Here is a 60948-nt window from a genome sequence, read left to right on the forward strand (position 1 = left end):
GTACAGTGCCTAAGCATGCAGAATTCCAAGGAAGAATTAATTATTAATATCTTAATGTAATGAGAGCTGCAGTTTTCATTCTCCTCACAGCTGTCAGAGAAGCACAGATGCAGCAACACCTTGTGTAATTGGAACCTTTATTTTACAAACAGTGCACTGGGCTCTGTTTTATCTCCTCTGATCCCTGTGTAATACAAGCAAGGCTCACCAATCAAGGCTCCTTCCCCTTTGTTTGCCCTTCAGACGCTGCAGAGAGCCTCTTCTGTGCCCTGCTCTGTGAGAGTGGTGTGACACAGCTGCAGCACAGAGAGCTTCTGTCCTGGCTTTAGGTATCCCCAAAGTGCCAGCTGGCAGCACATTCCAGCCTGGCCAGGTGCTGTTCTCCAAAAGATGCCATTGTGTACCAACAATTAACAAATCTATCAACAGATTTCCTTTGTGCTCCTTGGTACACAGAATTTAAACACACTGCAGAAGGGTAGCAGTGTCTGGGTGGCAAACAGAACCACATTTAGCTGCCAGAGCTGAGACATGAACACAGCAGAACAGCTCTGCTGAGCCTCAGAGGGGTGGGAGCACACACAGATCATGATCCTGGGGAAAATCCTGCAGCCACAGCCAGGACAAGAGCCCATCCATGGGGACACTTGGAACTGCAGAGTGTCAGCTGCAGTGGAAACTTGTCAAGTCCTAACCAGTTATGGCACTTCAAAGGGACATTTCTCATGTGAGCATTTCAAGCTCAACCCTCCTGCTGTTTCTGGGGAGGTCGCTGAAGGAAGAGGGAGCTCATTTTGCCCGGGCAACTACAAATTTTCACAAATATTTTGCTTTAAGATCAGGATACGTTTTTACTTTTTCCAGAATACTTTTTTATTTGCAGATAAGGCAAGTGCTGGGGAGCAAGGAGGCAAAGATAAAAACAGCAGTTACCAGTTTTCATGATAACCTGCCTGATTTTGTGATCACTTTATAAGTTCATGCCCATTGAGTATAAATATGGATTGGATAAAAAGCCAGGAAAATAGTGTGGATGATGTGAGGAGGGAAGACTGTTAATGATCAGAGCTGGAGACTCCATATCAGGCTTTGCAGGTGAGCTGCAACAGGAACACCAGGATTACCTGGTTTGGCTTTGGATTCAGACAGGAGAGGAGCAAAGGCTGAGCTTGGATACAACCACCTGGAGAATGGGCTTGTTTGAAAGGGAAGGAAAAGCAGCAAGGATTTGGGTAAGTGAGCAGTAGAATGTGTGTCCAAATATCACAACTTCTCCCCAGCCTTGGCATCACGTCCTGGGCACAGAAACACCTTCCTTATTTTAGGAATAGGGGAAAAGGATGTATAAGCACAATTAGAAAACTAATTAAAGCAGATATCAAATCATGAAGGTAATTTACCTTGAGTAAGCCTGCAATCAAAGATCAGGGCAGTTTTGGAGGTCTCTTTTCCTCAGGGAGTCACAGCTGGATCTGGCCCAAGTGAGCATCTCTTCTGCTCTGAGCTGTGGCCACTTTCCTCACCAGCCAGCAGTGGCACAACAAGCAGGATTTATATTTTCTTTCCCAGGAAATCCCTACAGGTGGGTGAATTTACCTGCACTGGGCTGGCTGCCCTTCTCTGGGAGCCCACAGGGCAGTGTGAGACCCCCCCTGCAGTGCAGCCAGGCAGGCTCACTGTGCCTCTGCCCTGGCTCTGTGCCCTCCTGATCCCCTTTTCTCTGTCCTTTCAAAGAGCTGCAGGGAAGTCCAGCAGCAAGGAGATAAGGAGGCTTTGGATCAGGGTCTGCATTCCCTAGCAAGTCCCAAGAGCTCAGAAGCTTTCAGCTGTATCCTATTCACATCTTTTCCTTGTCAGACATCCCTTGATGAGAACAGGGTCTGACAGGATGGGAGGAAGAAGGAAATTACATGAGCAAAACAAAAGTGTAATTAAATTCTTTCTGCAAATGAGCAGATCAGGTCTTGGTTGTTGCTTTTCTTTCTGGCACATTCTGGAGAGTTCCTTCAGGAATGCTCTGCTAAATGAAGCTCAGAGGGCAGGTTAAGGGTTCCTTTTTCAGAGGAGTGGCAAAAGTCTGATCTCTTGTTTCACTCCCACTGTCTCATGCCATTTGCACCAACGTGAGCACTGACAGGGGAAGCACTGAATGTTTCTTTTCAGGGCTCTGAAATGAAAGCACCAAGGCCATGGCTGAGTTATGCAGGATGAAAGCACACTTCCAGCCAAAGCCAGCCTCCCTGGGGTGCAGTCCTGGGCTGCCTCAGCAACTCTCTCAGCATCACAAAATGCCAGCTGACTGACACTGTTAGTGCTCCTCAGGCCTCTCATCAATCACAGCCCAAGCCTTTCCCAGGGAGTCACTCAGGGAAACAAAGCCATTCCTCCTGCTCATCCTGCTCTGGAGACTTGCAGTGCTTCCATCATTCTGAGTTAGACAGGTGCTTTGTTTCTCTCCTCTCACCACTTCTAGATACAAACTGCTTTTGATTTAGCACCCAGATTAAATCTTTACCCCATCTCGGTTTTCTAATTGGGAAAAGGCCTGAGGCAAATTCAAGGAAAATTGTCCCTGATTCCTTCTCTCAAAGCAAAGCTGTGACATTTCAGAAGTACACAGAGGATGTTGAGAGTGAGGTGCTTTCAACACTGCCTGGAGAAGAAAGGCCATGAGGTCCTGATGAGAACACGAAGTGATGTCACACTGAGCTGCTCTGCTTTTGTCCAAGGTTCCTGGGCAGAACAAACTGAAGATATTTCTTACAGGGGGGACAGTAGATCAAGTCCAGATATTTTACCTGCAGGCAGAACATCACCCTGACATTCCTGGAGTGCTTAAAGAGATCAAGACAAACTCCAGAAGCTAAATACAGTTAAAACAGGTTAGATCTTCTAAGAAATAAAATGCAAATTACTGAACTAGAACAGGCCTCCACATCCCATGAACAAGAACAATACTTTTGCTCACTTTCTGACAACTTACTTGAAATATGTGCAACCTGACACAGTGCAAGGCTTCAACACTTTGAAAGGTGCTGAAATAGTAATTCAGATTCATAATCTGATTGCCCACATGGAAATGTTACCTTATCTGAAGGTATCCCTTTCAGATACTTCAGCTATGAAATTCTGGAGAGCAAATTATCCACAAACTCTCAAAGGTTCAAAATTAATAAGCATTACCTCAATTTCTTCTGAAAACAAAATTATGTCTGATTTTCTCTCAGTATTTCTACCAGCTGAAAAACTTTGCTCCTTCTTTTTTTATGCTGAATTAAAAATAAATAAATAAATAAGTTTTGAGGGGCATAAAAAAGGAAGCAGCAAAGTTTTAAAGAAATTGTGAACTTCCTTGAAAGTTGGAAAGGAAAGGGAAGAATCTTTCAACTCCAAAATGCAAGGGAGACAGCAAATCCCCAGCATTTAAACCAGCGAGGACTACATCATTTTGCAATCAAGATTACTGCATTGACAGCTTTATTTCTCAAGTTTTAACTTAATAACATTTAGCAAAGGTTTCAGAAAGTATTCATTTACATGGAGGTTTATTTTACTTCTAAGGTACTTGATTATTTATTTGGGTTTTGGGCTGATTTTTTTAGCTAATAGAAGAATGACAGCGATAGTTTAAAAAAATTCTTTAGTTATAGCTGCAATAGAGAAAAACTCTCTCTGGATACCATTTAATTTCCATAACAGAGTTATTTCTGAAATCCACACTCTAAAACCTATCAATTTAATGCATTAGATGGATTTGCATGCACTTAAATTGATGACTTAAAATGGTAACAAGTGTGCTCACACCAAACTAACACTCAGTCACTCATGGCCATTTAACTGACCCTCTCTAAGTTCTAGTGGTGCTTTCCCAGGCTGGGGAAGTGATTTACTTGAGTGATGCTGCACAGGGGGAACTCCAGCTCCAAGTTCTGCCTTCCTTGCCCTGCTTTAACATCTCACCAAAACTTCTGTGGGAGCAGTTCCTCCTCTGAGAGGTGGAACACTCTGTGGGAACACAGGGCTGCTCACTTCCACTTAGCTCTGGGAAACCCAACACAGGGATTTCCCAGTGAACCAGCCAGAGTTCACTGGGGTTCTTTAGGGAGGCCTTGAGGAAGGAATGGGACAGCTCCAGCAGCACTGCAGCATCCTGAAGGACACAGATTGCAGGAGATCTGTACCTGAGCTTTGGGAGGACACTGTACATGCAGCCACATGGATGGATGGAGGGATGGATGGATGGATGGATGGATGATGGATGGATGGATGGATGGATGGATGGATGGATGGATGGATGGATGGATGGGAATGGATGGATGGATGGATGGATGGATGGATGGATGGATGGATGGATGGATGGATGGATGATGGATGGATGGATGGATGGATGGATGGATGGGGATGGATGGATGGATGGATGGATGGATGGATGGATGGATGGATGGATGGGAATGGGATGGATGGATGGATGGATGGATGGATGGATGGATGATGGATGGATGGATGGATGGATGATGGATGGATGGACGGATGGATGGATGGATGGATGGATGATGGATGGATGGATGGATGGATGGATGGATGGATGATGGATGGATGGATGGATGGATGATGGATGGATGATGGATGGATGGATGGATGGATGGATGGATGGATGGATGGATGATGGATGGGAATGGATGGATGGATGGATGGATGGATGGATGGATGGATGATGGATGGGAATGGATGGATGGATGGATGGATGATGGATGGATGGATGGATGGATGGATGGATGGATGGATGGATGGATGATGGATGGATGATGGATGGATGGATGGATGGATGGATGGATGGATGGATGGATGATGGATGGATGGATGGATGATGGATGGGAATGGATGGATGGATGGATGGATGATGGATGGATGGATGGATGGATGGATGGATGGATGGATGGATGATGGATGGATGATGGATGGATGGATGGATGGATGGATGGATGGATGGATGATGGATGGATGGATGGATGGATGGATGGATGGATGGATGGATGGGGTGCACTGCCCAGTGCAATTCCAGGGACCTGGGCAGCTTCCAGGGAGCAGGCACAGCCATCCTGGTGTGCTCAGCAGGAGCCTGTGCACCACATCTTCTGTGCCCACCCATCCCCAGGGACAGCTTTCCTAAGCCTGTGTTCTAGTCTCAGCTGTAATATCAACAATAATCATTCCAGGGGGGAAAAAATGAAGGATTAAAGCTTTTCTATACTTTTTAAGAAGGTCTGAGTAATGACATGAATTAAAATTGCTAAATGGGTTGAGAGTTATAGTTCTCTGCAGTGAAGCAGAGAAATGTGAGTCTGTGGAAACAGCAGGACCTGTAACATTTGGGAATTCAAATGGAGAAATTGTTGGGATGGAGTTGGCATTGGAGAAAGCAGTTTAAAAATCCCTTTATACCTCTTTCTCTAAAACTAAGATTATACTTGATCTCAAATGTAAAAAATCATATTTTGTCCTAGAGTAAAACCAAAACCAGCATATTTCTTTAAAAAAAATTAGATTTACCATCAAATTGTGGTTCACAATCCCTCCCATCAAATCCTGACAATAATTTTTGTTGTCAGTAGCAGCAATAAATGATTGCCCATCTTAGCTGTAGAGGACATGCAGTTTATATGATCCAAAGAATTGCCAGTAACATACACAAAAATGAGGAAAAAGCATTATCCAAATTACTAGAGCAGCAACCTGCTGTAACAGGCTTATATAGTACAACCTGTAGAAATATTCATTTATCTCTTTGCTTAATGCAATGCCTAGTACATGAAAATGATACTTTGCACCATCTTATTTACTGCAGGCAAGAAGGTTAATGCAGGAGAACATATTAAAGGTCATTTCCATTCTTTGAAATAATTAAGTGTAGCACTTGCAGAATCCTTTTAGGGAGATTTGCAACAGAAAATGCTTTTAAATAACTCCATGGGTAACTGCATTACATAAATCCTCAGACAGTGGAGGCTGGACAAAGAACTTGGAATAAAACAGCAGCCCCCATTTGAGAGTCTCAAGGTGTCTTGAGTTTCCAGACCAGCAGTGCCCACTGCACACCCTTTTGTGTATTGACCCTTTTGTAGCCCCTGTAGGAACATTTTTATGTGCTTACAACTAGATTAATTCAAGATTTCCATATTGGAACAAACCTTCTAGTAGACTGGAAATACCATACATTCTTCTCTATCATTTCACCAGATCTCTCAAGGGCTCCAAAGATACTGAGGCCATTAAAGGAAGTTCAATAAACAAGAGCAGGAATCAAGCTGAAAACCTCACAGTCCTGGACCCAGAAATTCCTCTTGGAGCAGAAAGAACTGTGAGACCTCAGCAGCCAGCATGGGAGAAGGTGGATCTGCAGCCAGAGAGGAGGAGCCAGGCAAGCCCAGCACTGCTGGCATGGCTGGAACCCATTTCCTGCCTCTCTTTGGGGGCAGTGTTTTTGTTAGATGGAGAACTTCTAAGAAATCATTTTTAATACTCTTTGTTCAGTGTTGTCTCCTCTTGAGGTATCACAGTTAAAATACCCAAAACTGGTGGTACTGAGAGAGGTGCACAGAGACAGCAGAAAGGAGGCTCCTGTGTTTTAGTTGTAGCACACATGGCAGGAATCCCTGAGCTCCCACATGCAGGAAGCACAGGAGAGGCAGGCATGTCTCCCTAAATTAGGTCATAAGAGGAGCAATGGGATGTGTCAGAATGATGAGGTGGAGAGGCTCCGGCTGTGAAACATTTTGGTGGTCTCTGTTAGCGCTGGCAGCCACAGGGACAGTGCTGTGCCTGAATTACACCAGGAGACATTCCCAAAGCAGCGACAAGCTCATAAACACACAAATCTGCTCCCCAGGTCCAGTGAAACCCTTCAGCTGCCCCCAGGGATAGTGTGAGCCCCAGCAAAGCCCTGCTAGTGCTCACTGGGCATCAGCTCCCAGCAAAGAGTGAGCTACAAACAGCCCATGGAGAGCAGGCAGGGATGAGATTCTGCTTGGGAAATCTTCTCGTTTTGGTAATTTATCACTTTTCAGACTCAGCAATCACTTGCTTCTGCATAAAAGCCATGAAACCTGTAGGAGCATCGGGGGGTAGGATGGTTGGGACAGATGGACACGAGACATCTCTGGAGCCAGGGCTGGAAATTGGGGTTTATTTTACAGGCCCTGGGTGCAGGGCCCTGCTGGGAGCTGCCAGCCACAGCTCAGAGCAGGCCTGAGAGAAGAGAGGGGGAGAGAGGGTGAGAGGGTGAGAGGGGAAGAGAGGAAAAGTGTAAGAGAGTAAAAAGGGTAAGAGAGTAAGAGGCAAGAGCTAAGAGAGCAAAGTTCCTGTAACAATATAATAAATCATCTTCTGTGTTGAATATTCTGATTCTCACTAACCAGTGAGAATCTAGTACAAGATACAAATCCTACAGCATTTACATACAGCCTATAAGAATCATTACATTACCACACTGTACTACATTTTAAACCCTAAAAACTCCTCTTTGGGCCCTTCTGCCAAGCTGTAGGGTCTGCTCTGACCCTTGGGCCTGTCTGCAAGCAGAGGGTGTTGTTTCATCCAAAGGGGATCACCTTCAGCTGGCCACACCATTGTTTTCCAGTTGTTCAGTAACTGAGGTATCTCAAAGCTTGCTTTCATTTCAATATCACTTATAGTTACCATATTCTCAAAATCTTTTGCCAGACAATCATATTTATAAGGCTTTCCTGTTTCATCTTCCCCAACAGAAACCCAAAAGGAAAAGTCAAAGTGCTGGGAAGTGTCCCCACGTTCTTTAAGCGTCCCCAGGCTGTTGGCACAGGTGGGGTCAGCAGATCAGTGAGTGCTGCCTGCTCACTGATGTTCACAGCTACACCTCCCCCTGGGCAGGGTCTCTGTCCATGCCCACAGCCCCTTGGAGGGCAGGGCAGCTCCCCAAAGAGGGGGCAAGGTGCCAGGGAAAGGCTTCTCCTTCCAGCACCAGTCAGTGTGGCACAAACATCAGGAATATTTTCCTGCTGAACTCTGCTGTCAGCTACAGGCTGTAATTTCTGCCCTCAGGCACATTACAAGCATAATGGAGAACACATAAATGAATGCACAATCATTACAGATATTTATATGCATCCTGCTGGTGAGAGATCATGCCTATAATTCATATGTGGTAAAGCCACAAAATTATGAAGGTCTTCCTAGCACAGCCGTTCATAACCCAATGGGAATCCATTACATTTTTATTTCTCATGCTACAAGAGGCAATTTATGACTGTCTGTATTTCACATTATGTTTTAGAGGTGATGATAATGTAAAAGCAGCCTGACCTCAAAATGGAATAACTGATTGAGGCAAAGAGCCATTGCACAAAATGCATACTTCGTTTCTTAAAGAAAGAAGCAACTATGGTTTTTTAATATTTGTCATGGAATTCACTTCAGAAAAACATTTTCATCAAATTAATTTCTTTAATTTAATTTAATTTAATTTTCCTTTTAGGCACAGAGATCTGGATTAATTTGATTTCCCTAATTTCAACCCAACATACAAACTCAGGCTCTTTCAGAAACATTAAAATACCTCATTCTCTGGTCTTTCAGTCAGGTCCTTCCCAAGCCCCTTTCCTTGAGCTGTTCTCAGCCTCAGTGGAAATTTGCTGTTACTATTTATCTACTTCCTTATTGTGTTGTGAGACTTAGGCTCTTGGTGTATTTACATGTATTTAGAAGTTACTGTGGTGGCATGGCTAAAAGAGGACAAGAATTAATGTCAGAGCTGTCACACCTAACTACTCAAAATATGATGGGTTTGAGTTGTACTTATTCCTTCTTAGAACTGAAATAACATTTGTGATAACAACTGTCCTATGTCCTCTGCAAAACCATTCCTTTACCAGTGCTGTTGTGTGGGGCTTGTTATTATTTCTGGGGTAAATCTTCTGTAATATCCATTTGATTCCTAACAGGAATATAATTCTGTTCATACCTTTGCAAACCCACCACATTTTCATTTTCAGATTCTCAAGTCCCCAGTATTAAGGATAGCATTGCCATATTCTGGTAACAGTTTTTTAAAAGCAGTAAATTGTGTTCTCTCTTGAAGGGCTGCCTTTTTGAGGGCATGAGTATTTCAGAACAGATCCATAAAAACTGACAGCTAGCTAAACTTTATACATCTTGACCTCACTAAGAGCCCTGTTTCACCTGCAGCAGAGCCATTTATATTGGCATCATGTGTTACACAAGGCTGGCTGCAGTAAAATTACCCTTAATAAGCCAGACTATATTTTAAAAAAATAATGAAATAAGAAATAATGGCTATAATATTTAATGTGTCATTTAACTGTCACATTAATAGTAAATCCGTCAGTAAAGATGACAGAGCTACAGTGATTTAGCAGTCAGCAATCCAGATCATCAGAGCTTTATGTTAACACCAGCAAAGAGCATTTTGGGGTCCAAGCCATGTAATTTCTCAGATGGAAAATTACTTTCTTGAGCTTCCTGAACAGTCACAACTACATGGGACTTGTAATGAGGCTGCTCAGAATTACTCAGAGTACCAGAACATGGCTCTAGCAAGAGTGAAACATGATGCCATTTTCTAGATTTTACTGGGATACCTCCTGATGGACTATTTTAATCTTTTTTAAATATCATTCTGACTGCACAGAATTTCATATTGTAACAGTGCCTTCTTCTCTTCACATTAAGCAAGCCTAGTGTTGGGCAAAGGTACAAATTTATTTCCCACAGTGTGAGGCCTGAATTGCAGCTGAGCTTCTGAATGTTTCAGGGATGTCAGCCCCAGGCTCTCTTAGCTCACCATGGAAAACTCCAATTGCCCAAAGAGCCTCCTGTCCATGGAAAGGGAACAGCTCCAGTGCCACCTGTCCTGTTGTCCTCTCCTTCATTGCAAGGCCACCAGTGTAGGGTTAGCTGATGCCACATGGCTCATGTGCCTGAACCCCCTTTTTTCTTGGGCACTGGGCTTTGCTCTCCCGCCTCCCAGAGCAAGGGAAAAGCTCCAGAGTCCATTAAAAACATCCCAGGCCATTTGATCATCCAGATCAGAATCCGTCTAAGAGGGTTTGGGTCACAGTCACAGAGGAGACACTTCCCAGACAGGAGGGATGTGCCCACTCAAGCCCTATATAAACATTACCTATGCAAACACACAGCTTTACCAAGACCTGCTTCAGGCTGTGTGCTCTGTGGAGGATTTTAGGCCTGAAGCTGCAGCCCTGGTCTCAATCTTCAGTGCTGACCTCCCCCTGTAACAACTCTCATGGCCACTGTGCTCTGCTTAAAAATTCAGTAGCCTCTGGCCACAGATAACCATCCACCAAACAACCTTAAATGTTATCCTCTCAAGGTTAAAAAAGTGTGTTTGGGATTACTTTGGCTTTCAGGTCACATTCTTGCATCCTTCCTGAACTCTTGCTTCCCAGGAGATTCTGCCTGGTGATGGATTCAATGTGTTTTTACTCCTGTCCTTTAAAGCTGATTCATTCATCACACTAGGTGGAGTACATTTTTTAAGCACTGGAATGAGAACTGGTCAGCACAAAACAGCATGTGTGAAAGGGAAAACTGTGCTGAAAGCAGGCCTGGGGCAGTGCTGGGGAAGAGTCCAGAGAAATGCACAAAAACCTCCCTTATCAAACCCAAAACTTTGTATCAAGCAGCTCATTGCACCTCCCTCTCAAAATCTCTGGAATCTCAACTGATGTTCCTGTTGTTATCCTGCATTGAGATTTACTCATATTAATCTGGAATATGGCCCAAAAATTTCAACATTTTCTCTCATCTTTGCTGGGGGAAAGCATCAGGAAAGAAAAAAAGAAAGCTGCTCCACAGCCAGCCTGGATTGGGACTGTCTACACAGTGAACAAAACATCACAGACAGAAACTATTCCAAGTAATTTTCACATCACTTTTAATAGACAATGACATTTCTCCATATATATATTCTCTGTATGAACACTCACCCTCTTGGCTCTCCCAAATTACTGCCAAAGAAGATCTTTTCTAAAACAAGACCAGCTTTCTTTGCAACCAGAGCTGTGCACATCTTTACAAGATACATCTCATCACTTACTTTTCATGCTACGACCAAAAAGAATTAGGATATAAAAATGCACATCAAATAACAAAGGTACTCCCAAGATGGACTAAATGTAAAAACTGAGGAAATCTCCTCTTAAAATCAGATTAAATTAATAACAGGCTCTGCCTTTGCATGGTACAGGAATACATTTTTACTAGAAATGCCCTGGCCATTGAAGATTTGGCTCTTGTCAGTCCAGCTGTGAGTTTGGGACTGGTCACAAAGCTCAGGGCACAGGGTTTTCATCTCTGGGGGTAGAGATGCATCACTCCTGCACTGTGTGCACATAAACAAACCCAGTTTAGAACTCAGGCTGTTAATACCCAACAAAATCACAGAGCACATTTGGAATTCAGGCCTAGAAGCTTTGTTGAACTACTGGCACAGAAAAAAATTGAGCCCTAGAGATGAAATCTTTCTGCTACTGTTGATTTTCATGTATCACTAACCTACATAATCTGTTATTTAATCTGCCATCACTGTTTTTAGTGGGCCAATGCTGATAATTTTTTTAAGCTGTCATTAAATACAGAAATGAGGAGAGACAGATGTCACAGTCACAGAGGAGACACTAACCAGGCAGAAGGGTGTGCCCACTGAAGTCCTATCAGCACACAGGGTGATTACCTTATCTTGAGACAACAGCTCCTCAGGAGGGGGCTTCAGATATGGGCAAGGGGGGACACAACCCTTATCTGTTGGAGGAAGCTGATAAACACAGCAAAGGGTATCTTGGATCTCCTCCAAGATCTCCTGTTTCTAAAATGCATTAGTATTAAAATTCTACACTAACACAGAAAAACAACTTTCTCCCTTTCCTTGCATTCTGCTTTGTTTCCCCCATAGCCAGTTTCTGAAGCATGGAAAAAACCTCAACAATTCCAAAAGAGAAAAGCCCAGTACAAAGGTACAAGTTTGCCATTCTACCACAGTCTATACCTTCTTTCAGCAAAGTGCAAACACAAGGTGCTTCCTGTCCCAAGCTCTGCAACAACGGAAATCCTTTCAACAGAAGCATAGATGGGTCAAAACATACCAGAACTACTGCATTCAGATAGAAGAAAGTTCCCTTTCCCACCTATTATTCTATTCAAAGTGTGCTTGAGAGCATTAGTGGCTCCCAGGTGGTGTGTGTGTGTGGTGGGTTTCACTGAATGTCTTCGGGGAGCTGAGAAATGTGTTGGTCGTTTTCTCTTCAGTAAAAATCTCCTCTTGTGACAAAGGAGAGGGGACAAGACATATAATAATTAATCCAATAAGTGTGCAAAAATTGCCTTGGGAAATCCTAGCTGGGACACAGGATCTGCCCAGCACCACCAGAGCCAAACCAGTGTCACTGTGGGCTGGACAGGGACAGGGAGACCGGCAGGGAGCAGAGCACCCCACTCCCAGCTGCATTTAGGGTGTTCCATGTTGCAGACATCTTTTATGGAAAATCCTTTCCTTAGGATTTTTCCTCCTGAGAAGCTGAGAGGCCTCAGGAACAAAATGTAAACAATGATTGTCTGCTGCTGTGGAATGCAACAGGTGCATCTGGGATTGGCCCATGTTGGATGTTTGTAATTAATGGCCAATCACAGTCAGCTGGCTCGGACAGAGAACTGAATCACAAGCCTTTGTTATCATTCCTTCCTATTCTATTCTTAGCTTAGCCAGCCTTCTGATGAAATCCTTTCTTCTATTCTTTTAGTATAGTTTTAATGTAATATATATCATAATAAATCAGCTTTCTGAAACATGGAGTCAGGTCCTCATCTCTTCCCTCATCCAAGAACCCTGTGAACACCGTCACAGTTCCTGACTTTGTTCTCCTGAGTTTCAGAGATCCTTTGGCCCTGCACATCCCTACCAGCAGAGGAGGACGAGGCAGCAGCACCTGGCACAAGCACACACATGACAGCCCTGAGGGACCCTGGAGGGTCACTGAACACACCCCAGCAGCACCCCCAGCCTGGTTTGCTCTCTTTGGCTGCTGATGGAGTTCTTTGTGTGTTTGCATCACTTATACAACAGAAAGCAACTCACACTACATAATGCACACAGCAAAATGTTACCAATCCAATTAAAACCAGGAGTCAGCTTCTGCTTTCCAGAAAATGAAAGCAGCATTTGATTTTAAGTGGTGATAAAAAGCCTTTAAAATCATCACTGTAGTTCTTACTACTTTCAAAAGATACACTTCCAAGTCAAATCAACCTCCAAGACTAAAGCCAGAATTCAGATTACCTGACTCATTCCAGCAATACTATTCAAGGAAATGGGATGATTCTTCCCACCATGGGGCACACAGTAAGCTGTATTGTTATACAATTCTGTGTCACACATTAGGATCCAAAATGAAAAGTCTAAGCCATCCTTGAAGAAATGTGATTCCCAAAAACCAGGAAAGAAAATCAATAGGAAATAACATTTGAGCTATTCAGAGACATATTTCTTTCACAGAATCACAGAATTGTTTAGGTTGGAAAAGGTTTGAGATCATCATGTCCAACCTTTCCAGCACTGCCAGGGCCACCATGTTTCCACGTGCCTCATCCTCATGGCTGTTAATTCCTCCAGGGATGGGGACTCCAGCTCTGGCCTGAGCAGCATGCTCAGAATCCCAGAATCTTTTAGGCTGGACAAGCCCTCCCAGCCCACGGAGTCCCAGCTGTGCCCGATGCCCACCCTGTCCCCAGCCCAGAGCCCTGAGTGCCACCTCCAGCCCTTCCTGGGACACCTCCAGGGATGGGCACTGCAAACCCCCCTGGGCAGCCCCTGCCAGGGCCTGAGCCCCCTTTCCATGGGGAAATTCCTGCTGTGCCCACCCTGGGCCTGCCCTGGCCCAGCCTGAGGCCGTTCCCTCTGCTCCTGTCCCTGTTCCCTGAGCACAGCCCGACCCCCCGGCTGTGCCCTCCTGTCAGGAGCTGTGCAGAGCCACAAGGGCCCCCTGAGCCTCCTTTGCTCCAGGCTGAAACTCCAGTTCCTCAGTCCCAGTGCTGGACAACCCTTTCAGCAGCACTCAGTCACAGAATTTAACATAAAATCACTTTTAAAGTTAAGTAAGCTACAGCAGGGTAAATTGATCAAAATGTTGCCCTATTGCCTCCAATGCCTTGAGCAGGAGAAATGAGCACTTGCTAGGCCAAGGCTGGCCTGAAGATTTTATTTGCACAATATTCAGCACAACAGGGCCCTGTTCCAGCCTGGCCATCACAATAAACCTTCTCAGCAATGGTCTCAGCAATGGTGCAAGCAGGTCCCACCATTGTTTGAAGCACTGCACCTTTGTAGCTGGGGTGAACAGAGCACCAGGACCAACCCTACATCACCCTTCAGCCAGGAGGCTTTTGGCATGCACATCCCATCAGGAAATATTTTTGGCACTGAGCAGGCCATATCTGTTGTGGCTGGGGAAAGCCAGGGAAGCAGGAAAGCTGGATTCAATCTCCCAGATTCCCTGGCCCATGGCAGGGGCTGCTCCCTCCTGCTCTGCAGGGGTTTGAGGGCACAGCTCTGCAGAACAGAGCAACCTGGAGGTGCCACAGGGGAAACTGGGCAAGAGTAAAACCTGAGGGGCTGCAGGAAGAGCAGAAGGATGCTGAGTGCAGGAAAAAGGAGGGAATGCAGTGTACTGGCTGAAAAATGGGGGGGTGAGAAGAGAATCCCCAAACAGCAACAGAAAACACAAACTGTCAGCTTTGTGACAGGAATATCTGCAATCATCCAACCTTCACCACCTGTTTAATTCCAGCAATTCCCTTCAAACCAGCATGTCCCACCACTACCAGCCAAGGAACCTCTTGGCTCCCCCTTACCCACAGACTGCGTGCAGCCACTCTGCTCCTGCTGACAGACACAACCTTACAGAAACAAGACTGTCTGACCCTCCAGCAGAAGCACAATGAGCAAAAATTGTTCCACCTCTGAATTCTTTTTGTTCCACAAATGGTCAGTTTATGATGTAAACTCTATTTGTGCATCTGTATTAACAGGGCACACGACAGAGCAGGCTCAATTTGTCATGTGCTACCTGGTCTCTTGTCTGGAAAGCCAAAACAAAACCTGGAATTTCTCATTTGCCTGATTTGTGATGCATTCAGCCCTTACTGAAAAGTCCAACTCTGTGGCTACAGTTGCTCTTCATTTTCCCCTACTTCCAGGCTGTTAAATCAAAATAATACTAATCCTAGTAGTAGTAGTAGTAATAGTATTAATAATAATAACAATAATAAAACTTTCACATATAACTCAACACCTGCACTGGCCAATTGCCACTAAAGAAGTACTACTACTACTACTACTACTATTACTATTATTATTACTAAATGTATATTATAGATTATACATTATATACTATATATCATATAGTATATATTATTATATATTATTATATATAATATTGTCTTATATATTTTATATATAATATAATATAATATAATATAATATAATATAATATAATATAATATAATATAATATAATATAATATAATATAATATAATATAATATAATATAATATAATATAATATAATATAATTATATTGAAGTGCAGGATTTGCACAACTGTTGTTGACAGCTTTGATGAAAGCTGTTTATATTTGCACGTGTGTAATAATCAGAGATCAAGTCTGCTCCAATAAAGTGATTTATCATAAGAAACCTGACTATTACAAGCTTTCCTGTAGTGTATTAAATACCTCAGCCTGCCCACAAATGCAGCCATGGGTACCCATCCTGTTAGCCTCAATGGCACTGTGAAAACAAATCCCCTTTTTGTAATGATAGCAATAATTTCTTTTTCCTCCAGGTAAGACAGGACAGAAAATCTTTGCTGTGACAGGCAGAGAGTGCTTGTGAAACAAACACACACAGATGTGCTTGTCTATTTTAGCACCAGAAAAGCTAAAATAGGGGAGCACATATGTGTGTGTTTGTCCCTTGTTGGGCACCCTCCAGACAGTGAAATCCCAGGCAGCCAGGCTCAGTCCCACTGCACTGACACTCTCTGGGCCCACTCTCTGGATTTTCTCCCCACACCCAGCTGGTAGAGGCGCCAAAGAGCATCCCCCAGCCAAGAGCCCATTCCAGGCTGCTGACTCACAGCATCCTGTGCCATTTTGAAATGTGCTGGGGTTTAATGCTCGTATTTCAGCCCTCATGCGCTCTCGTTTGCTGTGTGCAGCCCTGGCTGTGATACACCCCAAGGGTGGTGGGAATGCCTCCTTTCCATGCCAGCTCCCCCAGGGCAGCCTCTGAAGATGTGAGGGGAGCACGTAGAAGGCGTTTCCCATTGTGCTGCCGCGCACCTGCAGCTGCCGGCCAAGGTCACGAGAGGAAACAACAAAATCCTTCCAGAGAGCCCCTTCCTTTGTCATCTGAACACGGGCAGGAAACACTGGAAGTGTCTTGAGAAAGCTTTTCTAATGAGCTCTCAGCCCAGCCTTGCAGAGGACAAAGATGATCCTTCCAGCTGAAACAGCCCATTCTACCCTAGCCTGCTTTGAGGAAAAAAGAGAACCAGGACCTGCCTATGTCACACCAAAATCTACATCCTCATGTTCACTGGGATTCCTGAGCTTAAGAGCACAGGAACAGCCACAAAACCTGGGTTGGAGGGAAGGGTCTGGGTCAGAGCTGCTCTCGCTGAGCCGCCCCATCCGCCTGAATTCAGGTCTTGTTGCTCTGGTTTAACCTCAGGAGCCCTTCAGAGGAGGCTCAGAGTTATTCTGCAGTATAAATAATATTAATTACCACCCCTTTTATTTCATAGATACTCAAAGCCCATTAAAAATACTGCACTCAGTGTGCAAATAATATGTAAAAGGTGGGGGGTTTTGAAAAGCAAGTGTTTTAAAATTATGCTTTCTCTTCAAAACAGATTATTAAAGTTAAATCAGCATCATTTTCTGCTGCATTAAACCGGGGACAAGTTAAAATGGCTGCAAGTCTGCCTGAAGTATTTCACAAACATTTCTCTTTCCTCTTTTTTACTGTAAATCCATCATTATAGAATAAGTTAATTTTGCTACATACATTTTTCAGGGGCAGTCAGGAAGACAGATCCTAACAGAGCTGTTCATGCACAATCCTTGCAAACTAGCAAAATCAATAATTTTCCTTTTCTCTGAATTTCCAAAATTAATGTAAATCCTGAGAAGTCAAAGCAAGGATTTAACTGCATTAAATTTTCCATTGTGCTTTTAAATATACATGTTCTCTCCTTTGAGATTCTGTTTGGATGTAAGGAACCAGCTCTCATTCTTTTTAATCTCTGTGAAAGTGCACAGGGATGGGCACAGCATAAGCATTTGTATGGTCAAGATGAAATATCAGCAAAAGAAAACTGTCCAGGGCAGATATATTTCAGTATGAATCATTAGTTCCTAAAGCTTGCATTTTTCGTTATTCATTCCCCATTTTTCATCCTGTATTACTCCCTCAGTTTGCAGAGCTGCACGGAGATCCTCACAGCTCACAGCGCTGGGGGGAGCAGCCCCACACCTCAAAGTGAGCAATTCACAGGTAAACAGAAGATTAAAAATTATTTCTCCAATGCACTGCAGAGATCAGTCACTGAAATTTGGCATTTTATAGACTGAACCCTCCAAGGTCTGTGACTGCTTTCCCTGACTATTTGCAGGGTACATCCTCATGCCAAAATTCCAAGTTACAATACCCAAACCCAAAACCTCAGGTTTCCATCTGATTTGCACTGCCCCTGTGCTTGAAAACTAGAAAGCAATTGATGCAATTATAAACACAGCATTAAAAATCAAATGCTATTTTATCAGTTCTAGGGAAAGCCTGAAACTTTTACATTCCACATTCCCGTGCAACAGCTAAATTCAGAGCAGCACAAATCAGAGCAGCCTCACTGCAGAGGAGACATCAGAGCCTGCAGAGTTTAAATAAAGGCAAAGCCTGCCTGCTGTAGCCTGCACACAGATGGCTGGGGGCAGAAATCCATCCTGACTGGTTTCCAAGCCATTAGGAGCTCTCACACATCCACTCAGTGGCTAAAGAGGCACAGAGCCCACTGCAGCACAGGGACAATGCACAGGGGGTGGCACTGGGGCTCCTAAACCATCTGCACTTGCACAGGCCTTGGCAGCAGGAGCAGGACTGGCAGCCTGGGCCTGGGGTGTGATAAAGGGAGGGTAATAAATGAGTAAAAGTCACTGAACCAATTTACAAGGCATTAGTGCCTTGGCTCTCACACTGCAGCCCTCGGCAAGAACTCATCCAGAGCAGCTCTCTCCACTCTGCTTTTGGCAAGTGCTCAGCTCCTCCAACAGCTTTGGAGAAGGCACATCACCAGCAACAGCTTTGGAGAGGGCACATCACCTCCAGCAGCTTTGGAGAAGGCACATCATCACCTCCTTCCCTCACCCCATGGGCCTTTGAGCAGCACAAACCCATCTGGAACCCCTTGGGATGGGGGGCAGCAGCCTGGGAGTGGGGCCTGTGTGGAGAGGCTGTGGAGCCTCACGGGGCCTGTGTGAGCTGCAGCCACAGCTGGCACTGCCCAGCCCAGCCCGGCTCCCACACAGCTCACAGGGTGTCCCTGCCACCCCCAGCCAGGAAACATCAGGAACACATGGCAGAGAGAGCTGGGCACAGCCAGGGGACACCGGCTGGGCTGGCACAGCAGGGCCATGGCTGGGGCACAGGAGATACTGAGTGTGAGTGTGAGTGTGAGTGTGTGAGTGTGTGAAGGCTGAACTTGAGCCAGCAGTGTGCCCAGGTGGCCAAGAAGGCCAAGGGCTCCTGGCCTGTGTCAGGAATGGTGTGGCCATGATCTCCCAGCAGGGAGATCATCCTTCCCCTGTGCTCAGCACTGCTGAGGCCACACCTCGAGTGCTGTGTCCAGTCTGGGCCCTCAGCTTGGGAAGGACCTTGGGACACTCGAGAGCATCCAGAGGAGGCAACGAGGCTGGAGAGGGGCTGGGAACACAAATCCTGTGAGGAACCCCTGAGGGAGCTGGGGGTGCTCAGCCTGGGGAAGAGGAGACTCAGGGGTGCCTGTATCACTCTCTACAGATCCCTGAAAGGAGGCTGCAGCCAGGTGGGGTCGGGCTCTGCTCCCAGGGAACAGTGACAGGACAAGAGGACACAGCCTTCATCTGCACTAGGAGAGGTTTAGGCTGGACATTGGGAAGAATTTCTACACAGAAAGGGTGATTGGGCATTGGAAAGGGCTGCCCAGGGAGGTGGGTGAGTCACTGTCCCTGGAGGTGTCAAAGGAGAGACTGGATGTGGCACTGAGTGCCATGCTGTGGGTGACAGGGTGGGGTTGGGTCACAGGTTGGACTCAATAACCTCAAAGGTTGGTTCTGTGTCTGTGTGTGCATCTGTGTTTTTGTGTGTTTGTGTTTTTGCGTGGTTTTGTGTGTTTGTGTTTCTGTGTGTTTGTGTGGTTTTATGTGTTTGTGTTTTTGTGTGCATTTGTGTTCTGTGTGTTTGTCTGTGTGTTTGTGTTTTGCATGTTTGTGGTTTTGCATGTGTTTGTGTTTTTGTGTGTTTGTGTGTGTTTGTGGTTTTGTGTGTTTGTGTTTTTGTGTGTTTGTGGTTTTGTGTTTTTGTTTGTGTGTTTGTGTTTTTGTGTGTTTGTGTTTTTGTGTGTTTGTGGTTTTGTGTGTTTGTGGTTTTGTGTTTTTGTTTGTTTGTGTGTTCTTGTGTGTTTCGTGTTCCACAGCCCCGTGTGGCCACACCAGGGGAGGAGGTTGGCTGTGAGCAGGACACACCAAGGTCAGTGCCATGACTTCCCTTGGGATGCACACATGGAGATTGGATCACCTGGGCTCAGACAGCTCACAGAGGAAAACCCAGAGCCTTGAAGGGGCATCAAGGAAAGCATTGGAGCTATGGGCCATGTCACATCCTGTAAACACCACTTCCCTTCAGGAACTGTTTATGGGCACTCACTGAACAAAGCCCAGTGAGCCACATCCCTTCTCTGGTCCTTTACAGGGGGAGGGACAGTGGGATGAGCAGCAGCCCTAAAACAAACCCACAAAGTGTGTGACCTGCCTGTTGTGCCACCCTGCTCTTCTCACCCCACTATTGTATAATCTTCCTCTCAAGATAAAACTGCCTCCGCACTTGAGTAGCCACATGAATCCCAGCACAGCAGAGCTATTTGTGTGCTGCAGCTTTTGGGATGACAGCTCTTCTCTGCCTGGAATTGTTATTTAGTATATAGGTTGCAGTTCAAGCAATAATCTGACTTTTTATGTCCCCTGAAGCTTTCATAGAACAGTAAGAGGCATAAAAATTAGGTCTCGGACTTCCTTGAAAGAAAAATCAACATTATTTCACCCAGTTAAAAATCTTTTTCTGTTTTAGAGCTTTCTAGCAGACATTTAGCAGCAGGACAATCAAAGAGCCAGTACTGCTGGGTGCAGGGACCTGTGCCCCTGCTAACCCCAGTGCTGAATGCAGGAGCTTCAGGCTGAGCCATCAACGGGCAGAATGCCATGGGAAGGCCAGGGCCAGGATGGGCAAACAGTTGTGTAAACAGTGCAGGAAGCAAAGGGAAGAGGCCATCAAAGCCCTGGTCCTGTCTGATCCCTCACAGCCAGGACGTGAGCGCAGGTGGGGTTCACAGAGGGAAACCTCAGCAGTTCTGCTGCCCCAGGAGCTCCACACCATCCCCTGCACACTCTGCCTCTGGAGTTATTTAAATTAATGCCACAGACATAAGAATGTTTGCACTGCAGACTTACCCAAATTAAGATGGATGGATGTTCCTCTGCTTTCAGATCTTGCATAGCAGAGAGAACCTCTTCTTCACCAGACATAAGCCTTCCATTTCCACCAGCAGTCAGAGCTGAAAGCTGGGCTGCTTCAACAACCAAACAACTGAGTTCATGAATGGAAGGTGACAATTTTCATTTAGGAACAGATTTCTTGGTTTCTAAGGGGCATTCCGGTTAAAACAGGAATGTTCTTCAGGTGAAAAAAAAAATCACTGAAATGAAGATTGTTTATCAAAAACATTTGTAGAAAACTTTTTATCAGTTTCTCACCTCTACACTTGACCTGCTCTTCCCACTGGAATCCTGTGTAAAGGTTTGTGCTATCCATTGTGAGGCTACAGCCTTGTTGTTCCAAACCCCTGGGGACTGTGCCTTCAGTGAGCACATCAAAGGGATCCCTGACTCCTTCCTTCAGCTCAGGAGTGATGCATTTTATGGCTTCTGCTCAGGCTGTTATACAGTGTTAGTGCAATATGGGTGCATTTTGTACCATCTATTCTTTCCTGCCATTTCCAAACAAGGCAACAATATCATTTGGGACCATTCCCTGCTGAACATTTTAAGAAACACCCCTGTAGTCATTAGTCTGTATGAAGCAGTGGTCTCATTAAGGAGCAGGGGACTGACCCTTCCAGGAGAGATCTGCTGCAGTGAAATGAGTGTGGTACAACCAGAACAGGGCTCTGGAAAATAGCTCAGAGATGCTATCACACCTCCCCAACAAACACCCAATTCCACCAGCTCTAACTGAAATTCCTCAGCAGTTTTTGTTGTTTTTTTTTTTTTTTTTTAAATACACTTTAAATTAAAAACAAATCAGAGCTCCATTGCTTTGTTTAAAAACCCTGACAAGAGGAAGCTGAGTCAGAGTGGCTCCAGGATGCACACCTCAGGCTGTGACAAAAAGGAAACCAAGTGGAAACCAAGTGACCAAGTGGAAATGACTAAGAGCACATTGCACTGCCCTGATTAAAGGCCCAGAAATAATAACACAACGTGCTGCAGAGATTATGCCTTCCACACAGAGCAGGAATTGTTATTTTTTAACCTTCAGGTAATGGTCCTTCCAGAGAGGCTGCAGACAGCCATCAGATACAATTGCACATTTCAGATGGGAGGGATTTTGCACTGATTAGCTGAGCTGCTGGAAATTAGCATTTGGGGTTTGTTTTTATAACTGAAGGAAAGCCTGTGCTCTCCCCTACTCTAACTGGTCAGAAAAATCCTGACACAGTTGGATTCACTGCTGTGCCTGCATTCCCAACCCTGGCACACCTTCCCTTGCACAGTGCCTGTAACAGGCTGGGTTTAGCAGGACAGACTCCTCAATCTAACTTTTATAAACTGTTACAAAAGCATTTTTGGGCTGTGCTGGCCAGGGTAAAGCCCTTCCCTAGTGAGATAGAAGGATGAGAATTAAAAGATTATTAGTTGCAGCTGTTTCAATAGCTGTCTCTGGTTTTGATGTTTGTGCTTATCAAGAAGGGCTTATTTATCATGTGGAATTTCACCATAACTCAAATTACTTGTGAAGGAAAGGAAAACTCTCACTTAGTGAAAAGTACAGGGCTGCTTTATCCACTTTGCTGGTTAGGAAAACAATGAACTTGTTCCTACCACTATGTTTTCCATGAATTCTATGAGGAGAACTTCGCAGAGCCCTGCTCAGATGAGACAGTGAACAAACAGCACAGCACAAACCTGAAGCCAGCTGCAGCCAGGAGTCAGCCTGCCCTGCTGGGAACACAGCAGGCCGAGAAACTGGAGCTCCTGATCAATCTCCTCAGCCACAGATAGAATCTAATTCTGAAGAAAGGTGCTTTAATCTCACGTTCATTCTGTGCACTTACCAACCCAGTAACTTAGACCAACCCCCCGGGTGTCTGTGCACAGTGAGCACAGCCAGACTGAGCAGATTTAATGTGCTGAGTGAGGGCTGTGATTCTGCCCATTATAACACATTATTCCTCTCAGCAGCAGCAAGATGACAGTTATTACTTCAGATTCCCAGGAATGTCAAATTCAAACTATGCACAAAACCTGTAAAGCAAAGTTGAGTTCTACCCCATCATTCAAGAGAGGGAGGACTATTTTAAACTTTACTAGTCTGGCAAATTGCTCAGCCTGCATTTCAATAACACAGGCTGAACTCTCACAGAAAGAGATGCTGATCTAAACCAGACATGTCTGACCCAGGTGCCACAGAGCCCCAGAGCAGCAGCTAATGAACATCTGTGGGAAAAGCACTGGAAAGAAGCAAATGATCCAGTGAGGGCAGCTGGATATAGCATGGAAGAAAACTCATACTGCAGAGCTGAACAGAAAAGGGCCTGATGTCATTTGGAGATGGGAATGGCAGGAAAACACCATGAAATGACAAGTAAAAAATTACCACTCCTTTTGCTCTGCCACCATCTCCATCCATGAGGCACACAGACAGTGTCTGCTAATTCATTTTTCACCTGTTCCCTTCTATTCCACCAGCTGGATTGTTAAATAATATTTCATACCCAAAATTACACAACTAAAAGGTAATTATGCCTGCCAATGTTGTCTGATCATGCAAAGGATTTTTCTCATTAGCAGAACAGTGTGAATTAATATTTTTGAAGCATTACCCTCTGGATTGCAAAAGGCTTGAGCCACCAAGGAATTTTTCCAGTCTTATGATTTGGTCACAAAGATAAAGTCTGAAAGTCTGAGATCTACAAGAAATCTGTTTGCCAGCATTTAAAACTTTCACATGGTGACTTTCACTGCCTGGGAGGGATCAGGGCAAATGTGTGGGACCAGCCAGAGGGCACAGGGCACTCTGAACCATCAGTTCTGCTGCTGCTGGAATTGGTTCTGCTTTCCATGAAATCTCAATGGACCTTCCCTCATAGCCAGAAAGGAAACCTAAAGAGCCAGTTCAGCGCTATGAAATCTATAAAGCATCATGGGAAGGTTTGAGATGGTAAATCAGGTCTCTCGAAATTTCAGTGGAAGTATCTTCCTCTTAAACGTAGAAAAGGTTTCCAGTTTTCTATCGAGCTCTGCAGCAGAGCATGTGAAAAGTCCTTTAGAAACTTTCTCACTTCTTACCTTGAACTCTTTGGGGGAGATGAAGCAAATCAGATAATAGGAAGGTAATTTAGCAGGCTTTGAAAGAGACCTGGACAACTTGAGCACACAGAGCACACAGAGAGAGCCCTGGGGTCTCCTCTTTTCCCTCTGAGCAGAGGATGACTCCTTCCCTCCTCCTTTCCTGAATGTCACCCTCAGTCCCAGCCCCACACAGGACAGCAGAGGCACCAGGGGCTGGAAATGCAGCTGGAGCCACTTGCAAGGGTCAATCCTTTATCTGGGCCCTGTCTGCTGTGGGCACCACGTTATCAGGGGCTGCATCCTGCCCAGAGAGATGGAAAACCCCTATCAGCATCTCCTCTCCCAGCAGTGACACAGCTTATTTAACAGCTCATTTTCCTGCAAGGAAACTGGACTCTCTGAGCTCCTCACACAAGACTTTGAAAAATGTCTCCTTTTTTAAAAATAATTAATATAACAAATTCCTTCAGGAGTCATTCATCTTCATGCTGTACAGCATGAAAAAGTGAAACAATCTGACCAACCTCAGCCTTCTGGCAAGGCAGGAAATCAATCCCACCACCTGTGCTGGACTGTAATGACAAATAGGGGCAAGAGAGTATTTAACTGTGGAATAATATTAAAAATTTAATTCAATAATTAAAATTATTAAAATCATACTTAAAATACATTGAACATTTGCCTACATTTATTAGAAGTGGTTCCAAAGAGTGTGTTTTGAGTAAGCCCTGCACTTCTCAGTTTTCTTCTGCATTATTTAGTGGAAAAGAAATCCTCTTTCATTTGTAGTGCACAGTGCCAAGAGCTACACCCTTGCGCTCAGTTTAACACTGAAGCTTCCCCTCCTGAGCGCCCTGAGTGATCTCCAGACCTAGAACTCAGCATACTCAAGGTGCTATGAACATTTTCTCCTTCTGAAAGGCCTACCTACACTGCCTTGCTCCTCAGGTTACCTGTGAAAAACACTGTGACATTTCATCTTCACACCCAGCACGGGCAGAGCTCAGCAGGAGCCCAGTCTCATTAACAGGAGGGCTCTACCCTTTTGGTTTCCAGGTATAAAAATTCTTACAGGTAGGACAATTCCGAACAGCTTTGAAAGCCCTGTTTGTGCAAAGCAGCATGGTCTGTGCTGATCAAGTGTCAGTCACCAAAAGTTCCTCTCAGATATTTGCTAGCTGCTAAAACTCTCTCTAAAACAACAGCAAATAACAGAAAAACACTGGTGTTTCTCTCAGAGCCAGTTTCCTTTTATTCAGTTCCCTCATAGGGTCAGCAACAAATAAGTAGATAGAGCAATAATGCTAAGTTTATCTTGTTTCCTCCACTCCCTTTTCTCCCTGGGCCACTAAGAGTTGGAACAATTGCAGGATGCCGGGATGCAGGATGGGAAAAGGCTGACTCCCAGCTGGAAAACCTTGGACACTGGAGAGCTGAACACTCCCAGTATTGCTTCACTAAAAGAGAAGTGTATTTTTCTATTTGATTTTCATTTTTTGTATTCTGCCTCACATTTTTGGATTCTGTTGAGTTCAGTTTGCCTGATTTGGTACCAGAATGAAGCTCGGCCACCTCGGACTCGGGTAAGAGACAAATGTTATTTTCTGTCCTTCAGCCATTAAGTTAATTTCAAAGGGTTTTTTTACCTCCACCCAGATTATTTTCTAATGTCTTAAATAAGTTCAGAAATATCAGCAAATGGGCTGTGAATTTTATACATATCCATCAAATCCTTTGGGTCTTACACTGGTGGCACCCACACCAAGTTAAGCACAAACAGCAGAGCTGTTAACAATTCACATTGGAAGAGGAAATCTCTGGCTTTGTTGTCTCATTAACAGGAGGGCTCTACCTTTTTGGTTTCCAGGCATAAAAATTCTTATAGGTAGGACACTTCCAAACTGCTTTGACTGTTGGGCTGTACCATAATATTCCCAGATTATTTAAAATATATGTATATACATTTCACGGGGTTTTGGGTATTGTTTTGTACTATTTATATCATGTTGCCACTGTTCATTCATAACGGAAAAGAGGTGGAGATTGTGCTGCCAATTGCACCTGTGAAGGCTTTAGGAAGGGATTTCCCTCCTGGTGTGGACAGGTGCAGCTCCAGGGCTGTTTGCAGTGAGCAGAGGTGCACTAGGCTGGGATTTGATGCAAATCTTTTATTGGGGTGGATTTGGGGTCTGTCTGTAAGGTGGGTGGCTTTCCTGTGCCCAGAGCCAAGAGGTGACAGCCACGGTGTGCCCTGCCAGCTCTGGCATATCTGTCCAAAACTGAGAGGGGAGTTTATCAAACCCAGGTCAAGGATGTGGTCTCCTAATTCCCAAATGTCCCAGGTACTTTAACACCCTAACTCTGGAGTGCCAGGTTTTACACACCTTGTCCTAAAAGACCAGCAATTCTTATTCCAGAGGTTCCTTGATCTCAGTGGTTCACAAAGACTCATCTCTTTTCTGATGGGTTATTTTATGAGCAGTGGCTCGACACAAAAAGTTGTTTGGAAAGGCTTTTATCTTGTCCTAGAGCAGGTGTAGCAGGTCCCTGCACTAACAAGCTCGCTGTGCAGCTTGCAGAGACAAAGCATTTCTGCATAAGAGATGAAGTGATACTGGTTTCTCTGTGAGAAATCCATTCTGCAATAGTGGGACTGTCAGTGTGCACAGCACCTCACCATGCTGGCTGTCACGCTGTAATAAAGATAAAAGAAGGAAAGAAATGCAAGGGAAAAAAGATATGGAGGAAGATGAATTTCTGTGAGAAAATCTCTTCCATTCTTAGCTCCCACAAACATTCCAAGCTGGCTGTTTCTGCAGTTAACAAAGGTAGAGTTAATCAATGTGTCCCTGCCTCCTGTGAATATGAATCATTAGATCAGCATTTGTAAAAGCACACAGTATTATAGATGTTCATGCAGGAAAATATATTAGACAAAAGCAAGGATGCTCCAAAGATCTACAAAAGCTTCTCATCTAAGGTTAATTGGTGCCTGGTAACAACAACCCATATAGCAGAAACAAATCACAGAAATGCTGACTTGAAATTTATCCCTGGTATCTCCAGGAGGTGTTTTATCCTTAAATAAAGGGTGACCCACAGGAGAAAAGGACACAGGATGCATTTAGCATAGGAAAGCCTTAGAATGATAGTGTGCTAGAGAGAAGAGTGGGAATTTACATGTAATAAAACAAATTAATTTGAAAGCAAAGAATAAACTCAATTAAAAAATCATCCCTGCTTTGCCCACAAAGCCACAAACCTGGGCTATTTTTCAGACTGTTACATCTGCACTGCAGTGCAACGGGAAGCATTTCCCAAAGCTCTGCTCTTTAACAGAAGACCACAAGAGTGTTCTTTACACATTTTTAAAACAAATGTTAACACTGAAATACTGAAATTGAGTCCCTGAGCAAGGTGCAGCTGACAGGCAGGGCAGGGTTAACAGCTCTGCTGCCAGCTCTGCCTCACATCCTGCCTTGCTGAGGAAACGGCTCTGAAAACAGGATAGAGGTAAAAATCACAGGGCATGGCTCAGAAAATGCTCTGATTTACAGCACTCATGGAACAAAGGACTTCATGTCCCTCCATAAATCAATTAATTACATTAATATTTCAAACTCAAAATAGAAAAAAAATTTCATAAAACTCTCTTTTCTTGTCTGGGTATGTGTCTACAGAACTACAGGTTTAAATCAGGTCAGAAAATAATTTTTGTTTTCTAAAAGAGCAGAGGTTCACATAATCAAGATAACTGATTATTTCTGGCAGCTGAGCTTTCTGTAAGGAATCTTCATTGTATTTCCATCATAATTCCAGGTTTTGCTCAGATTCTACAAGTTTAATTCAGAGGTTCCAATGTTAGTGCCAAGAAGAAAATAAGAGAAATTAGTGAGAAATTTCTTGGGCATGAAATTACTTTGGTGTCTTCTTTTTTTTTTTTTTTTTTCACAAATGGGTTTCCCTTGTTATCCTCGTGAGTTTACAAACTGGAACCCCTCAGAGCTCAGCACTGGTGTGAGTGGTTTCCCCTCCTCCCCGGGCACAGCAGACAGGAGTTGTTGGTGCAGACTGAGCTTTGCTGGCACAGAGGTGCCCATTTCACCCTCGCAGAGCAGCTCCCACACAGCCCTGGGGGCTGCAGGAGGGCAGAGCCTGGGGAGCAGAGCTGGACACTCCTCTGGGCCATGATAAAAAGGGTTTTGTGGGCTTCCCTCAGGGCTCTGCTCTGCCAAGGGCCATGCAGGGGCAGCAAACACAGAGAACCAACACTGGTGTCCCTGTCATGGCCAGGAGCCACCAGCTGTGCTGCTGAGGAGCCCCCAGGGATCCTGCCGAGATCCCTGCAAACACACCAAGAAATGCTGGGGATAAACCAGGGCAAAATGAAGGCATGGTTTGGAAATGAAGGCAAGGCTTGGAACTGAAGGCGTGGTTTGGAACTGAAGGCGTGGTTTGGAAATGAAGACAAGGTTTGGAACTGAAGGCATGGTTTGGAACTGAAGGCATGGTTTGGAACTGAAGGCATGGTTTGGAACTGAAGGCATGAACACCACTGCAGGACACTGCCCTGTGCAGCCCTCCATGGGGGACCCAGGCTGCCCCAGGCCCACCCCAGGCTGTCCCTGCTGGGGCTGCAGCCCCTTCCCAGCCCCAGGACCCCACAGGACCCTCTGTCAGACAGGATTCTGTCCCTGCTGGGGCCCCTTCCCAGCCCCAGGACCCCACAGGAGCCAACACACACCCTCTGCCAGACCAGGATTCCTGCCCAGCCCCAGCCCAGCTCTCCCATGGCAGTCTCATTCCATAAAGGCATTTATTCCCATGCAGGAGCACAGAACAGCCCCAGCTGCTGCCTCCCAGGAGGGATCCAGCCAAGGAACCCCAGGGCTTTTATCCCCTCCTATTTCAGGGGTGCCCAAGCCTGGCTCTCCCTGCTGAGCCCTGGGCTGTCTCTGGCTGTGCCCCAGCTCCCTGTGCCCTTTCCTGGGGTTCCAGCCATCCCCAGGGCTCCACCTGAGCTGCCCCAGAGGCTGCACAGAATTAATTCCTCACCACACCCCTCACCACTGCCCCTCCTGCATTCTGCAGCAAGCCTGGCCCTGGAATATGAAAAATCAATAATAAATTGTGAAGAACCTGTTTGCAGTTCTTGAGTGCAGGAATACAAATTAGCCCCTTTCATTTGATTTTCACTCATCTGCATCAGTTTCAGAACTGTCAATAAGAATAGAACTGGCTGTGTTTTGAATGCAAGCTTTTGCTGAATATGTTGAGTTCTTTCATCTCCTGAAAGGGAGGGAAGCTGTTTGTGCCATGGGTCTGAGCTGTGCCTGTGCTGCTGTGCACATCTGTTGGGCAGGCAGGGGGATTTGGGGCCCAGCCCTCCCAGGTGCTAATTAAAACATTCACAGGACCTGGAGCAGCTCAAGAACTGAAATTTCCAGGGCTGACAAAGACAGGAGAAGGGCACAAGGGCAGCCTATCCCTCCATGGCACTGCCTACACTCCAGTGTTGGTGCTCTGAGAATAGACCAGGGGTCAAGAGGTGAACAGACTCTGGAAGACTTTTCTCCAGACAAGTATTTTTATGTGAGAGCAAAACTCTTACAATAGATTAGCAGCTGCATTCGAAACCTTTATCAAGAATTAGCCACAAAAGCCCAGAAGGTATTGTGAAAAATGACAGATATTTTAAAGAAAGGCCAGCACAAACTAGGGAAATGGCATAGGTACCTTCCCAAAGAGTAGCAGAGAGAAAAAAGAGTGTTCTGCTCCAGCACTGCTGCCTGAACTGCAAGGACTTATAGAACACCATCATAGTTAGAGGTAGGCAGAAAGGCAAAAATGTTTTAAATTCTTCATTTTTGATACCCAGAGAGGCCACTTTTATTGTCCCAGTTGTCACAAAGACCCTTCTGTCCCTGTCCACTTCCCCCAGCATCCCCTGGCACAGCCTGGGGCAGCAGAGGCCTCTGGTTGTGTCACACATCTGTGAGGCCACAGAGCAGCAGCGGCACCTCAGACTTTATCCTTTCCCTGCATCCCTGTCCCTCCAGCCCCACCTGCAGGTGTCCCCGACCCCTGGCACAGCTCAGCAGGGCCGGGGGGCTCCTGCAGCACACAGGGCCTGTGGCCTCATTGTGCAGGGCAGTGGGAAGGGAAATTCCACTTCCACCAAACTCCTTTGTCCACGTTTCTAAGCCAGGCTCTGGTAGCTCCAGTCTTCCTGTTCCCCTTCCTTTGGTGATGCTATCTGCTGTGAATCTGTGCCCTGGGAACCCTCAGGGAGCACAAAGCCTCCTTCCAGTGCTTGGCCTGAGGGGACCAAGGGCTGCTGCTGCTGTCCTGCCAGGGATAGGAAATCCTGCCATTGATGGGAAGGGCTCCTGGGATGGGCTCAACCCCATCAGCAAATCCCCCTGGCACAGAGCTTTATTGGCTTCTCCATTCTGTCCTGGGATGGTCCCTGCCTCTACCTCCAGCCCTAGACCTGAATCCAGAAGGGATTTGCATTCTCTTTCTGGTTTTGCTGTCGTTATCCTTCAGATACAAATGGTCTGTCTGCAATTGAATCAGTTTACTCATGGCTTGATGAGCTTAAAGGCCTTTTCCAACTTTAACAATTCTGTGATTCTGTTAGGATTAGGCCAAGCAATCAATATTAATAATAATGTATCAGAGTTTTCAGCACCTCCTCTAGGAGCCCAAAGCTGCAATGGATTTGTGTATATTGGCTGTTTGCTCAGTGCTGGTAATGTGGGGGTTTAGGTTCTCATTAAAGCATAAACAAGGATGGCACATTTTAGTGTCATTGACATGGTCAGGGCACTCCAGACACTCACCCAGGACACAAATGAACAAAGGAGGGCAGAAAGCAGGAGAGCTGGAATGCTTTTTGCTGTGGGTACATTTTACAAAGAGAGAAATGTGAATTCCAGAGGGGCAGAATCATCACAGAGCTCCATCCTCTGCAGCACCATCTCACAAACACCTCTGCTTTGTACCCTGGAGCTGCCAGCAGCAGCTTTGGTAAAAGATCGGGATTAGAACAGATACTGAATTACTAAATTACACTTGGACATGACTTCAGTCCCAAACAGGAAGGAGGGGACACATATCTCAGTGGAACAGATTTTCTCATTTCCCTGCTGTGAAGTGATGAGCTGCATCACCTGCCAAATCTGGACTGACCTGCAGCTTCTTCAGATGAAGAGAAAGGGTTTATTCACCCCAGAAGGGCTTTCCAGTGGCTGTGATTAGAACATGAGCTGTGGCAGAAATAAATGTTCCATTACACAGCCTCTGAAAAGTTCCACCTCAGCTTAAGAAAAATCTCTGTTAAATCACAACCACTCCCAAATAGAAACAGATCCGCACAACTTACAACAGCTTTCCTCATCTCTTTAAGCTTCCCTGTGTCTGGGGCCTGCATTTTCAGGCTCTCCAGCTTTCCCCTATCAGCACATTAAAGAGGAAATTTGCTACCCTAGTTTTATTTTGATTTAAAGATGGAGTTTTCCTGACAAGAGCTAGGCTGTAACTAAAACTATTGGAAGACTCATTGTAAATTCACAAGAGCAGTAAAAATATCATTTGCATCATCTCATAACACATGGAGATAATACAATGGAAGTGTTCCAGGAAAGGACTGTAACTATAGGGATGGACATAAAAGGTCTTAAAGTTAATTAAGCCTGGTCTACAATCTGCTGGATCTGCTGGATAAGGGCAGGAAATTGAGAAGAATGAACTGACATTTGAATGAGACGTTCTAAAAAGGGAGAAAAATACAGAACACTAAACAAAATCTATCCAGACACACCCTGCTTTTTCAGCCTCTTGCCCAGAGAGAAAACAAGAGATTGATGTATATGTGCATGCTTTCTTTATCTGCCACAAGGTTAATTTTCAGAGGAAACACTGATGCATTCAGCTACCCCAGAGAACACTCTGGACAAAGGAATGAGCACACCCAGGCAGCTGGGCAGGATTTCTCTGCTGCAGATTGGGGCAGTAAATATCAGTTATGGGCACCTGGGCACGATGCTCCTGTGCCACACAGCTACTTCTGCTCCTGAGCTTTTGTTAAAGAAAAACATGGGGAAAAAAATCTTACCTGCTAATAACACAGCTACATTGTACTTTTAAAACATCATATTTATTCCAAGTGGTTCCTCAAAGGAGAGGGACTTTTCCTTAATGAGGAGGCTCAGCTGGAGATCTCTGCTAGGAGGCCTCTCTGATATTCAGGATTTATGTGGAAGCAGAGGGGAAATGGAGAAAGCTCTTCAATACATTATTCTTATTTGTGCCTTGTGTTCTTTCAGCTTGGCCAAACTCTGGAACACCCAGTGGCAGCTCCAGCCAAGCTCTGTAGAGCTGAGCCAAGCAGGGGAAGCACCAAAGCAGAGCCAGTCTGAAAGGTGCACACCATTAATGTAGGGAGCAAAGCTGCTCAGAGAGGCTGCAGAAATCTTTTCAGTGATCACAAAAACCTCCAAGATGCCCAAAATATTCCCTTTCTGCGCTGGAATGAGCAAATAATTTTTGGAGGATTCTCTTGTGCTCCTGCTCCTCCAAAATCTAACAGCATCAGAGTGGGGTGCTGGGGATCAGGGCGGGTCCTGCACGTCTGTCCCACTGAGCCACCTCAGTTTGGGATGAGAGAGAGGAAATTGGCTCAGAGGAGGCAAGGGAAAAAGCTGGATCTACAGCCAGGCAAAAATGTCACTGAGAGTCCCTGCCCGGGGGAGCACTCCTGAGCATCCCTGGAATGTGCTCTTGGATGCAAAGAAGGGAATGAGTTCTTTGCCTGTCTGCAACACTGGCATTTCTTCACTATTTTCAACATCTGCCTTTATCAATAATTAATCCAGATGGGAGGTATCTTCCTCTTTATCTTGGACAAGGAATTCAGAGGGGGAAATGTCTGCAGTTCCAAACTATGCGTGCAGGGTGATCCCACCCATCTTATCAGCTCCCTTCAGAGAAGGAGGGCTGCACTCAACCCAGAGATAACCCCCACCATGGCTCTGCTTCAAAAGCACTTGACAACTGTCACCACAAGACATGTGGCCAAGAGCAGATTTTCTGTCATTTGATTGTTTGTTTCACCCCTGCAACATCTGCCAAGTAAATAAATCGCAGCAGTCACAGGTATTGTGGGATTTCTGATGGTGATAAATGGAATGCTCTAAAGCAGGGAGCACAGAATGTGTGTGACAGTAATGGTGAGGTGAGAATATTCTGTGCCAAGCCCCAAACTCTGCCTGTGGGTTTGAGCCCATTCCCTAACACCAGAACACCCTGCTCCCAGGCACCAGAGGCTGTAAAAAGCTACTGTAGGGGCCTGAGTAAATATATGTATTGTTATGGAGAGCGTCCCTGTTAAGATCTATGTATTGAAGATCTGTGTGGGTCTGAGTTGCTCCAAACAAGCTACAGCTGCTGCCCAATCAAGGACATCACAGCTGCAGCCCATTTACAATAACTAGAATCAGGGCAGGGTAACTTCTACAATACAGAGATCTTTTACTGCCATACATATATTTACAATACATATATTTACTCAGGCCCCTACACATATATTTACTCAGGCCCATATATTTACAATACATATATTTACTCAGGCCCCTACAAGCTACAGCAGAGTGGGTTGGGACCTGAAACTCCATGGGATTAATGCTGTCAACAACTGAGAGAAAGCCAAAAATTTCTGGTTATGATGATATTTTTACTTGCTATGAAACAAAATCTAAAAATTGCTTTAATAATTTAATCACAAATATTTCAGCAGCTGTGTTTATACTGGACATTGTTCTTAAGCACATTTTACCCCTTGTTGTATTTTGGACTGACATATTTGTACATGAAGTAAAAGGCTTTATGCATGGGCAGACTGGACAATACTCCTTATTTAAAGGCTCTAATCCATTTTGGGAATACTTCAGGGAAAGTAAAGCATTGTGTGACTACAGGAGAAAGAGTCAGAAAGCTCAAGCAGCCCCAGAACATTTCAGTGCTTCATGCTTTGTATGTGTCCCATTTCAAACTGGCTCTCATCAGCTCTCAAGTGTCTCTGCAGCTTCTGTGCTGACACCCAACACGATCAAGGACAGTGAGCAGAGCAGGGATTGTGCCCTGCAGGACACAGCCCTGCCTGCTGAGAGTGGGGAATGAGGAAAGGTTGTTAAAGCTCCCCTCAGGCTGAGTGTGCCTCTGACAGACCTGAACCTCTGCTTCCCTTCTGGGCACAAGGCCAGCAGATTGACCAAGATGGGATTTCTTGCTGGACATGCCAGGATGGGCACAGAAAAACAGTCATCCCCTAAAACAACAATTAGCTGCATCACCAATCTGATGAGAAGGAAGTCTGTACTGTCACTGCTCCTTTTAATGACTCCAAAACATTAATTTATCTCCATCACATCCACAGCAAACAACCCTCAGTTCAAGAGTGCACTGTTCAACAACAGAAGCCATTCAAGAATTATTAATTTATCTAGTCCAAAAATAGTCCTTCCTTAAGGTCCATGAACATTCCAGTAACTGAAACATTAACATATATTTAATTTGCATCTCAATTACCAGATTTACAAAAAAGGAACTCAGACAAAAGCCAGATTACTACAGATTGACAGGGAAATTATTTGATTAAAAATGAGAATAGGAATCCAAGCTTGTGCACGTGACCTGGAGGAGCAGCCCCTCTGGGGTGACTCATTTTCCTGGGTAAGATTTTTGACATGACACCTAAAATAAGTCCTAGACTTTCTTGACCTATGTGGAAGTTGCACAATTTTGTACAGACTCTCCAGGTCTCCTTTTATTAGATCATGTAAGGGATTCATTTCCACAAACAGAAGAGTTTCAGATCCCCAGACATATTTAAATTAACACTATCCACAAAAGGCTACAGGTACCAAAACAATGCAGGACAAGCAGGCACAATCCATCAGCCCATCTCCCCCAAACATCCCCAGGAACAGAGATTCTTAGAGGTTTTCTTGAATTCTAACAGAAGCCAATTTCAGAGCTGATTCTGAGCTGTGCAGGTGTTATGTAAAGGAAATCAAGATCTAAGCCAAGCAAATGTGTGTTTGTGAACAGGAAATTGAATCTGGACCTACACCAGAAAAACACATTCAATAAATAATTGTATCCATTCTCTATCAGATACAAATAACACAGGAGCACAGACAGCACCCCCCAAACTACAAATATACGTTGAAAAATTTTAATGAAAGTTTTAATTTTAAGAAAATACATAATAAGAGAAAGTTAGCTAGAAATTGAGAGAAATCAGCAGAGGTTAAAAATCCTTGCACCTTTGAGATTTTGGGCCTTGGTGCTTCACTGTCTGACAGGACCCTCCCAACTCAGTCAGATTTGTCAGCAAGGAACAAAAGGGATCTTCCTTCCTCACTCTTTCTGTTCACAACCAAAATCTTCCTGGACCATCCATTTCTGATCCTCAGCTCTCACTCTGCCTCCTCTCAGGATTCACTGCAGCATTTGAACCAGCAGGGCACTCACTGAAGTGCAGGCAGGGCTGTCAGGATCTCTGGGAGGGCTCCTGGGTCCATTTTTGCTCCATTTTTGCTGCTCACCCCTCTTTAGGGCTCAGGCTGTCACTCACTGACTTGGAGAGTGGCTTTGCTTCTTTGAAAAGAAAAAGAAAAGTAAAAGAAGATAAAAATAAGGAAAAATTGAAAAAAAAAAACCACCAAACCAGGTCTTGCCTCCCTCGTTTTCTTCCCCGTTCTGTATCTGAGATAACAGAAAGACTTGGAGCACAATTTGGCTCCAAGGCAATAAACATTCAAGGTATACAAAGCAAGTATTTACAGTTCTTTTATAGTCAAATTTCTTCATTTCCAAAACACAAATCTGTCTTAGCTGAGGACTCCATCCACCCATAAGGTGAAGCTGTATTTTGCATCATCCAGGAGAAACTTTCTGGTGAGGTGAACAGACAGGGAAAAACAATTATTAACAAACTTCTCCCAAGCCTACCAGAAACTTAAGCTCAAATCACAAAGCGGTTTCAGATTAGAATTAATTCTCCTTTTCCCTGGAAAGAAAATATGAGGAGCCCAAAGGAGAAGTGCTGAATTATGTCCTCACCTGTGCTTATACCCTGCTGCAGCATCAACACCAAGAACTGAGCAGCACCAAATGCAGCACGAGTGCTCTCACTACACTGATATTTTTAAAGAAGCAAGTTTGCTTAAGATATTGCTCAAGTGTCTGTTCATTCAGAGGTACATCCCAAGTAGAAAATGTAATTTTTCCAGTCAGTTTTCAGGCAGGCATTTGCAGTCCAGACTGTTCAGTCATCAGTGGAAATCGCTTCTCACATGCACAGAATCGACACAAGGACAATCAGAACTCAGCCCCAGGTATCCAGGCACGAGGCTGCTGAAATCAGCTCAGGAACCTGGAAAGGAACAAGCAGCAGAGTGTTCCCAGGAAAGAGCACTGCTGTGCCTTGCTGGGACATGTGACAGACACAGAGACACCGAGTTCTGCCCCAACACGCGGAACAGCTGAAAATGGAAACGAATTTTAAAAAAAGAAAAAACAACAACAACAACAACAACAAAAAGATTCCTCTGAGTCAAAACTGCACAATTTCCTTAGGCAGCTGTTCTCGGGTCACTGGGGTTTGAGGACCTCCCCAGTTCCTGCTGTCACCGGGTGCCCTCAGCCCCTGTCCCATGGGAGCCCCGGCAGAGCCAGCACGGAGGGGAACGGGAGCAGAGGTAACAACAGAGAGGGGACACATCTGGGACACAGCTGGGGACACAGCTGGGACACAGGGGGGACACATCTGGGACACAGCAGGGACACAGCTGGGACACAGGGGGGACACATCTGGGACACAGTGGGGACACATCTGGGACACAGCTGGGGACACATCTGGGACACAGGGGGGACACATCTGGGACACAGTGGGGACACAGCTGGGACACAGTGGGGACAGAGCTGGGACACAGCTGGGGACACAGTGGGGACACAGTGGGGACACAGTGGGGACACAGCAGGGACACAGTGGGGACAGAGCTGGGACATAGTGGGGACACAGTGGGGACAGAGCTGGGACACAAGGGGGACACAATGGGGACACAGCAGAGGACAGAGCTGGGGACATGTCCTGGTGCTGCCCTCGAGCTGGGCACAGCCGTGGGCAGCCGTTCTGAGCTGAGGGAAGGGGACAGCAGAACCTGAGGGCGTTGTCACTCTGGTCCCTGGCAGGACCCCACAGGCACATCTCAGTGCTCTGGGACAGACCATGGTTTTTATCTGCCTGCAGAGACACAGGAGCTTTATCAGCCCGTGTTTGCACAGCCCTCTGTGGCCCCTGAAAGGCTGCAGTAAGTATTGCTAAGGCTGTTTTCTTTTAATAATGTTCTGCCTGCTCACAAAACTACAGCACTGCAAAGGAAAAAGATAATTTATCCCTCCTGTGTTTGGTGTGCTAGCTTTCTGTTCCTTAGGTCTTGCTGCAGTCACACATTTACTTTTAGTCTTACCCATCCTATAGATGGGAAATTAAAGTTAAAATGGATTCTGTATGGCCAGGCTGTTCAGAGTCATTCTGCTCCCTGAGACCAGGTTCTGCTCTCTGTATCTGCCGTGGTTTCATTGAGGACAGCAAATCTGGAGGTGTTTAGATACTGTATCAAAGTACATTCTTTCCATCTGAAAAATAATTTTTCAGTGCTGTTTGCTCCAAGAAAGACTAATTTTTTTTTTTTTTTTTTAATGGGGTTTTTCATTTTCATTTAGATGAATCATTTAGATTTTTACTGGAATCATTCAGATTCCAGTAAGAATCTAAATCATTCAGATTCCAGTAAGAGAAAATAAACTTTTGTTTCCAGCCTTTCTCGCAATCAGTAATGCAAATTATCTCAACAACACAGACATGACCCTTTTAAAATGTGCTAGTTTTCTTGTGTGTTCGTATATCTCGTGCCACTTTTAGCAAATTTCTCTCTCAGAATGTTCATTATCACCACTCTACATTATCCATTTGGGGATTTTTGGATGCTGAAAAATTCTCAAAGATAAGCATAAGGTTTTAGTATGATTGACCAGGAAAATAAATCATTTCAGAGGCAACTGTTGCTCATGTCCTAAAATCTCTGTACAGAAGCCTGGTTTAACTTTTGTTTAACATCCAAGCAGAGAACAAATTTATTTGCCAGCTACACTACTAACCTTGCATAAGAATTAATACACACTTTTAGAGTTGGAAGTAAACCAGGTGAGAGGCAAGTAGCAGAAAAAAAAACCATACACACACAAATATTCGTAAGAATATTTCATCCAATGTGGTTTCATTATGTGGAGACTGTATTTATATCAGCTGTTCATCAACTTTACAGTTGATTACTTGCCAAAACAACCTGTAAAATGCAAACTTTTAATTAGTACAGTATTGTCTGTATCTCCACCCAACATTTTTTAATAATTACTCCCAGTCTGGGAGAAGAAACTGCACTATATGAGTCATGTGTCACACAAATCACTTTGAATACCAGAATTTCTCAGTTAACTGTCTATGGTACCCTGCAGACCAAGAGTTATTTGCTAAAATAATTCAACACATAAAATGAATAATATGGGTGGGAGAGCCCATCATTTGCTGGAAGAAAATTTAAGAGCACAGCAAGAAACTCAGCTGCTTGAATAAACCACTCCCTGCTAACTTTCAGCAGCATTTATGGTGCCTGATTAGATTAAAAGAGGCTGGAGCTGTTGGGCTGATGAGCCAGGACAGAGGGAAAAGGGGGCTGTGTGGGGCAGAGCAGGGCAGGGACTCTGTCAGCATCCCAGAGATCCACCTGCATTCCCACCAGGCTGGAAATGGGGGTCCTTGTTCAAGGGATGCACCTGATCCCATCCCTCAGTGCTGGCTGCCCAGCAGACACAGAAGAAAGGAAAAGCTGATCCCCACAGGGAAAAAAAGGGAAAGCTGATCCTACCTGTTAACAACCCTGTTCTCCCTCAGAAGTGTTCTTGCTGCTGGCTTTGTGGGAATGCTCAGGCCTGGCAATGTCCCTTTCTGCTGCTGCCTCTGCTCTCTGGCTGAGAGCTGCTGGGAAGGGAAACTGTCATGGCCAGAAAAGAACATTTAGCACAGCTTGTCAGGAGCTGGCACCCAGGGAGAAAAGTGCCCTTCCCACAGGAGAGAGCCCATGGCAGCACTGCCCACAGGGCCTGCTCTGGGTGTGCTGCCAGGAAGGGCACTCCTGAGCATGCTGAGGGACCCAGGGACAACAGCAAGGGCTGCCATGAGGAAAATGGGCATGGTGTCCTGGGGAACGTGTCCTCAGGGTCAGCCTGCCCTGGGGAACGTGTCCTCAGGGTCAGCCTGCCCTGGGGTGTCAGGATCCGTCCTAGTGGACAGATGACCTGATGGTTCGTAGGAGTGATGTCAGAGTGCAAAAACCAACACGGCACAAGGGGGTTTGCTGTGATAATCAAAACAAATGCAGTTTTATTGAAATAACCACAGCAAAAATGCGATAGAGGGATTAAGGGAGAGAAAAGGATAGAGAAAGAGAGAGAGAAGAGAGAGAAAGGGAGGGGATATAGCTACCAACGCAGAGACGAAGCCCTTTGGTCCAGTCCAGCCGAGGGTCCGCCTGTTGCGCTGGGGAGATCTCAAAGGCTCTAGCTAACTCAGAGGCTTTTATTACTGAAAACTGTGAGGGGGGAAACAGATACAGTAGGGAACAGATGTAACAGGTAGTGTATGCTCTCAGCAGTAAATGAGAGCCATTGTTTTCTTGCTCCAGTGGTCACAACCTGCAGGCAAACATCTTGCTTTGATCAGCTTGCTTCCCCCACACACCTCCCCCGGGCTGGGGGTTTCAGTCCCAGTCCTTGGAAGGGGCAGAAGGCCCTTTCCACATGGGGGTTCCATGTCTCAGTCCTTGGAGGGAGGAGAGGGGCCTTTTCATGTCTCAGTCCTTGATGGAGAGGCTTCTTACATCTCCGTCTGTCTGTCACGGTGGTTGTAAAACAGGTGAGGGTCTGCTGTGGGAGACCACCTGAAACTCAGGAGAAGTCCAGCCAGGCCGAGAGGTGGGACAGCTTCCAAGGCTGCTATTGTTGAAAACGGGGCATAGTGCCCTCTTCTTAGCATACAGCAAACACACCTGTGAAAACAATAGCTTAACACTGAGCTTTCAGGTCTCAGGGCCCTTGGCATGTGACTTTTCCCCTTCAGAGCCAGATATTCTAGACGGGGGGTTCTTCTCTTCAGTGGTCTCCCAAGGATGATCGTGAGGCAGATGAGGGAAAATTCAGACCGACTCTCACATGGGGAATGTGTCCTCAGGATCAGCCTGTCCTATGGGGCAAGTCACTCCCGTGGAGTTTGCTCTTGTCCCTGGAGAAGAGCAAGCAAAGAGCTCCAGAGTGCACTGTCATTTTCCCCAAATGAGCAGCTTGAAAGTTGCCAAAGGTGGAGCAGAGATGAGTTTTTGCAAGAGGCTCTCCCACCTCAGTCTGTGGTTGGGCTGCAGTGCCAGAGGGCAGCCAAGATCTCCAAACTGCTGCCAAAGGAACAATCCACTTTCCAGGGAGGTTGGACAAATATGAACAAGGAATCCACTAATCAGGAGTTAAAGGAATTGAAGCCTCCTTAAAATCTACAAACACAAAGATGGACATGCTGAGTGGAAGGGGCAGCGAAATTTCAGCTGAAATGCACATTCATGTAAATATATTCAGTCAGCACTTTCTGTTTTAAAGCTTCCAGGCAGCAGCTCAGGCCCACAGGAGAGCTCCACTCAGCACAAGAACCAGAGAAAAAGGCTCCTTAAACACTTCACTCTGCTCTTTGGCAAAACCACAGCCTGTGCTGGTTGGCATTGGCCAATGGCTTTCTTTGGTTATTGTGTTTTGTAGTTTTATTGATAAAAGTCAGACTTATGCAATCACAGCAGAATCATATCACTGCCCTCCAGTTTCCAGTTGTCCATCTACACAAATAAAGTATAGAAAAACAACTAAAATATACTCATTGTTTCTAAAAGTATTCAAAGTCAAGCTAAAGGCATAGAATAGAAAAACCTAGCTTAATCAAAAGGCTTTGTTTGAATCCAGAAAACTGGATCAAACACAGCTTATCTACCACAAAGCAAATTCAAAGGCACCTTCTTCACTTCCTACCCAGCCACAAAGGAGGAACATTCCTCAGGTTATGTACAACAATGTGAGAGAGAGAACAGTACAGCAGAGAAACATTTCATGGTAAATAAAATCCTTTTTACTGACATTGATGCTGCACCATGGGATAACACTGATTGCCTGGTTACCAAAGAGTAATTTTGGAAACGTCTCAGCACCTTCCTGATGAAAATATTAATTTAATCTCGCATCCAGCAGCCTGTGTGATGTCAACTTCTCATCACAATTAGTGGGTTTATTTTTGATGTGCATGCTGACAGCTCCTAAAAGCTAATGGAAAGTCATTTATGTGCAATTTAAAGTCTGATTACTTGAGTGTTAAAGTTCCCTGACAGTCCTTTATATCGGGAATGGGAAATTTAGGAAGAAAATGAATCAGCTTTGATAACATTAGAATAACTTCTCTGATTTGAAAGTCAGGCCTAAAGTTTGCTAATATTAACACAGGATGCAAAAATATGATTTCACCTGAAAATCATTTCACAAATTATCATTTTGCAGATGTTAAAGTCTGGGAATAGGGGATAAAGGAACTTTATGTGAGTCTCCAAAGCTTCAGAAGACAAGGAGTTGAATCAATAGATGAGCCCTTAAAGAAAGATAATTTGCTGTATTGTACTTGGAATTGATTGAAAATTTCATACTAATAACATTTTCTACCAAAAAAAACCCCAAACATTTTATTCTAAATCAATCTTTTCCATAGGAACATATTGACTACAGCATATTTTGTGTTGGGGCATGTCAAAACACTGGATTTGGGTTTGTCAGGCCTGAACATTTCATTTCCAGTGGAGCTCAGCTGTGGTGCCAGGCTGCCCTGGCCCTGGGCACAGTGGGGAGCTCAGCTCTGAACGTGTGAATGTGCTCCTCAGAGCAATGACAGCCTCTCAGGGGGATGCTGGCCCTTACATCAGCATTCAAAGCTCACTTTTTATTGAATTGAAATACTTTGTGCTGCTTTTTTACAGTTTTCATCCAGCTAAAGCTATTTCATAGAAGGAAGAAGCTTTCAAATTTTGATGCTGAGGAAAATGAACAGAAACAAATGTCCATTTCCACTTCCACGTGTGCTCCCTCTGCTGAATCTGATTCTGTTGTTATTTATATTGTTGCTTTTCTGTATTACTTTCTAGGCTACAGAAGAAGATGAGCCACCTTATTCTACTTTTCTCGTTGTTCTTGGCCCCAGCATTTGCTGATGGAAGAGGTCAGAAATCAACCCAAAGCCTTTGCTCAAATGATGTCAGCCACAAACGCCAGAAGAGAGACTGGATATGGAACCAACTGCACATCCAAGAAGAGCTTGATACACCTTTGCCACACCACGTTGGCAAGGTAAGCAGCAACCTGTCAGCAATGACTAAAAACAGCAAATGAGGATCTTGAAAAGAGTATTTGTTTGCAGTCTAGGCGGGAGAAATGAAAAGGAAATAGAAATGGGACTTAATACCTACATATTGACATGTTAAAATCTTCAGAATGTGGGCAAAGAGTAAGTGAAGAGCAGTGCCACAGGAATTTTAATTCCTTTGAAGAATACAGGTAAATTTAAGGGAATAGCAGGTCTGGAGGTTCCAAATGCAGGAACAGCCCCATTACCTGCAGGTGCATGGTTGGGAAGGAAGTCTGGTGACTGATGCATGTCAGGATTTTTCTGGCAGCACAACATTCTTTCAGAAACCTCAGAGATCAGCAAGTAAAAATAAAAATCAGCAAATAAAAAAACAGTTTACATCTTTCAGCTTGTACTCAAAACACGAGTGCTATGTTTCGAAATACTGTTACACAATCAAAGATATTCTTGCACAAAGCGAAAGCAAAGAATTTTTAAAAATACTAACGAGCATTGACCTGGTTGCAAACTCATGTTCCTCAGGGCAGGGCTCATAAAATCCAATCATGCACTGCCCATGGCCAGGGAAGTTCTCCCAGTGCAGCCTCTCAGTGCTTCCCTTTTGTCCTCAGCACCAGAAAAGGCATTCTGAGAGGTTTCTGCTTTTTACACTGAATAGGTACACAGGAATCAATAAAGAAGGCACAGACCATCCCATCTCTGAGACAACGGTGGGATTCTCTCTCATGGGGCATCTCCAGAGTTGTGAGCTGCTCTCCAGCAGTCCCAGCTGCCTGAAGCATGATTAAGGAATGAGGGGTGGAAATATTAATGGCACTTTTCAAGAGAGAAAACTGAAATTTAAACAATTCTCAACAGTAAATGACAACTAGAGGATAAATCAAATCCTGAACACCCAACAGGTGACATTTATAATAACATCAGTAACAAAAGGGTGGGAATACTTGGTAAAATCCAGCAATCCTTGATAATTCACTGGCTGAAATAAGAATACTGATATAGTGCATGGAAAATTGGGGTTTAAATCTTCTAGCAGTGTCCCTGTATGTGCGAGGGTATAGAAAGGGAAGTATCATTATGTTATCTGCAGATCAACTAGTGTGCAAAAGCATTTAGAACTGGATTAAATTATATTTTAAAACTGATTAATGCTCATTCCTCTTCTCACATCCCTTTTTCACTGCATATAACCTTAAATTTCTATGGGGAAGAAATGTAACCTTCCTGTCATACCATGAGCCTAAAAACTGCCTATTAAGGGATTGGATGTGACTGAGCACGAGAAAGCTGTCAGCTGTGGCAGGAATCCTGCTAAATGCTAAGGAACAGAGGCTAATGCTGAATAATGTCAGGAGCTGTGAAGACAGATTTCATCCTGTAATCCTGTGAAACTGAGCAAAAACCCCTGGCAGGTCCAGAAAGCTGCAAACAAAAGTAACTCAGACTGAAGGTGGCTCATGGCATTTCAGACATAACGCAGTTAATTATTTGTAAGTGTTGGCTGCATGAACAATTTAAACCTTTAGGAAATATGAGGTATGATTTAAAAAAAGCTTTGTTCTGTATAAGCAAGGAAGTTTCAGTGTGGGTGCAAGTGTCACCCCACGAGCGCAGCTCTGCTGTGGTGCTGCTCAGTGGCAGCACAAGCCCTGAGGGTTCCCAGTGGGGTGAGGAGTTCCTGGCTGTGTGAATCCCCCAGGACAGACCCAGCTGCCAGGCCCCACCTTCATCCCCCTGAACATCCCTTTGCCCCCAGATCACGTCCAGCGTGAGGAACAAGAACGCCAAGTACATCATCGAGGGCGAGTTCGCCAACACCATCTTCAAGGTGGAGGAGACCAGCGGGGACGTGTACGCCTTCGAGAGGCTGGACAGGGAGAAGAAGGCCGAGTACGAGCTGACGGCCCTCATCATCGACAGGACGAACAACAGGTCCCTGGAGCGCCCCTCCAGGTTCATCATCAAGGTGTACGACATCAACGACAACGCCCCCGTGTTCGTGCACAAGGTGTTCAACGGCTCTGTCCCAGAAATGTCACCTGTGGGTGAGTCCTCCCTCCAGCTCCCGGCTCCCTCACGGCTGGCCTTGAAAAGCACCGCTTATATTAATTAATATGCACCTTGAAAACCCTTCTCTAGGGACCTCAGTCACCAAGGTGACAGCTGTGGATGCTGATGACCCCACAGTGTCAGGTCATGCCACCGTGACCTACGAAGTCACCACAGGAGGGGAATATTTCACCATTGATGACTCTGGTAAGTCAGACACACAAATGTCCTTACACTTTGTCCATACCCTACCCTTTGTAGAAAACACAACTTTAAAGCATTTTCATTCTGTAAAAGAGGAATGATCATTCAAAAATATAATTTTAAACATGATTAAAAAGGTTTTTCATTCACACTCCACAATGCCACTGTCTGTATCTAGAAATGAACTCATAAAGCCAGGATATCAGCTGCCATGAACACAATGAGGAGATAAAAGATCATTTTTTTTCCATCTTTGGAAAGATTAACCAGGAGCTGAGTTCATGTTTTCAGTTTAGCATAGATACTGTTCCAGTGACCAAACATGAAAAGGGAATACACAAATTCTGAAGCAGCATTCGGTAATCAATAGTAATTTGCTTTCCTAAACTTCCTACCTTAAATTTTGCCCAGTTTTAAAACCAATGTCAGTATCTCTTGTAACCACACTAGTTTGGTAGAACAAAGAAAGCAGTAAAAGGTTAAAGATCCATTAAAAGGAATATTCTGCATGAGCTCTCCTAAATATTCCATCGGGAAGAAAAATTTCTAACATTTCTTGAAAAGTACCACTGTAAGATCGGTATTTAAAGCTGAATGTGTGGAGATAAAAAAAGATAAAAATTTGCCACCAAAATTGAAGAGATGTTGGACGTGCTGCAAAATCTAATTGCATCCAATATTGTTTTTTCACAGGTGTGATTTATACAAAAGAGCCTAATTTAGACAGAGAGACCAAGGCCACGTACGAGATTGTTGTCCAAGCCAAAGATGCTCCGGGTTTCTCTGGGGATTCCAGCACAGCCACAGTGATCATCGCCCTGTCCGACATCAACGACAACTCCCCCGAGTTCAAACTCTGTGAGTGCCCCCAGCCCTGAGCCCCCTGCAGCCAGGGGCTGCCACAGCACAGCCAGCCCAGCTCATGGGCCTGCTCAGCTTTCCTTAAAAATGTCCAAAAGAACTTCATGTGTTCAGAAGCTCTTCTGTGTTTCAGCCAGAGCCAGTTTTTCACCTAGAACTGAAAACAAAAATCAGTATTAATTTCATCCCTTTGCTAAAGATCCTGACAATTTGGGGTATCATTTGTGCTTTCACATGTCTTAGAGATACAAAATGCTAAATTCTCAATGAAATACTTTTATGTGCATCTGTCAAGTAAGAACAGTTTCAGCTGAGTCCTAACTTCCATGTACACAGTCCTTATGTATTTTTCTTTTTTTTTTTTTTTAACAGCATCATTTCACTTTAAAGTTCCTGAAAACGTTTCGGTCGGAGGAGAAGTCGGCAGAGTCAAAGTAGAAGATATTGATGAACCACAGCACAGAAATACAAGATACAGCTTTATCCAAGGAGAGTTCAGGGACACCTTTGACATTGTAGCAAATCCATACACAAATGAAGGAATCATTAGGCCAAAGAAGGTACTTTTCCCCATAACAGAGATGTTTATTGTGCTTTTCCATGTGTAACAAGTGATTTTTTGGTTTAAGACTAGCAGCAGGAAAAAAAGGAAGCACATGAAAGTCAGCATGAAATATATTGATCCTGAACACCAGCTCTCCGAGCTCTGGGAGAAGAAGAGCTGGTGATTTCTGGTCCTTTTCAACCTCCAGACCTGAAAAATTCCAGAATTACTGCAGAGGGCAGTGGGGGCTGTGTCAGATATTCAGGTTAGGTGCTTTGGGTTCCTCTCAAACTTCAAGTGGTTGGATGCTTCAGAGAGACAGTGATTTAAGAGTTGAGCCAAGTGGCCAAGCCAAAGAATCATTCCCTTGTGAAGCCCACCTGAAACCAAAGCAGAAAATGTGAACAAATCCACCTGACCCCCTTTCTAAAGTCTCTTTGCAGTTTGGCATTTGCTCCAATCCGAGCCACAGCTCCCTTGCTTTCCTCAAGGTGAGGAAAAGCTTTTTTTTCCTTAAGAGCTTCCCCACTAATTTCTTATGTCTTTAAGACTCTCCAAAGCCTTTATTAGGGTCTGTTCTTTGTTTTTTTTAAATTCTCAAACCCACATGATTTGTACCAAGGGACTGCTGCAGAGCATTGCCAAACCAAGACTTCATTGATTTCATTGACTTGCTGTTAAAAGAAAAAAAAGAGGAGAAAGGACCATAAATCAGCTCCTGTAGTCCTCAGATTGACAGGAATGTGTTTTTCCCTTCCAAATGCTTCTCTGTAACTGCTAAGACTAGAAATGTCATTAAGAAGAGAAAACTTTCAGGAAAAGCTGTACCAAGGATTTCAAGACTGGCAGTAAAATCCTGGCTGTGGTCACACTGGGTATGAGCAGCTCTCCTTCCCAGGAGCTGGGAATGCAGTGCCTGCCCATGGGAGGAGCACTCACAGACCCCACACACCCTCCCTGAGCGATTTGGAACCAGCTCTTCCTCCAGCACACAGCAGGCAAAGCTCACCCCGTTTTCAATGTGATTTTGGCTGTGCACACGTCATAATTTTAAATACACAGCCATGTGAGATAAAATGTCAGCTGCTGGATAAGTCCCATCACTTGCCCTTGCAATGTCTGCCCAAAAAGGAAAACAAGAGTCACCATAACTGCTGTGAATCTCAGTGCGTTTAGAATCTCAGGTGGTAGAACAAAGGAAACTTTGAAAGGATCATTTCTTACTGCCCGAGCTCCTGGCCTTCCTCCCATTGTGTGATTCCTTTTTTAGTCTCAGGCAACTGGAAAAACAGGGAAGAGGATGTAATTTCTCACTGGATGCCCCAGCTGTCAGCCAGTGCAGATCTGCAGTCTGCCTTGAGTGCCTTCAGAACACAAAGGATAGCCAAGAGGAGAATCTCTTCCCCAGCCTTTGGGGGACAGGAGCTCACCGAGTTTTGGTAGTTACAGCATTATAAAAACACAATTATTCAACCCAAAATAAAATTATTTTGCTGAACTTAAACTACTGGATGAATCTGTCCCACAGCAGAGGTACCTTGAGCCACGCTATGATAGAGAAGTTCAACATGGGAAATGCTCTCCCATGGGTCCAGCCAAGATGAAATTTGGTAACATTGCCAAACATGAATGAAAGCACAGATCTTAAATTACAGAAAGCCAATGGAAAGTCTGCTTAGACATCACTAATAAAAGAATATCTGTAACTGTCTCTTTGTTTCTAGCCCCTGGACTTCGAGGCAGTGTCAGAGTACAGGTTCAGCATCGAGGCCACGGACCCCACGGTGAACCTGCGGCACTTCAAGCCCGGCAATCCCCGCAGCATCGCCAGCGTCGTCATCGAGGTCACGGACGTGGACGAGCCCCCCGTGTTCAGGAGGCTCCCCTACGAGTTCAAGGTGAGGGAAAACCACGCAGAGGTGAAAACTCTCGGCTCGGTCCACGCCGAGGACCCCGACGCAGCTAAACGGAAAATCAGGTGAGACAACGCCAGCTTTAGCAATTCTGTTTGAAAGTGCAGAATCCATCAATAGCACCAAGAATTTCACAAAGAACCCAGAGTTTGGCCCTATTTTTTTAGAATCTGCCTGCCAAACACAACAAAAGATAATCCAATTTAATTTTTTCAGCACTGCAGCCATGGATATATATGCTCACCGAAAGCTGAACATAAATTTCATCTACCCATGTCATTACCACATGGACTTACTGATAAAACATTTGCACGTTTAGGGAAAAAAATATAAACTTGGATATTTTTACATTATTATAATTTATTGGGTTTTTTTTTATTGTAAGAGCTCTCTCAATCATGTGTTTAGAGAAGAAAATAGACTTCTGAAAGAGCAAAGAACCATAATATGGAAACTCTTCCCACAGATGTATTTCACTGTCACAGCTTGCATAGTTTTAGGGCAATATTCTCAGCCCTCCTGGCCAAGATATTAATGCAATTTGTCACACAAGAAGCCTCTGACCTTCCTCTGAGAAGAAATGAAATGAAACACAGTATTACCATCCATGCATTGACATATCTTGTTTTAAACAAAATCCAGATATATTCAGCGTAGAGCAAATCCTAATGGAGACTTCGTCAGGGTATCCAACAGCGGAGTTATTCAACTTCCCAAGCCTCTGGACAGAGAATTCAGCTCCTCATACAACATCACTGTGGCAGCTGTGGAGATCCTTGAAGATGGTAAGTGCCCCCCATTTCCCAGTTTGAAAGAAATCCGGGTACACTTTTCCAGGAGGGCTGTCAAGAAGGAAAGGCACAACCTGACAGGCTGTTCCTGCTGAGCTAGGAATGAAAGGAGTGCTCCAAGGCTTGCATCATCATCTTCCCAATCAAACAAGTCCCTACAAATAGGTCAGAGATCATTTTAAGGTTTGACCCCTGGCTTTGCTCAGCTCCAGGGAGTGGGGCAGGCCAGTCCCAGCTTGGTTTGATATTTCACAATATAGACATGTTCTGTGCCTGCTGCTTTAGTGCCAGAGAACAATCAGCATGCAGTGGAAAGAATCAGGAAAGCCATAATCTACTGTCATTTCACTCCTGAAAAATCCTTGATGATTTAACCTCTACGAGAGGCTTTAGGAAAATATCTAAATCTCAGAGGGAAATTTCAGTTGTGATGGAGCTGGAAAATGTTCCTCATGTGTCAGGCACAGAAGGGGCAGGAGGTGTGGGCTGGGGGCTCCAGGCTGTGCCCTGCTGTCGTTCCAGGCCGCCTGTCCGACAGAGAGTCGCACGCCCACGTCCATGTCATCGTGGATGATGTCAATGACAATGCTCCAGAGCTGGTGTCTCCTGAGGAGCCCCGAGTGTGTGAAAATGCTGCACCTGGGAAGGTGAGACGGGGAGAGCATTGCCCTGAAATCTGAATTACTGCTCAAATAAAATGTGTCTTTTAATACAAGTGAGTCTCAGTTCCCATGCGAAAACACCCGATTATTTCACTGATTTCCAAAACATCAGGAATAGCTCTTAAGGATATTGCACTGCTGGAATATTGACTTTTATCTGCTTGCACACATGGGCTGTGCGGCTCCTCTCCCCCCAGGCTCTCACATCTGTGTATTGACAGCTGAGCCATGAAGGACAGTCAGGCTTTGCACAGCAGCAATCAGCAGCTCAGTTCCTTCACACAGATGCCTGAATGTGATACTGAGGAGGAAACCATTTCAAACTAGTAACAGAAACATTGCTGTATGGAACATTATCCTGCAGTCACAGAGTGCACAGATCTGCACATCCAAATTGTTACTACTTGGCACAATGTTGGTATTTTGGGTTTATGTGTTTGGCCTCATGTTGTTGTTATCTTATTGTATTTCATATTTCTGGAGTCCCACCGCAAAGTCCATACCTTCTTGATGGTCCTATTATGCAGCTCCTCTCTGCAGCACAGTTCCTCATGGCATAGGGGCTCCTCCTGGGCTCTCGACCCAACCCCCTTTTATCCCAGAGGCCTTCATGAGCTACAGCTGCTACCCAACCAAGGATCCCACAGCTGTAGCTCATCCAGAGCAACAGGACCCACCTATCTAATACATAGGACTCTCACTACATATATATATTCACAAGGACTCCTTTATAACAATACATATATTCAGGCCCCTACATTTCCCCCCTTTTCTTTTAACAATTTCTCAATTACACAGTTACAATATCCATATCTGTCCCAGCTCTCAGGCTGCCACAGCTCTCGGCTGTCCGGGGGATTCCATACCTAATACATATATTCAGGCCCCTACATTTCCCCCCTTTTCTTTTAACAATTTCTCAATTACACAGTTACAATATCCATATCTGTCCCAGCTCTCCGGCTGCCACAGCTCTCAGCTGTCCTATCTTCCACTGTCCCAGCTCTCCGGCTGCCACAGCTCTCAGCTGTCCTATCTTCCACTGTCCCAGCTCTCCGGCTGCCACAGCTCTCAGCTGTCCTATCTTCCACTGTCCCAGCTCTCCGGCTGCCACAGCTCTCGGCTGTCCGGGGGATTCCATACCTTCTCCTTGGCTGCATGTTCTTTATCACGTCGCGGTCACCAATTGTTGTTGTTATCTTATTGTATTTCATATTTCTGGAGTCCCATCTTAAAGTCCATACCTTCTTGCTGGTCCTATTATGCAGCTCCTTTCTGCAGCACAGTTCCTCATGGTTTCCACAGGGGCTCCTTCTGGGCTCTCGACCCAACCCCCTTTTATCCCAGAGGCCTTCATGAGCTACAGCTGCTACCCAACCAAGGATCCCACAGCTGTAGCTCATCCAGAGCAACAGGACCCACCTATCTAATACATAGGACTCTCACTACATATATATATTCACAAGGACTCCTTTATAACAATACATATATTCAGGCCCCTACAGCCTCAGACACATGTGTTCAGCCCATACTGTAATATTTGTTTGATTAAGACACTTTGAGTCAAGGTTTATGGGAGGTACTCCCCAGTTTAGTGTATTTAGGATGGAGAGGAGAACTGGAGGAACAAAGGGAAGGATCATGGGCTGAGATCAGAACAATTTAGTGGAAACAGCAGTGAGATAAGAGAATGAACAGTAATAGCAACAATATAAATAACAGAAATATATATAGAAAAAAGCAGAGAGCAGAGCAGGCACACCACCAAACATGCTCCCTCTGGCTCAGCACCAGCATTATCCCACCCCTCCCTCCACCACACCTGCTCAGACAGAAGGAACCCCTTCTCCAGGAAGAGAGTCCCTTTGCTCTCCCAGAAATGACATGAGGTGCTCAAGAATAACCACTCTGCCCCCTCCCAGCTACTGGAAAAAAAATAACTCTTTGCTGGCCAGAACCAGGACACTGCCACTGCCTGAACTATCTGACAGAACACACAAGGTATTAATTTCACCTTTAGTTTAATTTATAAAATACCTTTGGGATATAACCAGGCACATTTTTTATATTTTATACATCTAATGTTCATCAGGTTGAAGATTTCAAAATCCAAGCATGTCCTTCAGGCATGGCAGTCTCAAAGGCATTCCAGGAATGACAGTCACACCTCAGAGTAGGCTGAGGACTTCAGAAGACACCATCTTGGACACTTCAACAAGCCATATGTCTTTAAAAATTAGGCTTTTTTCACGCTTTCATTGCACAAAATTTGAAGAGGCAAAACTGCTCTTTTTGAAGACCCACAAAGAAAAATCTGAAACTGAAAAAACTTGAAGAGGGGTGTCCTGAGGTGTCTCTGTCCTGCTCTGAAACTGAAGGGTTACACAGGACACAGAGCCCAGCTCAAACACCCCACATGCTTTATCCCTGGAGGCAATGTACACTGAAAACTGTGACCTCTTCCATCCTTGCAGGTGATTGTCAGGATTTCAGCTATTGACAAGGATGAAACATCTCCCAGAGGCTTCTTCAGATACTCGCTGGCCACAGAAGACAGCAACTTCTCCCTGATTGAGAACTACGGTAGAGTATCCCTGCAATGCCCTCCTCAGCTTGTTCCAGAGCAGGACCCCAGGGCTCAGGGAACAAAAGCTGCAGCACTGACCTGTGGCTGGTTCAGCTGAGCTAAGTAACTCTTTATTTGTACTGAAAAAAACTATGTTTGATGAAACCAAAGTGTGACGGTGTTCACAGGGGTTCTTGGATGAGAGAAGAGACAGGAATGTTGAGTCCATGTTTCAGAAGGCTTAATTTATTATTTTATAATATATATTACATTAAAACTATACTAAAAGACTAGAAGAAAAGGTTTCATTAGAAGGCTAGCTAAGCTAAGAATAGAATCAGCAAGAATGATAATAAAGCTTCTGTCTCAGAGAGTCTGAGCCAGCTGACTGTGATTGGCCATTAATTAGAAACAATCACATGAGACCAATCACAGATGCACCTGTTGCATTCCACAGCAGCAGATAATCATTGTTTACATTTTGTTCCTGAGGCCTCTCTGCTTCTCAGGAGGAAAAATCCTAAAGAAAAGATTTTTCATAAAAGATGTCTGCGACACCAAAGTTTCACTGGGTTCCCAAAGGGCTGGCACTGTCTAAGGGGAAGAGGCTGACTGGGAACCTGTGAGGACAATCTGGTGGAGATTATCACCTGGTGAGATGTCCTTGCTCTGGTGGAGATTATCACCTAATGGGATGTCCTTATTCTGGTGGAAATTATCACCTAATGGGATGTTCTTGCTTCTTCCAGACAACACAGCTAACATCACTGTCAAATACGGGCAGTTCAACCGGGAACTTGCCAAGTTCCACTACCTGCCCGTGCTCATCTCAGACAATGGTGACCCTGACCTCACCAGCACAAACACCCTGCTCATCAGTGTCTGCAAGTGCAACGAGAAAGGCAACTTCACCTTCTGTGAGGAGAGGGCAAAGCAGGTTGGCGTCAGCATACAAGCGCTGGTGGCAATTTTTATCTGCATCTTCACAATCATTGGTGAGTATCTGACTTTTGGAATGTTCTCTGCAGCACAGTGTGAGGATGTCTTGTTCTTTTTTTAGCTGAGATCTACAAAAGCTTTGTGGCTATGAAATGGTCACAAAGACAGAAATGCTGTACCTATTTGATTCATCTCATGTGCTCTTCCTCTCTGGCCTGTTAGAACAGCTTCAGCTGCAAAGCTGCTCACTCCTCTAGACAGGCTATTGCACACATGTATAATATACTTGATTTACTGGTACCAGCCTCATACACAGCTATAAAACAGGAAATTTGGGCTGGAGCAATAACAACAGGTATTCCTGGTTCCTATGGCAGGAACTAGTCCGGAAACCCTTGAAGCAGCACAGCGAACATAAATGCATTTGTAACAAATCAGCAGACCAGTACCTGCTTGCTGCATTTGAAATCTATCAGAGAAGGCTGAGCACCTTTTCCTTGCCTGAGAACTGGGCTGTTTTACAAGTTCCACATAAGCAGCATCTGATGCTTGGCATTAAGAGTTCAATTATTAATTCATTAAGTTGATTCAATGACCTTGTGACACCATGCACTTGTACTTGTGATTCCAGCTCAAGAGTCAGAGCTGGAATCACAAGTACAAGTCTGACAATCTCTGTCCAGACTGAACTCTTTGAACAAATCCTTAAACAGAATTTTTTAAAATAAATATATGTTAAAAAAAACACTCAAAAAAACCCCCCCAAGACTTCAGACTACATTACATATCATAAATGCAATTTGTCTTAGTGCCTTACTTGTCTATTCACTCGCGCTCATCTAAGTTTCCTTTGCAGTGATTGTGTTGCTGATCCTGCTGAGAAGGAGGCACAAGAAGGACCTGAGCGGGCTGGGGAGGAGCGTGGCAGAGATCCACGAGCAGCTGGTGACCTACGACGAGGAGGGCGGCGGCGAGATGGACACCACCAGCTACGACGTGTCCGTGCTCAACTCCGTGCGCAAGAACGGCCTCAAGGCAGAGCCCGCTCCCTCTCCCTATGCTCAGGTCCAGAAACCTCCTGGGAGCATCCCCCCTGCAGCTGGGGGCATGGAGATGATGATTGAGGTGAAGAAGGATGAGGCTGACAACGACAGGGATCTGCTGCCCTACGACACCCTGCACATTTACGGCTACGAAGGCGCCGAGTCCATCGCGGAGTCGCTCAGCTCCCTGGGCTCGGGCTCCTCAGACTCAGACATTGACTATGACTTTCTCAATGACTGGGGACCCAGGTTCAAGATGTTAGCTGAGCTCTATGGATCAGAACCAAGCGAAGATTTTGTGTATTAGGCTCAAACTAGCCACGAGTTTTCTCCCTCCCGCTACAGACTGACACCAAGAGACTGCCAGTGGCCAAAGAGGAACTCACAGCTCTTCCCTCAAGGAGTTCAAACAGGCATGGAAAAAATCTGCAGCAGGGTTAAAAACACACACAGAGATCACCTGTATTAACTTCCCCCAGCACTACTGTCCTCACTGACAATCATTTTTTGCCCCAAAATTCCTGCTCACTGATCTGGTCAAGCCTTCCAGAACACACCTGGAAGTGTGTTCTTCCCTTCCTCACCCCCTCTTCCCCGCTTCTCCAGGTTTTGTCCCCAGTTTCTCCCTCAATCCTCTCCTCCTGTGCTGTTTCCATCCAACATGCATCAAGGTCACCCTCCATTGGGAGAGAGGCTCAGTGCCATTGGGAATGGATGTTTCAGCCCCCCTGGATCTCCAGCTGGCTGCTTTGCCTGCCCCTCTTGCAACATCTTTATTGATATTCCACACTTATGCTCACCCAGCAGAAGAGAGGAGGAACATATGGTCTATCACTTAGTATTAGAAACTATTCTATCACTTTCAAAAAGAAGCATTATTTTTTTCCTTATTTCCCTTCTATTAATTATTTTTGGTTTATAGCCTTCCACTACATCTATGAGTTACTCAAGATAAAATTAGACAGGATTTTTAGACACACAATCTGGTTTCATCTGTCATTTTTAACAGCCTGATGACAATTTCATTTCTGGCGTGCTAGAATTTGCTCTAGCTAGCAGCAAAATTGTTTTTTCTCTCTGTAAATAGGATCTCAGTGTTACTCAATGGAACATGTCCTGCAGGGCAGGAAATGTGGAGATCAGGGGAATGTCAAGACTCCAACACTGTAAATCTCTCTAGATGGAAATACAGGTCTCTCCAGATTTCTTAGAGGTTGAATAGGGGGTTTATTCAGCATTATTAAAGCAATAGCATTTTTTCAGGGACAAAAAAAAGAAGGGCCTTATTACTGTGAAACTGTTGTGCTTTTTTTCTAAGCAGGTACTGTAAAAGGAGTTTTTTCCACCTAGGAAAATACTGTAGACTCCCATGGCAGAATGCTACACACCCCCACACTGGGCTGCTTAACAGCACCACAAACGTAAGGCAGGTTTGGAGCTGCAGTCTCTGGAAGGGGACTGTGCTCGCATTCCCACCTGTGCAGAGCCTCAGAATGACCAGAATGAAACTTCCCACACTGGAAGGGAAACATCCCAAACACCTTTTGGGAACAGCGGGTCCCTTGGGACCATGGCCTGTCTCTGGCTTCCAGCAGAGCAGAGCCCTGTTGCCTCCAACAGGAGCAGAGCCCTGCTACACAGATCCTCCACTGTGCATGGTCTGTGCTGGAGCTGTATGTATTAGTTTAGTTGATTTGATTATTTAAATCTGGTAGCTAACCAAATAATACTAAATCTTTTTTTTTATTTTATTTTTCTTAAACAAGTATAGTGGAACCTTGCAAATTTGCTTTTTACTTGTTCACATCATCTCCAATTCATACTATTCACACTCCTTTCCCCCAAAATGTTTTCTGGGCAGGAAATAACAATGCACAATCATGGTCTCACACTGCTCCTCACTGCTGTAAAATGTCCAATGCAATACTTCCGGGACATTAATATAACATCAACAATGTAATCACTCAAATTTTCAAATATGAACTAAAGGAAAGCTGAGGAGAATTCTGTCCATTGGGCAAATCCACCTTAGAACCTATCCTTTGCTTTAAAAAAGCATATTTTGGGGTGACAGCCTTGGTTTTATTTTCAATGGGCTCATTCTGTTTTGCTTAATCCAGCCAGCAGTATGTGCTCTAGGGGTTCCACATATTTGTGTATTATAAAGAATGCTAACTAATAACACTTAGAGTTTAAGGGTTTTGTCAGTACCTGTGGTATTGGCTATCAGCAGGTAAAGTTAGTTAGGAAATTATTTAGTGCAGTAGGTCAAGAACTTTGGTAGGTATCAGCCAGATTCTATTACCTAGAATTGCTGTTTTTAAGCCTGATTTTTTTAAAGTTATTTTAAGGAACACTGTATCCATTTCCAATGTATATGATGTTTGCACTGGACGGTTTCTTTTTATACTCCTGTACTGTATTATGTTGTTTTTTTTACTACATAAAGCCAATCTCAAGTTTGGATTTTCTGTGCATCAACGAGTCCCACTCAGCAGACAACATCAGGCTTTGTGCCACAGTGAGCCAGCCATGAAAACCCTGCAAGGGAGCCCAGCCCTCTCCCTGTCTGCAGCCCCAGACTGCAGCAGAACCTGTGCAGAACCTGTGCAGAACCTGTGCAGAACCAGAACCTGTAGAGAACCTGTGCAGAACCAGAACCTGTGCAGAACCTGTGCAGAACCTGTGCAGAACAAGAACCTGTACAGAACCTGTGCAGAACCAGAACCTGTAGAGAACCTGTGCAGAACCTGTGCAGAACAAGAACCTGTACAGAACCTGTGCAGAACCTGTACAGAACCAGAACCTGTGCAGAACCAGAACCTGTAGAGAACCTGTGCAGAGCCTGAACCTGTGCAGAACCTGAACCTGTGCAGAACCTGAACCTGTGCAGAACCTGTAGAGAATCTGTGCAGAACCTGTACAGAGCCTGAACCTGTGCAGAACCTGTACAGAACCTGAACCTGAGCAGAACCTGTGCAGAACCAGAACCTGTGCAGAACCAGAACCTGTAGAGAACCTGTGCAGAGCCTGAACCTGTGCAGAACCTGTAGAGAACCTGTGCAGAACCTGTACAGAGCCTGAACCTGTGCAGAACCTGTGCAGAACCTGAACCTGAGCAGAACCTGTGCAGAACCTCTACAGAACCAGAACCTGTGCAGAACCAGAACCTGTAGAGAACCTGTGCAGAACCTGTACAGAACCTGTGCAGAGCCTGAACCTGTGCAGAACTTGTGCAGAACCTGAACCTGTACAGAACCAGAACCTGTACAGAACCCGTGCAGAACCAGAACCTGTGCAGAACCTGAACCTGTGCAGAACCTGTACAGAACCTGTACAGAACCTGTGCAGAACCTGTGCAGAACCTGAACCTGTGCAGAACCTGAACCTGTGCAGAACCTGTGCAGAACCTGTGCAGAACCTGAACCTGATCAGAACCTGTGCAGAGCCTGGGCAGAACCTGAGCAGAACCTGTGCAGAGCCTGGGCAGAACCTGAGCAGAACCTGTGCAGAGCCTGAACCTGCGCAGAACCAGAACCTGTGCAGAACCTGAACAGAACACCCTGGGTACAGAACCTGAACCTGTGCAGAACTTTTACAGAACATGTGCAGAACCCGAACCTGTGGAGAAGCTGTGCAGAACCTGAACCTGTGCAGAACCAGAACAGAACACCCTGGGGTACAGAACCCTCCAGCCTCCTCAGGACAGACGCAACAAAACACATCAGCACCAGAAAATGAAATCACCCCTAAATCTGCAGCTTTAGGCAGCACAGCTCCCCCCCTTCTCTCTTTGCTGCTGCCAATGACTACCCCAGTATATTCCCAAGATTAATCTAGGGCTTTACAAAAGATCACATCCATTTTCCCCAGATATGGCACTTATAATTTACAGAGCCCGGAATAAAGCAAAAAAGTTCAATTCCTTCACTGCTAATTGCCATGAGCAAACACCAGATCAAACACACTTTAGCACAAGTTGTATTAAAAACACAATAGATGTGCTAATTATCTTATAATGAAATGCATTTTTCCATAGAAAGAATTTGATTAAACAGCTACTTGCAACTTGTGGGAGAGAATCTCACAAAGGTTTTCATTATTCATTTAATTAATATGCACTTTAATCTCTTATCCCTAAAAATACATCATAAATTATTATTTTATTACATTCAGATCCAGAAGTTCATGCCATTTAATAAAGGGTTTTTTTTACTCCCACCCCACTGGAACTTTTTATGAAGCAATGTCTTGTGATGAGAATCCTTGATATGTATCAAAGCAGCAATGAAAAGCTGTTTGAATGGGAACACCTGGCACATCCCAGGTAGGGCAGGTGAGCCAAAGTCCCCTTATCAAGGCAAATTTACAAAGAAGGAAGTGGCGGAAGGAAGGGAAAGAACAAGAGGAAAGGAAAGGAAAGGAAAGGAAAGGAAAGGAAAGGAAAGGAAAGGAAAGGAAAGGAAAGGAAAGGAAAGGAAAGGAAAGGAAAGGAAAGGAAAGGAAAGGAAAGGAAAGGAAAGGAAAGGAAAGGAAAGGAAAGGAAAGGAAAGGAAAGGAAAGGAAAGGAAAAGAATTCTATGATTTATTGTCCTATTGCAGTCCAGTGCAGTGCTGCTGCAACAGCAAACCCAGTGAAAACAGAAGGATTGGTTACCAGAGGAAAATCAAATCATCATTTCTGAGCTCCTTTTCTTCAAGTGCATTCTTCCTTTCCTCCTTTCAGCCCCGAGGGCTTGGGACAGCCCCAGGAGGGCCTTGCACAGGAATTGTCACAGGAATTGTCACAGGAATTGTCACAGGAATTGTCACCGTGACTGCAGGGACAGCCTGCAAAGCCTCACTGCTTTGTGGAGCTCAGGGTTCAGGTACAGACCTACCTCTATACATTTATTTTACTTCTTTTTACTCCCTAGCATATGTCACATGCAGGGAAAATGCTCCAGTGGCAGTAAATATCTGCCAATATATGGTGATGTACTCTCTTATTTGGCTAGAACTAGTTACACTTATTATATTTCAGGTGGAGTTAGGACTAATATAAATAATCACCATGCTTTCTGACCTATTCTCCCTTTTTTTCTTCTTCTTTTTTTTTTTAATAAATGTTTCAAGTTTGAGAGAATAAGAAATAAAACTCTTCACAAACTATCTGGAATGAAATACATCCACCAAGGTGATATCTTCCTCATTGAAATCTTCCCATTTCACAATCTTAGTGTACCACAAGTCATGAAGTCCTACCAGGAAATGAATAAGAGTCTGATCAGATCACAGTGTAAGATTTAGGCTGAATCTTGTCCATAGAGGAAAAACCACAACAGAAAACAAAACAGCAAAGACATTCTTTCAGGCTGAATCAGAAAATAAGGAAAATATAACAATACCAGAAAAATGCTTTTATGAGCAATAAACACGCACAGATCTTTGCTGACCTCTCTCACCTTCCTGACTTTGTTCCTGCCTGACCTAAAGGAAAAGGGAAAACCAGCAGTTCCTTCTACTGACCCCCAGTGAGGAGCTGTCCCACCTGCTTCCCCTCTAGACTCTCCCAATTCACCCGGTTAACCCCTTCATCAATGCCACAATCAGCCAGAAATCTCTGCAACTCTTTAATTCCTCTTTAAAAAAGGAAAGCTCTGGGTGAGGGCACCAGAACAAAGCAGGACAGAGCTCCTGGGCAGACACACCAGCAAACACAACCCAGAGAGGTTTGCCAAGAGGTCAGGAACGGCTGGGCTGCAAATGGCCCCAGGAGCCCAAAGCCCGGCCTGCAATGCTGCTCCAGAGCTGAGCGTTCCCACACGGACGAGAGCCTGAAACACAAACTGCTCTGCGCTGCATAAAGAGCCTGAAACAATTCCCAGCTCCAGCATTCAAAAATGGCTTTTCTAAACAGCTGTCCAGGCTTCCCTCTTCCCCCTGAAATTCAGAGCAAACCTGAAGAATCCCAAAATCCCAAAGGCCTGAGATGCACTTGGTGTGTCCCACAGCACTGATGTGTGGAATCCCTGGCACTTCAGGGAACCTGAGCCCTGTCCCTGCTCTCAGCACCGGGACACTGCCCTCTGTCCCGTGTCCCTGCCCTCGGACCCGGGACACGGCCCTTTATCCCGTGTCTCTGCTCCCGGGACACTGCTCTCTATTCTTTATCCCTGCCCCGCGCACACTGCCCTTTATTCCCTTTATTCCCTTTATTCCCCTTTTTCCTTTTCCTGTTTCATCCCGACCCGCTCCGCGTCCCGCCGCACAGAGCGGCTGCAGTGACCGCCGGCGGCCGCCAGGTGGAGCCCGAGGGCAGCGCTGGGCACGGCCGCGCTCGGGCCGCCCGATGGATCCACTATGGATTCCTGCTGGATTCCCCATGGATCCTCGTTAGATTCCCGATGGATCTCCCATGGATTCCCCCAGGGATCCCAAAGGATCCATCATGGATGCCCCATGGATCCTCTATGGAATCCCCATGGATACACGATAAATCCCCCATGGATTCACAATAAATCCCCCATGGATCCCCCATGGATTTCCAATGGAACCCCCATGGAATCCCCCATGGATGCCCGATGGATTCCCCATGGATTCACGATGGATCCCCCATGGATTCACAATGGATTCGTGATAAATCCCCTATGGATCCCCAACAGATTCCCAGTGGATCCCCCGTGGATTCACAGTAGATCCCCATGGATCCCAATGGATTCATGATAAATCCCCTATCGATCCCCAATAGATTCCCGATGGATCCCCCATGTGGATTTCCAATGGATCATGATGGATCCCCCACGGATTCCCAATGGAATCGCCATGGATACACAATAAATCCCCCATGGATCCCCAATGGATTCCTGATGGATCCCCATTGATC

General features: G+C 45.0%; 1 protein-coding gene across 2 annotated transcripts; it reads left to right on the plus strand.

The window, feature by feature from the left end:
• The first annotated feature begins 25332 nt into the window (after positions 1-25332).
• CDH5 (cadherin 5) lies at positions 25333-56547 on the plus strand. 2 transcript variants are annotated; one of them, XM_059481415.1, is made up of 12 exons: positions 25333-25526; positions 42291-42492; positions 44268-44556; positions 44651-44767; positions 45458-45622; positions 45998-46185; positions 47894-48147; positions 48725-48867; positions 49396-49520; positions 52010-52118; positions 52851-53096; positions 53885-56547. In XM_059481415.1, exons 1-12 carry the CDS (start codon positions 25501-25503, stop codon positions 54388-54390), a joined length of 2370 nt encoding a protein of 789 aa, XP_059337398.1. In that variant the 5' UTR covers positions 25333-25500; the 3' UTR covers positions 54391-56547. The 2 variants fall into 2 exon arrangements, with proteins under 2 accessions (XP_059337398.1, XP_059337399.1); XM_059481416.1 differs by having other exon boundaries at positions 53897-56547.
• The last annotated feature ends 4401 nt before the right edge of the window (positions 56548-60948 follow it).

The sequence above is a fragment of the Ammospiza nelsoni genome, chromosome 13 (assembly GCF_027579445.1).
Source record: "Ammospiza nelsoni isolate bAmmNel1 chromosome 13, bAmmNel1.pri, whole genome shotgun sequence".
In the NCBI taxonomy this organism is placed as follows: Eukaryota; Metazoa; Chordata; class Aves; order Passeriformes; family Passerellidae; genus Ammospiza; species Ammospiza nelsoni.

Excerpts from the sequence above, each read along its gene's own strand:
- CDH5 (XM_059481415.1), top strand. The coding sequence starts at position 25,501 with ATGAAGCTCGGCCACCTCGGACTCGG. Across the intron at positions 48,148-48,724 it reads GCAGCTAAACGGAAAATCAG|ATATATTCAGCGTAGAGCAA; the intron begins GTGAGACAACGC and ends AACAAAATCCAG. Across the intron at positions 49,521-52,009 it reads AAAATGCTGCACCTGGGAAG|GTGATTGTCAGGATTTCAGC; the intron begins GTGAGACGGGGA and ends CCATCCTTGCAG.